The sequence below is a fragment of the Nestor notabilis genome, unplaced genomic scaffold (assembly GCF_000696875.1).
Source record: "Nestor notabilis isolate BGI_N333 unplaced genomic scaffold, ASM69687v1 scaffold18897, whole genome shotgun sequence".
NCBI lineage: Eukaryota > Metazoa > Chordata > Aves > Psittaciformes > Psittacidae > Nestor > Nestor notabilis.
Window position 1 is genome coordinate 27,854 of NW_009936545.1, and position 53,568 is coordinate 81,421.

At 37.5% G+C, this 53,568-nt stretch overlaps 1 protein-coding gene across 1 annotated transcript; it reads left to right on the forward strand.

The window, feature by feature from the left end:
• Window positions 1-15,641: 15,641 nt before the first annotated feature.
• On the forward strand, window positions 15,642-51,044 carry LOC104408714 (glutamate receptor ionotropic, delta-1; the record flags this gene model as incomplete). Its single annotated transcript, XM_010018395.1, has 7 exons — window positions 15,642-15,743; window positions 17,206-17,403; window positions 19,482-19,806; window positions 21,192-21,330; window positions 41,827-42,022; window positions 49,257-49,423; window positions 50,774-51,044. Coding segments are annotated over 7 exons (1,398 nt in total), but the record flags the coding sequence as incomplete, so codon positions are not given.
• Window positions 51,045-53,568: the final 2,524 nt, after the last annotated feature.

Genomic DNA, 53,568 nt, shown 5'->3' on the forward strand with positions numbered 1-53,568 from the left:
AGTGCTTATGCTGATACCAGACTGACAGCCCTCAGTGTAGGAGCCCTCTTTCTGCTTCCAAGGAATGAACAGACACAGCTTTCATGGTCTGAGCTGCCAATTATGGAAGGACCTCATCTATCAGAGTTTCTTTTCCATCCTTGACTGTTTCCAGGTTGTCAACTAACTGTGACCTTTGGAGTGCTAATCAGCAGTATTTTGGTAGCATCACCTGGGCTGATGCGTTGATGGTGTTTGTCACCTATTCATTCATCCCTCCCTGTACTTGCTACAGTTTGAAATCTGTCATAAACCTAGTTATTAATCTGTTTAATGCAGGCCTTTCTAATTCAGTAATGGGCAAGTTTTCACTCAAGTATCATGAGCTACTAAGTTGATGGACAGCCAGAAGATTATAGGGCCTTGTCCCAAGCCTGCCTTAAAGCATCTGGGAATATTGTACCATGGAGATGTGGACAACCACCCATAATTATTAGCACATTGTTAATTTTGTTTCCTTTAATTAATTTGATTTGTGAGCAAAGTCTGTAGCCTTCAGACACTCTGGGACCTGTAAGGCAATTCCATGAATTAAAAAGACGTCCATGTTGTCTGGAACATTTGTAGATTCCTGATGTGCTTTATGCAGACAGAAGAACAGTCTACAGAATTTCAGCAGTTGCTGCAATTCCTCTTAGCTTTATAAAGAGTTGCATCCAGTTTCCAACAAATGATTTATTTTACTCTGAGCCTAGTGAGAAGAGGAAGACTATTGCTAGCTCATAGCTTTCTACTTCCTATATGCCACCTTTTGCTTATGCAGGGATGGAAGAGTTCCAAACTAACACAATGGAGGATGTTGTATTTTTTTGTACTGAACAAAAGTATCTTTTTCCAGGAAGTATTAAATAATTCTACATCCTACTGTGGATTTAGTAGGTAAGCTTTATTTTCTATTTTATAAGTGTATCTCATCTAAACGTAGTAAATTTCAATTGGCAAGTGACATTTGCTTTCCAGCATTATAATGATGAAATGCAGTGTGGAAGAATTTTGGGGCAACTCTTCTAAGATCATTTTAAAATAGACGCTTAATATTGTATCAGAAAGTTGGCTTTCGAAAGCCAGTTTTTCAGTCTTCCATAGGCTGATTTTTGTCCAGTCTTTATTATTTGGATAGGGTTGGTTTTCGGTCTTTTATTCCTCTCCACCACACCCTGAAAAATATATAGAATAACTAGGAAAGATACAGAGGAAAAAGGGTGGTTGAAGATATCACATTGCTTCTATATGAGTAGATTATAGAGACCATAATTCTTTAGCTCAGGAAGCAAACAAAAGAGGGCAGTGTGGCTAGGTGTTTATGAAACAAAGAGATGAAAAGACAAAATGAGAACAATTTTTTCTCATAAGGGAAACATAGAGGATACTTAATAAAATGAACAGGAAGCCAGCTTACAACTTATAAAAGAAAGTACATTTTCAGAGTCTGCATGCTTGTATTTTGGAATTCATTGTCATAGAATGTGTGGGAGAGAGAAGTTTAAATAGACTCAGAAGACCTTAAGAAAATGAATGCCTGATGAGTCCACCGAGGAAATAGTCTTTATATTGCATTAAGGAGATATTTCTCATACTTTGAATTTCATGAGATAGAATACTGATTTTTTCTTTAAATGTGTAAATGTCTGGATAACAATCACCATAGCAACAAAAAGAATATCAGGTTAAAGCAGTAAGGAAGGGATTTAATGAATGTAATATGTGGGGTTTTTTCCTCCTTGGATATGTTTGTGGTAATTCTTTGTCATATTTCTGCATCCATATTTCTCTGAGGGCATTGCCATTTTAGCGCTAATTCTGCATACAAATACTCTGCTATTTATTGTTGAGACTACCTGCTCTGCAGTGACAAAGAGCCATTTGTACTCTAGGAATAAATCTTGTGATATTTTAAGACAGGGCTGCCTGCAAATGAGATATGACTGGTGGGCCATTCCCAGAATGCTGCTGCCTTTCTCTCAGCAGAGGCTCCACTATTTTGATGTGGCCCTCCATGGGTCTGAAGTGTGTGTCTCCTCACACTGAGAGTTTGGACCACATATAAATCATGTCTTGTTTTCTAATCTGATCACATTTGACCTGTCTAAAAGCTTTTCTCAGCACTTTGGTAGCATCAAAGCATCAGGTGTAATATTAAATGAGCTTTGTATTAGTTATATAAACTTACTAAATTATTGAATACTTCCAAACATGATGTAGGGCTTTGTTACAAAGTTTCTTGGAGATCAGTGTTTATTTTTAAAACTTTGGTAAAAAACCTAAAAGGTGAGCCTTTAACCATTACACATAGTACAAGCTGTCTTTCTTACCTGCTTTCATTTCTTACCTTTGATTACTTTGCAGAAATTACTACATCCCTTCTAGTGATGGAGTTTTGCTGTACATGCTAGTTTATGGAGCTGGGGAAAAGTATCTATTACTGCGATATTTCTTACATACCCTGTGTGCACTGTCACTGTAAAATTGCTCAGAAGTTCTGAACTTCTGGTATTTTTTAAAAAAGACAAAAAGTCTACCCAGTGTTGATTTGAAGTGGGGAAAAACAAAAGAGGGCAAAAAATTTGTAAGCAAAAGGTTTGTAAACAGTAACATGGAAGAATATGCTTATAACAGTTTCTTTATGAAGAATAATCAAAGATTAGTTGTGTATTATTATATTCCTTGTGAATGCTTAGCAACTGGTATATAGTTTATATAAATGATAATAGCTCTGGATATAACGTTTGTGTGTTCTCTGATAATTGGCTTTGTGAGCAAGCTGATTTTATTTGCCTTACAAAACCTGCTTTATGTACGTAACAAAGCCAAAGGGATAAATATATTTTAGAAAGCTGTCTCAATATAGCTTGTTGTTAATTAAAGCCATTAAATGTGTATCATTACACAGAAGAAAACTCATATTTTCCTTAATACTATCTACAGTTCTTCTGATTCATGAAGAGGTAATTATACCTTACCACACACTAAGTTATTGGTTTTTTTACTCAGATGTTTTCTTTGTTGTTGAGGAGAAAAATGTCTGCAAATTGTTCAAGCCATTTTCTGTCACATTCTATAAGAAGCAAGGATAAGGATGAAGTCATGTTGTAAAGATCAAAGTAAGGGAGAGTTCAGTGAAAATTGAAGTTTTAAATTTATTATAGGAATTTTCAGGGTTCCATAGATATGGGTCTAGATTCCAATGCCAGTAACCAGAGCTGGTCAAAATTCACTCAAAATCTTTGACAGGGAAAATGGCATTTAGGGTTGTTACCTATATCAACAGAGAATATTAACTTCTCTTGACAGCAGTTCTGATAAAATATTGTCTTTTAAAATCTTCATTTTTAAATGCAAACATTTCATCTAAGAATTTGACCTCTTTGTGTTAAGGTTTGAAATTTGTTTTATAAATTACATTGATAAAACCACACCTTTTGAATTAAGACATGAATAGGCTATCTTTTCCTCTAGCACACTGTCTTTATTGTTATAGCAAGGCTGCCACCAAAATATCATGAGATAATTAGATAGTAGCAATGGTAGAAGAATGAAATAAAATTACAAATGTATACAAATTTCATGGAAAATGTAAGAAGGCACTGAATCTCAAAGCTTTTCAATTGAAAATTTTAATAAGAATTTTATTTTTAAAATCATTTTCTACAAAAAAACACAACCTCTTGAAGTTGTGGAGCTTCTCAAATGTACCTGGAATTTGAGAGAAGAGCATTTTTCAACACAGGATTGAGAGCTAGCCCAGCAGGTGATACCAAAGACTGGCCTTTCATTCTGAGATGACTCAGTGCCTACCAGAATCAGAAAGTGAATTTCTGATGGCCAAGCTTCAGAAGGGCAGCAGCTGGTGAAATCACACCATAGTCTCTTTCTCACATGACCACAGAATGGGCCAGGCAATGAAAAGTGCAGCTGTTAGAACTGCAGATATAGGTTAGAACTGCAGTATATGTTTCTCGAATGTGTAGTGGGAAGTCAAAAGCATTCATCTCGGATGATATCCAAGAAATCCAGTAATGAATTGAAAAAAAAAAATAATAAAAAAAAAAGAGCAGATGCTTTGGCATAGCCAGTTGTAGCATACCAATTCCGAAGTGCAGAGCTCACATGTGGAACGACTGGAAAAGATACCAGGTCCTGACAGCTGTCCAGTTGCACAATCCTCTCTTACTCTCCTACCCCAGTAAAATTCTCAGAACAGGAGGCATTTGGTTACTACACTGCATAGAGCACGATAAGAACCTATATAAAATCAACATGAATTTGATCCAACTTTTCAATGATTTTTGTGTTTACAGAACAGTCTGCTGAGTTAACTATTGCATAGATAACAAATGTAATTCTGATCTCAAAGGCCAGTAATTTCCCACCAAAAAACATCTGGAATCTTTGAAAAGAATCTGTTCTCTGTGTTAAATAGATTTGTTTTCATTTTACCCACACCTAATGAGTAATGACAGGGGGAATTGGTTCAGTTTTGTCCACAGTCAGCTACTCTTGAACTACCTGACATTCAATATTTAACTGCAACATTCAGAGTATCCTTGGAGTCCAGCACCTGTTATCTCTCACTGGGCAGCAATTTTGTTTGTTTTTAAAACTGCAAAAGAAAGATCAGTGGCTTGTTTGTCTTCCAAATAGGTAATCCAGTGGCAATGAGCTCATGCTGTAGGGTTTTTCAGCCAGTCACTCATGACTTCTGTTGTGGACTTTATATTTGGGTTGGTATAACTTTTAGGTTTATTTATCAGTTTTAATTTTATGTTTAGAGGCCTCGTTGTTCATATCAACTGGTAATTTACAACATGTCTGGGAAGTGCCTGATTCAACTGTATCTTAAGTACTCACTGTCTGTTTATTCAACCCTCAGAAGAATTGTGGTACTGCACAAACATCTTTTGCTATAGCAACACTGCCATCTGATTCAACAATAGCATTGCTACATTACGGCATGTTGTTCATATCTTAAAACTTTGAAAAGCGGTGAAACTGGAGATGGATGGGGTGGAAGTTTTCTGCCTGCTTTGCAAGAGAAAAGCCTGAAAGATCTTAAAAGAAAATAGCTCCAATTTATTTTTAACACCATTTTTCCCACATTTTGATTTTGTGTTAGGAAAATGAAATGCAGAAATTTGGGGACAGAATAATGCTTGCCCCCATTTTATAGAGAAGCCATCAGAGAACAATATTCTTGTTCATACTGTTTTCATCAGTCTTAAGATTGCTTCATTTAATACTACATCTTTTCTAGTGCCTGTGTTGCTGCACTAATAACATCAGCATGTTGCAGTCACTGCTCCTTCAAAGATTAGTATTAATTGAAGCAATTTATTCTACTAGAGCTGAAGATAGCCTATTTATACTTTTATATAATGAATATTAACAGGTTACATTTATCTTGTCATGTCCTGCCAGCTCCTTTTTCTGCTTCATGCAGGTTTGCTGTCCTGTACATGCTTTGCTCAGGTTTGGCACAGTAGAATGTAGGTGTTCGTTTTGCATTAGCGATCAGAGATGCTCACTAGCTATCACAATATGGAAAAAAAAGGAATTTTGAATTGGTATCATTGCACCTTCATTGACTTGCTGGCAAAGTAATATCTCATTCTGCCAATTAATGGAGCAATATCTTATTTCAGCAAAAAGATAATATTCATAATTTATATCCTTCAACATAATATCAAATGTGATGTATGTGCAATAAAAAATACAAAGTATATGCTGCCGATACATTCCCAAGAGATATGTGAAGTCTTATACTGGGTCAGTAAAAGCTCCAGGACTACAGAAAGCTGCTACTTCAATTCTGCATGAAATTCCTCAGTCGCAGGACTGTGGAAACCTACTGAATACACAAATGCAAGTCCAAGAATATTTTAGCTTCCTTAGCAGTATAATACATAATGTGTTTAATCTTAATTTATGTTGTAGAGCTCTATTATATGTAAAATAGTTGGCTTTTAATAATATGGCCATTACATTTAATTGAACTGATCTTTGCCTAATGAAAAACATAAAGGAAACTGCTTCCCCTTGCTTCAAAATATTTTATATTCTCTTTAATGAAGAACCATAAAAATAGTGGAGCAAGATACTCTTGAGTTATGCTTGGTAAGTTCAAACTTGTTAATTGCAGTGAAGAGCAGAATTTGTAGAGCAAGAGCCGAATAAATATACAGGCCTCTAGAGAATGAAGGTTGAAATACTTCTACCAAAGCCTCTGCTTTTAGGCCTCTGCCCTCCTAAACTACCCCCAGAGTTCTAAGTTATTTTTTCCTCTCTATTTCCATATCTATTACATAGACATTATTGTAAATGACATGGAGACAGAGACTCTATATCCTAGATTCTAATTACTCTCTGGATGATAGTGTTTAAATACTGTAATTGATCTTACATGGCAAAGCATGATAGTTGGGATACTAATTTGCAATATTTGCAATTTTTTTTTTAATTTTTATCAGTTTTTCTTGGGTTTGAGCCCTTTGAATTATTTTGACATTTTCATTCCAATTTGTATAAATTTTCTGCTTTTTACTATGAAGCTTCTTTCCAAAGTACATTTTGTTCACACAATTGGAGAATTGTTTTCTTAAATCTTAAATAAGAATTTCACGCAATTATCTGTGTGATACTGACAGTTAATGCTACTCTTCTCTTTTGATTTTGAGCCAGTTTCTTTACATGGTTTGAAGGGCACTGAGCTACTTCAAGGGCAGTCTTCGTATGTCATTTTAATCCTACATATTTGCCATTTATCTCCCTGGCTTCTCAGAAGAGCAGTGTTGTATATCTATTTCCTTAAATATGTCAGTTCAGGTCAATTGCTCTTTCCCACTCAAATCCCTCCTCCAGTGTTATTGAACTTTATTTTCTATTCTAGGTCTATGCTCAGTTAACTTTATATAAGTGTAACTTTCAGGATTCAATGGTATTATGTAGGTTTGCCAAGTTAAAGCACAATTGTAAGTGATTGTAGACTGGGACCTTAAATGTCTGCTATGCACTTTCTACATAGTTTCTCCGTGGCCGAGTTCTAAGAATGGCTTCATTTCAGCAGTGGGGAAGGGATTTTTTTATTGGAGATTAAAATATCTGAGGTTTTCAAGTATTCAGGAATTATGCCATTCATCATAAAGACTAAAATGATACCTTTGGCCTTTGTGAATGATAACATGCCTCTATACTAGCCTTAAAGATGGTGATTAATCCACTCACCTGAGATACAGCAAACTGATGAGATCACAAGCTAAACCTTGCAGTCTGGAACTTGAATGTTGTTCCACATATAAGAAAAGTATCCTAATCACCTTTGGCTGGGATACGGCACTACATGAAACACTGGTTCAGATCTGGTATCTCTGGTGAATTCAGGAACCGCCAGGCTGTCAGGCTATTCTATGATTTCCTTCATATATGCACTTCCTTATATCTCAGATGTGCCAAACCTTTCTCGTGAATAATTGTTTTGTTTAGAAATACTCAGAAAAGCTCTGCCCTTTTATCTCTTTCAAATTTCACAGTCTGCATTGAGAATGAATAAATGTTTCTAGGAAATGGTTTGTATTTCATGTGAAAGGGTCTCTGTAGATTATTGGAAGTCAACAGCAGTGATTCTGTTGACTTACATCTAGTTTTGTTTCTAATTTTCCCATTTATAAGTCATCATTATCTTAGATATTCACAGTTGTGTCTTTCATTGTATAAACTGACTCCTCCACCCCAGTAGTAGTTTTCCTGTTCTCCCTTGATTTTCTTTCAGCATGCCTAAAACTTGTTCAGACAGATCCTAAACACAGTATTAAGACTGTATTCTTCTCAGCTGTGTTGTGACTGCACTCTGTGCAGCCTACACCATGAGACATGTGAAGTCCAAAACCACAGTGGTACTTTCACAGCTGTGCTGTATTACAAGCTCATAATCCATTTGCAGATTGCTTCCCCCCTGCAAATTCTTTTAACATAAATTTCTGTGTTTGTTTCTTCAATTGAAGTATCTCTGTTTTTCATTTTTCCTTTTCATAAATGTTTGCTTCTAGTTATGTAAGATGCATATTATTATTTCATGTCTGGGTTCTTACCACTCCCGTTTATTTTCTCTACTCTTCTAGACTGACATATCTGCAGTACTTCCCAGTTTTGAGATATCTTTGCATCTTAGACATTTTAATTTTAGTAATTTGCTATTTCCTGTTCCAAATCATTAAGAAAGCTATTAAGTAAATAAGATCTCAATATTGATTTACTCTAAGCTATCTCAAAACTTCTCTCCTCATCTTGATAAATCATTCTTTGTTGTTGCTTAGAGGCTAGTCTATAAATCATGTGATGCTGTCCTTATTTGGAAAACAAATTCAAATTGTCCTAGGTGTGGTTTCACAAGACTGTATGAAACAAAACTAAAATTAAGATACAAGTATATTGTCTTCTTCATGTCAGTTACATATTAATTCTGTGGCATTATTGAAAAGGTGGTCAAGTTTGTCCAGAATGAGTTGTTAATTACAAGGTCTTGCTGTCTAATGCTCATCTTCCTGTGATTCTCTAGAAACGCTTTATTATCATTTATATAGCACCATACATTTGAAAAAAAATAAACTTGCACTAGAATTAGAATAAGATGCATTATTCTCCCTGAAAATTTCACATTCTTATAGGCCAATTAAAGCATCAGCAATCACATCACTGTCCTGCACAGAAAACCAGGGTCCAGCTGGAAAAACAGTGGCATGGGACAACAGCCCCAGAGTAGGCAGCCCTTCCCAAGTCCTCCATTTTTTATTATTTTATAATGATTGGCTGGTCATTGCCTTTAAGAGATTACTGTCTTAGGAGATGGATGCTGCTGTTTGCTGAAGTATCAGGTATGGGAGAGAGCAGCTTTCAATGATATTTCTGCACTTCTCTGAACTTTTATCATGCAGATGCAATCCTTGTGTGTCCGCTTCATGGCAAACTGAGCATTCTGAGCATTGAAAAGGATGTGAAAATATTTCCACCCAAAAGACTGAATTTCTATACCATTTGGTTCACAATTCTCCACTTCGTAGTTTTAATATGTTTTGGAGATCTCAGTGGCTATCTGTGCATAGGTTTCCCAATCCCACTGGAAGTAAGCTACATCTTTAATACAAACAAATGCAGAATATCAGAATAGAACAAACATCTGGACGTAAATCACTTGCGGGTGTTTCACTGCAAGCAAGGTCAAGTTATACTGGACCAGAATATCAGTTCAGCTGGTGATCTTGTCGAGTATCTTACTCTTAATAACGACTATAACCTTATGCTTTAGAGTAGAAATGTTAGAATGTTCCTAATAATTATGTAGATGTAAGAGAAATAAATTGTATCAATGTTTGGATTTGCTTGCAAATATGATAATTGATACCTTTATATTTTCCTAATCCTGTTTTATGTAGCTATGGATTACACAAATATACAGTTCAAAACATTTGGTTGTTTGTTGTTTTTTTTCTTAATTATGATCCCATATTTTGAATTAAAAGATTTTGATTCTGTCAAAGCAGCTCCAGTCATAAAAATGCAAATTATGTTTCAGGGAATCCTGTCAGTTCCTTAAGAATGACACATAACAGAATATTATATTAAGAATAACAGAACTGATGGACAGCGGCAGAGCAGTTGACGTCATCTACTTGGACTTGTGCAAAGCGTTCGACAGTGTCCCACACAACATCCTTGTCTCTAAATTGAAGAGACAACAATTTGATGGATGGACCACTCAGTGGATAAAGAACTGGCTGGATGGCTGCACGCAAAAAGTTGCAGCAAATGGCTCAATGTCCAGTTGGAAAGCAGTAACGAGTGGTGTCCCTCAGGGATCGTTGTTGGGACCTGTCTTATTCAACATCTTTGTTGGTGACATGGACAGTGGGATTGAGTGTGCCCTCAGCAAGTTTGCCGATGACACCAAGCTGTGTGGCTCGGTTGATACGCTGGAGGGAAGGGATGCCATCCAGAGGGACCTGGACACGCTTTTGAGGTGGGCTGATGCCAACCTCATGAAGTTTAACCAAGCCAAGTGCAAGGTCCTACACCTGGGTTGGGGCAATCCCAGGCACAGATACTGGCTGGGTGGGGAAGAGATTCAGAGCAGCCCTGTGGAGAAGGACTATGGGGTGGTGATTGATGAGAAGCTTGATGCGAGGTGGCTTCAGTGTGCACTTGCAGCCCAGAAAGCCAACCGTATCCTGGGCTGCATCAAAGGAAGCATGAACAGCAGGTCAAAGGAGGTGATCCTGCCCCTCTACTCTGCTCTTGTGAGACCTCACTTAGAGTACTGTGTCCAGTTCTGGTGTCCTCAACATAAAAGGACATGGAGCTGTTGGAGCAAGTCCAGAGGAGGGCCACGAGGATGATCAGAGGGCTGGAGCACCTTCCTTATGAAGACAGGCTGAGAAAGTTGGGGCTGTTCAGCCTCGAGAAGAGAAGACTGTGTGGAGACCTCATAGCAGCCTTCCAGTATCTGAAGAGGGCCTATAAGGATGCTGGGGAGGGACTCTTCATTAAGAACTGTAGTGGTAGGACAAGGGGTAATGGCTTTAAACGTCAACAGGAGAAGTTTAGATTAGATATAAGGAAGAAGTCTTCTAATTTGTCCCACTAAGCCCAACAACAGAATTCTCTTTTCTAATTTCTCATTATTGTTTGTCTATAGATCTATTGGTTAAGTATTTTCTTTTTATCTTTAAATGCTCGTTGTTGGGGGTTGGAACTAGATGAACTTAAAGTCCTTTCCAACCCTAACTATTCTATGATTCCATGATTCTATAGTCCAATGTGTGAGTCCTACTAATACCTTGTTGTGAATATTGAATGACAGATTCTTTAGATTACTGATATACTGCATTTGAAAAAAGAGTTGTTAACTTAAATGTAAATTTTTTGTTTTCTTAGATTAAAATAGAATTCCTTTTACTCCTTAAAACTGCAACAGAGGAGTGTCCAGTTTTCTCCATTTATTTAATGCCTTGTAAACATTAATTTTCTTTTTTCTTTTTTATTATCATGTTAGCTTAAAATCTGCTTTTACAATGTCAAATGTTTCAGTAAGAGTTCAGCTTTATTGCAAGACTGGCAAAGGGAGTGACGCCCCAACACACAAAGCATACGTACATATGGTACAAGGACATCGCATTTGATATACACTATGCTGACTTCAAGTTTAAGAAACAAGTTGTCATTTAATTGAGATCTGTTTCAGTTCAACTTTAATCTAAAAGCATTATCAGATTGTGAGTGGCATATATTAACTTATTTAAATCCATGTACAAAACAGCTTTCATATTCACAGAAGATGTGCTCTAGCTTGATATAAGTGTCTCTGTCTCATGGCATGAGAACTGCCCACCTTGCATTCTCTTCAGTTTCCTGTCTGTTAGAAGTTTATCAGGTTTCAAGGCTGGAATTCCCAAACTTCATTTCTTTGGAAAGTGTAACCTTAGCTCCAAAGGAGTCAGCAGATCAAAGTTTTCAGGTTTTGGTAAAATAGAACGTGCATGTTCTGGATTGATTGTAGCACTTTCAAACATTGCTATGCATCCGCTGAAAATTATCATGCTTTGTTTCTCATGGGAATCAAATTTTCCCTGAAAAATAGATCATGGTTAACATGACGTCATACTTACAATGATGTTAGATAGCAGTGACGTGGTTACTTGGACAGTAACTACTGCATGATAAGCTAAAACAGTGTAGATGATCTCATTCACTGTTGCGATAGAAACATTAAATATTAACTTTTTATGCTAATGTCAGTTTTTATCAGTGTTTACTAGTAGTTTGGGATAATTTTCATCTCCATTTGTTTTGGGCCTGAGACAGATGTTTGCCATAGTTCAGTGGTGTGAACATTTACAGCAGAGTTAGAAAAATTAAATTTAAGTTCCTGATTCGAGGAATATTTAATTATTGTGTAATAGAGTAGTAGGAACTTGCAGACACACAGATGTGTAACAAATAACTGAGTTTATCATCAGTTCCATCTCCTAAAGGAAGTGGCATGCAGGATCTCAATCTAATTGATCAAATTCACAGGAGGTATTAAATCTTGCAAATCAGTGTTTAATGCAGCCTTGATTTATTTAAGCAGAAGGATTGCCTCATTGTGCTGATGAGGGTCTTCACATTTCTGTGGAGGTGTTTCTGATATTCTCTGATGTGACTTTACCTTGAGATCTCTATATGATTTCCCCTGGGGAACTAATCACTCAAGTAATTGTTGGGCATCCAGCAGCTGCATCTTTAATGAAGCCATGAAACTCCTTTGAAAAAGATTGACTAATTTTGCCAATGGGAACTCAGGAACCCTAAGGTTACACTGACATCAAGTTTTCTTTGGAGATCCTAACACATATCAGTACAAAGTCCTGAACAGCAGGTCCGAGAGGCATACTTTGGATGACATAATTTATCATTTGGCAATCCTAGATTGTCTAGCCATGTAATTCTTTCACTTGTGTGTTGAGTATTTGTGTTTGGAGCTATAAATTGCTTGCGAAGGTTGAAAACAATGATAAAATTGTGACTTTCTCCCTTCAAGCTTTTCCTTGCAGTTCTGGTTGAAAATGCAGTAAATATTGATAAAGATCAGTCAGATCTTTCAGAATCAGATCAGTCAGAATTTTCCAACAAATCACTTTTTGTCTGAATTTCACATTTGTTTCCTTTGGTTTGTCTTTATTGGATGATCGAGCTTCTGATGTATTGCTAGAACTGTATGATTCCCAGCAATACGTCTATTTCAGAAAGAGAAGCTAGGAAGAAGGTTTAAGTTGAAAGACTTTCATAAAGTAGCTGTTTTCAAAACTTGAACACCCATAACTGAGTAACGTGAAAATTAAAAAAAAAAAAACAAAAACAAAACCAAACCCAAACACTCAGGCTGCCATTAAATATTTGTTCCAGAGACCATTGATTTTTTAAATGCTGATTCTGCAAGTAATTGTTTGTCATAATCAGATCTAAAAGCCCTTTATCTCCTGTCAGCTGATGGTTGTGCTGTAACCTTTGGCTTCAGACTTCTGGTAGGAACTTGGTACATATTTCTACAAAGAATGAAACTCTAACAGCCTTAACAGCAGTACTCATTGTGTTTAACAGTGCTGGAAATTAGTTTCTCAGGCACCGATCTTGACAGGTCAGCTGTCACAAATTGATAGATGTATCTGTAAATACATCAGTCCTATAAACAAAATTCTATCTGCAAGAAGTGGAAGTTAAAATCGGCGCATTTCTGAACAAATGAAATGTTCTGAAGCACAAGGATGCACAGGAAAAATCCCTTCTGGAAATGGTTTTTCTTATGTTCCCTTTACCAACTTTGCATGCATAGTTTGCTTTTTAGAGACTGAAATGTTTGTGCCTCCGTAGAGAACACTATGGAGTTCTGTGCTGAAGTGAAATATGCTCCTTGTCCTTGCACTTACAACTACTGTATAAAACAGGACTCTTTGTCTTACTCCTTTTGAATAAAAGGAAAAAAATTATGGTTTTCCACTGGCATGTCTCCATTTTCTTTTTAGAATTTTTAGAGTTAATGCAGAATGTGAAATGTAGGGTATTCAGAAAGTCTAAGGCCTTGATATGAAATCAGATAGTTTTTGAAAGGAAGAATGAGTGGGAGAAAGAATTGAAATGCTAGTCCACCAGTGGTGAAATAATAAATGAATGTGTTATATTTCCTATTTTTAAATAAAAAAATAATCACCATCTGTAGGTTGTGCAAGCCATTTTGGCCAAAACCTTTCACGCATCTTTGTCATATACTTACTGCACTTGACAGCTGAAGAAGGATTAGACAGTGAACTTTCTTTTACAGATTTGAGGCACAATATATGCCACACACACTTATGTTGGTCTTTGAAGTCTGTTGAACCACAGTGACTTATGTCAGATGACAAATTTATTAATTTGGTTTGGCAATAGCAAAATCTAAGAAACATCTGGACGTATTTCATAGCAAGCATCTAAATTCAGATTTAACAGATGCCATGGCTATAGGTATCTACCTGTATTGCTGTGGACACTTTTATGTGTGGAAGCTTGTCTTTCACTCCAAACTGGCATCACAGGGGAGAGTTTTCAGTCTGAGATACTTCAGTATTCAGGATTGTCATAAGAAAGCTGAATATTATTTATTCATTCATTCTCTTCCTCCCTCCCCTAGGTCATCTGGTTTAAAAGGAGGTATAGCTTAATTCTTTTCTCTCCAGTATTCTCAGCTTTGAAGATTTACTGACTATAGAATAATTTTCATCAGTTGTGATAGTTATGATGGCTGAATATTTACTGACTGTTCTGTTCTTTTTTAGTTCTCTGTTTATCAGTTTAGTGCCATAAAACAAAAATAAAACTATACAGATCTCTCCCATCACATTTTATTTATTGGTTTCATTTTTGAGGCTTTAGGATAAAACTGAAGTCATAGAAATAAATCATGTAGGACATGTAGCCATAGGCATTTTCAGTGAAACAAGTTCTTTCCAAGAAGGTTTTGACTTTTTACATGAAAATTAGCTTCTAGCAGGAAGAAGCCACATTTCACAGATCTTGGACTGTGTTTAATTTCTACAGGGCGTGCCTTCAGCTAACAACACTGCTTCCACATATGTGAGCATAGTATTGGTGTTTAAGAGTAGAGCAAAAAAAAAGCAGAGAAGGAAACAGTTTCTACTTGATATTATTTGTGACTCTTCTGAACAAAATGACACCATGGATTCTGTTTGAAAGCAAAAGTGGTGTCTGACAGCTGTTGCTGCTGAAGAACATACTTAGTTTGAATAATCCAAAGGTCACTCAAGATTGACTTTTCTATTGAACATATTCTATTGAATTTTACTGCATTTCTCTTCAGAAAATGCAGTAAAACTGATTTTTAAAGCAATACATTTAGTTGAAAAATAAAATATTTAGATGTAATGTTCCAGGGATATATCCTGAAAACATACATTCGGGTACATCTAGCAGATGCATGAAGTACTGGTAGATGTAAGATATTTGATCATCAGGAGCCTGTCATTGTTTTACTAATGATGTAGAAATAGGGCAAGAACAGAGAAAACAGGACTTAAGATAGGATCTGAAGAAAGTCCGAGGGAGAAAGGAGACAGTTTGACACCACAGAATCTGTGTCAAGACTTTATGACTATCCGCGAGTGACAATGCTGTGCAGCAGGAAAAAAGGTTAGTTTTTAATAAGCAGTAGAGAGTGATTTGAAAAGTAGGAGAGGATCTGAGCAGAGAGGGAAATATGGGATAGTGAGATCACAGATATTCCTGAGGATTGTCAGACAATATAAACACTCTGGAGAGAAATATCATATCAGAGGGATCTAAGTGAAATAATATGACAAATACTACAAATAATACAGCTGTTCTGCTACAGGCATTGATGAAAAAACATTCGGCCAAGGTACTTGTTTATGTCTGTCCTCTGAATCTCACTAATTCTAATTGTGCATTAAAAAAAGCCACACATCTCTCATCCTATTTCAGTCAAGCTACTGTTAAATGTTTATACAAATGCTAAAAGATTTCTGCCTAATAGTCCTTCACACTCACTATACTTTCTGTTCTAGTTGGCAACGTGGGACTCTGAAAAAGGACTGAATGGTAGCTTACAAGAACGACGTCTGGGCAATGACTTACAAGGATTGACACTCAAAGTGGTGACTGTCTTGGTATGATGCTGTTTGAGTTCAGGAAACAAAATGCTCAAAATAAAAAAAATCTGAGCATTTTGGGCACTTCCCACAGTATTTTTCCGTATCATTTTCAGTACTGTATTTTTGGATGATCAGTTACATAAACAAGGAAGATAGATGATGGTCTTCTATTATTTTACATGAAGTTGTGCACCATTAGAGATACAGAGCATTTGTTTGTTTGCTTATGCTGGTTTTCTGCATTGTAATTCTTACTGGGCATGGAACCAGCATACAGCCTGAGTGCCCAGGCGTGCATTCCAGATACTGTACTCTAACTCAGATATGCACTTTCCAGCATTTCCTGGATTTTAAGATCAGATGGACCAATTATGATAATCTAATCTTGGCTTTTGTATGCTGCAGGCTGTAAAATTTAATCAAGTGTTTCCTCCATCAAGCTCATAAATTCCCATTGAGGTAAACTATATGTTTTAGGAAGGCATAGTCTTTCCAAAAAATCATTAACACTTTTGGGACTGTCTGTTACTATCTGGAGTGGTAACGGAGCTCTTCTCAGCTAAGTGCTAAATTAGGGGCAAATTGGGGCTTGACTGCCCTATAATATTCCAGTTTGCAGATTGCAGAATGGGATCTTTTGGGTGATTTTTCCTTTTTTTTTTTTTTTTTCTTTTTCTTTGCTCTACCTGATGACAGGCACGATTATGCTGTAGTTTACATGGGAGGTGAGCAGCTCCCTTCCATGAGAATATCAGTATCAGGCTTCAAAGGCAGCCAGCCTTGTGCCACCGGCAGCCCTGGAGTTCCCCTGCAGGAGAACAGGATGCCCACGTCTGACAGAAAACATAACATAAAATGCTGCATATCCTTGGTCCCAAAACATACTTTAATTCAAAATACTCCAGTACCCATGAAGGCTATTCTTTGAATTTTCACAATTTTAAATATTCATTAAATGCAGTGGGTTTAGCTTTTGTTTCAGTATGTCTCCTGGACTAATTGTTATCTGTAAGAGACGGCTTTCTAAATCTTATACAGTCTGAGATAGATGGACAGTAATGTTCCTATCTAGGACTTGCGTGCTTCATTTAATATCTATATTCTAGGCAGCTTGATAGGACATTAAGGTAGGTGTCTATTCCCTTTTTATAGACAGTGAGAAGAGGCAGGTATTTGGAGAATAATTGATTCTGTAGGCACCTGGAAGCTGCTGGAGGATGCTGAATGGTTTTCTGGAGTCTCTGCCTCTTCTCAAGAGCTATGGAAAAAACAAAGCCACAAGGCTACAGATAGGATTCAGATGCTGAGGCAGTGGTGTCTACTTGGAATGCCTCATAGTATCCCCCATGGCCTACAGTTTTTGTCTCAAAATCTATGCCAAGCTGTCCAAACTTAACTCAGGAAACATTATTTTACTAAAAGAAGCAAACTAAAAAACTTGTTTCAAGTATCAGTTAAGATACTGTTTTATTCTCAGGAAGAACCTTTTGTGATGGTGGCAGAGAATATTCTTGGGCAACCGAAACGATATAAAGGATTTTCCATTGATGTCCTGGATGCACTTGCCAAGAATCTGGGCTTCAAGTATGAGATATATCAAGCTCCTGATGGCAAATATGGACAGCAGCTCCAAAACAGCTCCTGGAATGGCATGATAGGAGAACTCATTAACAAGGTACACAGAAAAAGAATCTGCATTTGTCCTGGGTTCAGCTGTAGCAGTCATTTTTCTCCTTAGTAGCTGGTGCAGTGTGGCTGCGTGGTTCTGAGTTACCAGCTGGGCTTAAACCAAAACAGCATTTAAAGACAAAACAACCTAACAATAACCCTCCCCCCGACTCTTTGGAGTAGGGTGTCAAAGCATTGTAATCTTCCAAACTGTAAGAGAATGAATTAGAATGAAAGCACAAGTGCAGAACACTTCAGAGCCGTGTGTGGTTTGAGTGTAGTGTGAACTGTATACAGGATAGGAAATGGACAGTCTGTTCTTCCCAAGTCTTCTCAACATCAATTTTATCAGTGTAAATCTGTGTGTTTACATAGCTGTAAGAATAAGAAGAGAGGACATGTATGTGTGTGTGAGTGCATGACTATAGAAAATAGACTAAAAATAATGTATTATTCTTAAAATGTTGATTATTATTTTCATTTTTGTCATTATGTCTTTGCTGCTTGTTTGTAGGTGTGACTTTATTTGGGTCACTTTGTGGCAATGTGATAATTACCCAGTGCTTGACTCCAAAACAGGAAAAGTGCCCCATGTAATATACCATAAAGAAGTGTTTTGAAGGACCAGAATTTAAACTGATCTCAAGATTATACATTCATTTAAAACACAGAGGACCAAATTTCTTTTCTTAATTACAGCCTTTCAAATCAGGAGTAAGTTAATTGAACTCCATTGAAATAAATGGGGAAAGTTCCTACCTTAGAATCTCCCAGAGAATGAAATTAGAGCATATTTGGTTCATGTTCTTGCTATCTGGTATGGGACAAATGTTAATCAAGAGGAGAATCAAAGGAATTAATATTCCATGTGGCTGCCCTTTGTAGAAAAGATTACTCTTCTGCAGTGGAGTTGTTACTGAAAGTGAAAGCTTTCTCATTAACTAGTAAGTAGGCAGCTCAGTATTTGGTAAGTAGTTGTTTAAGAAGAAATAAAAGCAATTGAAACAGTAGCAAATGTGTGTTCGATAATGGGATATTCTTGGTTGGTGATAGGTAATATAAAGAATTTTTTACCTACTTTGCATTGACATAAGCTGTTTGAATCTTATTGATTTGAAAATGGGGTAAGAAATCCTGTTAAATTTCTCTGGAAATTGTTTTCTTTGAAGCAACAAAGTAACTATTATAGTATTTTTAAAATGGTATTTCTGCTACTGGCTTTTCCACTGACTCCAAAGGATTTCAAAGCAGACCTCCCTCACCTAACATTTGCTTTATTTTCCCAACAAAAGGTAGAGATAGGAAACAAAAAGTACATTCAATTTTTTTGAAGAGAATTCTTTTTATTAAGGTAAAACATTATTCATAATGTAATTGCTGCTCTTCAAAGGCTTTGGGAATCTTACTTATTAACTGCTGGTTTATCTTTCGTTGAGTTTGGATACTCTTTAAAGACCCTCTACATGTAAAACCTACTCGCTTTAAATGTTGAGGTCAAAGCAGTTTTGGGTGCTAAGTTGCTTTTGGTACATTCTTCCAATTACTAGTTTATGCGATCGCTTTATTCATTGTAAAAAAAAAAAAAACAAAAAAACCCCAAAAAACCAAAATATTCCCCCCCAGTTGTCATATGGAATCCCATCATAAATATGGGAAGTTGCCAATTCTGCAGGGAGAACAACAAACATTAGCTCTTTGCACCTTGCTGTCAAATACACAAGTTAAAAATAAACAGTGTTTCTTATTGCTTGCAATGCACCAGCTTAATATGGTCTGGAATTTTAGGCATCCTTTGGAAAATGAGTGAGAAATAAAGGTTAAATAAGTTGTACTTGTTCCAGAAAGGAATCAGGGTGATGCTTCTTGGTTTAGATATTGACATGTTTTATACCAGTGCAGTTACCCAGTGTTCAAATTATGAAACTGATTCTGGTTTTACTTTTAGGCAATTTATTTAAATTTCTGTTAAGTTATAGAAAGAAATGCATGGAGTCACTTGGTTCGTAAAATGTTTCTCCTTAAGGCGCACGCTGGCCAAATTCATGGTGAAAGGAAGAGATCTGATCTGTTGCGTTTGTCTCACAGAGAGCAGACCTAGCCATCTCAGCCATCACTATAACACCAGAACGAGAGAGTGTTGTGGACTTCAGCAAGCGGTACATGGACTATTCCGTGGGGATCTTAATCAAAAAGCCTGAAGAGAAAATCAACATCTTCTCTCTCTTTGCTCCTTTCGACTTTGCGGTGTGGGCTTGCATTGCTGCAGCCATCCCTATAGTTGGTGTCTTGATATTTGTCTTGAACCGGATCCAGGCAGTCAGGGCGCAGAATGCTTCCCAGCCGAGCCCTTCTGCTTCCTCTACCCTCCACAGTGCCATCTGGGTCGTATATGGCGCCTTTGTTCAGCAAGGTACTTACTGTTATAAACACCTCTGATGGAAGTTCAGAAATGTTCTGCCTTGGGTAAAGCAGCTCAGGACATGTTAGTCTTGGCCAGAATGGTCTAAAGATCAAAGAGAAGGTGCATGCAGGGGTGTAACATGTTTTATTAGCCCAGCTAATGAAAAGTGGGAAGAGGTAGGTAAGTTTTTGGGTGGGGGAGGCAGTATGTTCTCTGTTACTGTCTCTCAGTAAGTCCAGAAAAAACACTGCTAGCAGGCTTTTCAACTTTGGGAAAATTATCACGTGATAAACTACAGAGCTGCTTGGTGCAGAACTACTTTTCAAACTCTGAGGCTACCACCTTTCCTAACTGCTTAAATTTCATTTTAGAGGTTTATATGTTTTTGAACTAATGTGAGACTTTTTTTTTTTTTTTTTAATTTGCTCTTTGAACTGAATAGGGAAATAATGTGTAGTCATGAAGCTAACTTTACACTCAGCAATCTCTAGGCATGGGATTAATCCTATTAAATTCAGTAGGATTGCTATCATTATCAAAGTTACTTTTGTAAATAATTGTTTGCAAGATCTGCCTGCACAGTTTTCATCCCATATCTATAATTTAGTATTTTTCTTGGAAGGCAGGTTTTGTTGAATATGGGTACATTATTAAATTTTTCTACATTTTTTCATTGTGATTGGAAGCTTATAAAGCTTCAGCTGAAAAATCCTTACTATTGCTATGAAACTTGATCCCTCATCTTATTAAGGTGGGTTTAAGTACAATAAGATATAATCAGCACAGACGTACGCTGAAGTGACTAGTAAGTGACAGGTAAGACCTGGTCTCCAACAATGTTCAAGCATAACTGTGCTTGAAATCTGCTAGAAAGAAATCTTCACATTTTAAAAAATATTGCGTAGAGTAACAAGTAATGACACTAATGCTTCAGTCTCTGCAGATTTAAATACAGCACAGATAACACACAAGCCATTGGACAGTTTTGTGGGTTTTTTCCAAATCTAAAATGGTCATTGGAAACAGAATATTACTATATTCTGAACATTGTAATGATTTAATTCCTGCATATTAGTTGTGCTTCACCGTTAAACTTACTTTATTTAGAATAATTTTCACATTCTGTAGATTCGAACCTAAAGAATTCCCAAAGTAAATACTTTGAAAGATGATTTTCAGAACAGTATCCGGGGCAAGAGATTGACTGGAGAAAATATTTGTAAATTACCAGTCTTCACAGAAGCAGTGTTTTTCTCACAGTGAAAGAGCAGTCTGGAGGAGAACCAGAAATGCAAAGAGGTAGCTCCAAAAAAGTGTAACATAATAGGGCAGACAGAGAGTGATTGTAAATGGAAGCTGCTGAGACACCCTCATTTTCTCTGTTTAATTTGTAGGGGGAGAATCTACTGTCAATTCTGTAGCTATGCGCATTGTAATGGGAAGCTGGTGGCTCTTCACCCTTATCGTGTGCTCTTCCTACACAGCAAACTTAGCCGCATTTCTCACAGTATCAAGGATGGATAATCCCATAAGGTAAGAGCCTCTTCTTAACATGAAGCTGGAAACGTGGATTTCACAGAAAGGTATTATCCATTTCAGCACTCATTCTTGCAAGAAGGAGATAACTCTGTAATAAAATACTCTATTTATTTGCAGTGGCTGTTTTTCTCTTCTCCCCTCTTCACCTTCACTTCAGCAACCCCCAAGCAGTTTTGACAGGTGCATGAAGGGGGACAATGGCACTTTAGCTGTGTATTTTTGCAGAAGACAGGTCTTTCAGGTTTATACATATTTTGTTTAACAAGAGCTCTCACTGCTTTAGCTGTCTTTATTTCTTTGTTGAACATCAGAGGGAACTGCCACCTCTAGAGAATTATATAAGATTTCACTTCCTCAATGTATAATTTTATGTTCTCAATATTTTGATATATGCTGTAGTTTATACTATTATTTGCATGTAAGGTAATACAGGTGGTCTTTTGAAATATAAACGGCCATATTCAGTGGCATTATTTGCAGAAAAATCTTCTCGAGGAAAAGATAACCAAACCTGACTCCAGGATAACAGATGTAATACAGCAGTTGTTTTATTAAATTTATATATAATTCTCTACAATTGCGTTGGCAATACTGTGATGATAAATCACAGCTTCTGTAACAAACCCAATTTATCTTGCATCTTTGACTTCTTTCTTCTGCTGTTAGCTTGCTAATCCATACCCAATGAGAATATTTTCAACAAACCAGGCCTCTGAGCAGCTCCAGAGAGCTGCTGGTTGATTGGTGGCAATTTGTGTATGTGTAATTTGTTTTTCTTCAGCAGATTTAAAGGATAATGTGTGCTTTCATTTTTTCCTCTTAAAACATGGACAAAATTTCCACCTTTACACTGACATGGAGTACTGTGAGGCCCATTGGTCTCCTGCAGTCAGTGCTAACAGGATTAGTGCTGATACCTCATATTTGATCTGATGGCAATGGAATGATGAGGTGGCCAGAGGATGGGTAGTGCTACACAGGCTTTCCTGTAGTGCTACAGAGGCTCTCCTATAAGATGCTAAGCCAAGGATTTTAGGTGTGAGAGAGTGACACAGTTACTCCATCAGTCTTGTTTGGGATTGCAAAACTGGGACTGTAGTTTGTGCTCAGCTCCTGAAACAGAGGCATTGGCATGTAGGTGAGGCTGGCATTCAAAAGACTGCTTTTGCCTTCTCTGTGGTATCTTCACAGAAGAATATAAATAAGTGCATTTCTTACAAACATGAGTTTAACAGTATATCTAGTGTTTAATTTGCCATTGTGTACTTGCAGGTAATATAATGCTTTGTAGGGATATAGAGTTATAATGATCATAATAAAACCAGCCCAAAACCATAACAGGCTTTGTTATAAATTAATTTTCTGTTAGTATTGCCAAAATAAGTGGAGTTTAACAGTAATAGAAGTAAGAACTGCAAGTAATTTCTGGAAATTACATGAGAAACTAAACAGAATAAAACTACCGCAGAATATCTGTGAGGTCTGGCTGTAATGGGAATAAGGTTAAGTTCAATGAATAAATTGCTCTTGAAATCCAAGACACAAGTAGCAATCCAGAAAGCTTGAATAAATGATCTTCTAATAAAATTCTGAAAATTCTAGTTCCTTCATGGCTGAAGAAATTGTCTGTTTGGTCTACTAAGCACCTCCCAAAACTCAGCACAAGTTCAGAGGAGGACAAAAATTGGGGTGAAATTCAGTGAGGAATCTGAGGGGGAGAGAGAGAGAAAGCAAGAGAGAGCAGCTTAGTAGTGCCTTAGGAGAGAGGATATGGACTAAAGAAATAGATTCTCCAGAAACTCTGTTGAGCCTTAATTAATTTCTAAGCTATGGTGAAGATATTTTCATGTCCCTACTCTTTAGGAAGAATATCTTATTAAACATTGTGTCAGGTTTAGAACAAATATTTTTCCTGAGAAAGTAAGTTACTGCCTTATAAGATGCATTGTGACCTGATGTCTTGGCTCCCACTACTACTTAGCTTCTGCATTGTATGATGGTGAGTGTCTATTTTTGCCTTTCTACGTCTGGCACTCATCTTGCCCACATTCTATCTTTCACGGACCCAGAAAAGAATACTTCTGTGAAATCCATTTTTCCCACCAAAGGGGCACAATAAGCTATAGCTAAAAATTTGCTCACCAGCTGAGAACTACCAAATACACCTGTGTATACTTCCATTGTTAAGAAAACAACCCCCCACCATCTCAGTAAATGTGTGCTGTTATCTCTCCCTCCATAAAGAAGTTCTCTGGTGTTCAGTACTGCTGCTGCTAAAATGCCAGCAGGAGAGAAAATAGTATTATGGTGCTGCAGTAGCTGCAAAATGGTTAAGATTTTGATTACAAGGCTGATTTTCTTCCCAAGCCCTCTCCAAAATGCCTAGTAAAAGTTGTTTCAGCGTCAAATTTGGCATGTGTGGTCTGTGACTAGCAGGATAGGAATATGTTTGATTGAATAACTAGGTGTCAATCAACCCAGTCATCATTACCTCCACAATTTCACTGCAAAACAAGTGTGACATAGAAATCATAAATGATATTTATTAGAAAGGGCTTAGTGAGACATTCACTGAAGCAAAGTTGAACAGTTGGAAGGCAGATTTTTAGAATTAGCATGTCAGATGAAAGCCTGCTCATGAGGGAATAATTTTTTTTTAACTCTGAAATTGGCAAATTTCACAATGCATTTCCACCCTGCCATGAATTTCAGGGACTGCCTGTGGCTCACAGAAAGGTGAAATACCCAAAGTAGGAGGCACGGCAGGAAGCAGCTTTGGTATGCTGCCTGTATGTCTGTATTTCCTGCAGAGACTTCCTAAATTCCAAATGGGTTCTCAAGTGCTGTGCTGTCAAGGTGTCAAGATCCTGTGTTAGAAATGTGCCTATCTTAGAAAAAACAAAAGTCCTTCTCTGTGGATTTTCCCAAACACTTAAGGGCTTCATCACAACTGTGATAATGTCGGGAGAGGTACTGGCTTTCTGGTCTGGCACGCTGCATGTGCTGCCTTATTCCTCACATCTTCTGTGCCCATCATTTGTCCCAGTGTGACAGAGAAGTGGGGAAGGTCAGAATGTGGAGTTTGAGACCCACATCAAAAGCTCTGGCTCTTCAGGAGATCAAGGAAGGCAGAAAATAGTGTGAACCTTCCTTGGCTGTCCTCTATCCATTTTCTGGTTGCTAGCAGTTGGTACTTCTGTGACCCTTTGCTTATTTTATACTGCTTCTCTGAGTCATCTGCCTAAATTACCTTGTGATCTTCTCATCTTCTCTCTGCCCCAACCTTAGAACAAGGGAACAAAGGCAATACAGTGGTTACCTCAGGATTTCTGCATTCATGGAGATTGACAGGCAGGGCAGTGAACTATCAAGCAGATTTCTGAACAGCACAGGGGCAGAGGAGCGAGATGTTACCCAGTTCCAAAAGAGAAGGCATTTTTTGAGAATGGGATGATGGCAGCCGCTTGGGAGCTAGGCTAGGAAGCTGTGTTTCATGTTCTGACTTTGTAAATGAGCAATTCTTAATTGTTGTGTTTGGTTTGTTTGGGTGTTTGGTTTTTTTTTTGTTTGTTTGGGGTTCTTTTTAGAAACCCAGGTAATGTTTACAGCCTGTGCTAATCCTTGACAAACTTGTTTAAATCCAAATGATTTCCATTCATTATTCTAATATTTGCCTTCAGAACTGTATACAGCTGAGAAGTCTTCTAATAGGTCAATCTGCCAAGTAAGGACTGAATTATTACGTGCAAGTTTGTTCATTCTTTTGTCTTGTTACATTTTCATACAGGCCTTGGATCTGCTGTCTGACCTTCCACTTGTAATTGTGAGTTTAATTAGCAGTGACTTAACTTCCAGCTTCATTTCTTGTTAACAAGCAGACTACATGCAGTTCAGTAGCTGCACAGATATTCTGAAACTCAGGTTTTGGAGAGCTTGTCTGACAAGAGATTAAGAATCTCAGGAAAAATAGGACATAAAAACAGTAGGCTATTTGCAAAGTCAAGAGTTTAAAGATTTTATCAAATTGATCCTTAACATTTGCACAAGCTATTGATGTTTTGAAAGGCATCTGTATGTATGTACTCATGGACTGGATACAAATGCATGTTATATTTGCCTTTAAGTCCACAGGTGTTGTTTCTTAAGGTGTACCTTATTTGCATTTTAATCCCAAAGTTTCATGTCTTTTAGTAACAGCTGAAGATGTACTGCAGCTTAGATGGGGTGATAGTCTGGCAATTGGATGACTTGGGTGCAAATTCTTTTTCTTCCACAAGCTTTGTTTGCCTTGGCAAGCTTTGTCTCCTTTCTGTCTCAGTTCGCTTTCTGTATAACAAAGTAACAATTCTTTTTGTATCTTATGTAGCACGTTGTCAGTATAACTGCTTTAAGGATGATGGCCAGAAATGACCATATTATAACAGCTCTGTAGGTATCAAACCAGATAGAGCTTCCAAGTTGTATACAAACCAGAAACAATCTAAAAGTATTTTAAAATAAAATGAAGAAAGTGTTCTGAAGATGCCAGCTGGAGGGAAATGAACAAAGGTTTCATCTGCTGTAGCTAAGTGAATTTGATAGGGTTGATAACAAGAAACTCACAGGAATCCCTTTGTATTTGCAGTGGTTTTGCCTTGCAATTCCTCATGTTTGAAAACAGTCTTTCTGTTCTTAATATCATATATGCCTTTCTAAATATGTCATTGGATTTTCTTTTGTTATGTTTAATTTGTACTATGTTTTGCAGTGTCTGTGCAGCACCTCAGGCGCATTGGCAGGAGGCATGTACGAATGAGCATGATAAAAAATAATTATCAGGATTATTATGTAAGGCCTGTGAGCAAAAGCTTCAATCATTAAATAACTAGATTAAGTTCATCCATTAAAAATGAAGGCTAAAAAAGGGTGTAAGAAAGATGGAAGGACAAAAACTCAAGAGTTGTTTTCTTTCCAGAACGTTCCCTGTTTAGACCACATGGAAGAAATTTCATTGGAAATATGCGGGAGCCTGTGCAGCAGGGCAGCAGTGCTTAAGGGCAGAGCTTGGCTCAGGCCCAGGACAAGACACTGTGTTGTTGCCAGTGCTAGAATCCCCATTGTCTATCTTTTCATTTCACTTTCATTGATGGTGTTGCCCAGTGTGTGCTTCTGGGAAATCCAGGGCTTCAAAAAGTCTAGAGCCTTTTAAAATGCTTTCTGAATGTTGGCATATGCCTTTCAACCATGGCTTAAAATGAAACATAATTACTCCTATCTAATTGAGCAAACAGGCAAGCAAATATTTCCTGAGGACATTTTTCTGGGAAAAAATGAGAATACACAGCTGAAAATCAAGGCTGCATTCCATCTCTTCAGTTGCCATTATTAAAAATGTGGCATATATTAGAGATCAATGGCAAACCAAGAGATTTGTGATTCCACACCCTCTTCAACTCTACTTTTATAACACCTACATTGTAGCATCTCTTAATTTGTTCTTGTTACAGAGTTCTGTGACTTAAGTGCATTGAAGCATTAACATTCAGATGCACGAGCAGATTAAAGAAGAAAATTTAGATATGACGCCAGCAAAATCTACCATCTGTGCATGTAATAAAATGATTTTTTTATTATTTTTTTCTTTTGCTTTGGAAGGGTGAAAACATAGCAAGAGCCACAACTCTCATGATGGCCCATCAAAATGTACAAGGATTGTTTCAAAGCTGAGATTTGATTCACAGACTCTTCTCAGCCTCTTCTCAGCTTAGATTGAGTCACCTTTTAAGTCTATTTTTCTCAAATTAATATATGTTGTTCACTGGCTATCCATAGAGTAGTGTAGCTGTATGATTTCTGCATACATTAAATCTCATTGGCCCCTGAATTCAGCCTTCTTTGTTGTAGTATGTGTTTTCTTCTTATTACAAGGATAGTACCTATGGCTTATTTTGTTGGGTTTTATCTTCTATGTGACTCCTAAGGGGTAAACAATACAGAATGCAGTAGTAGATGATTTTTGCCCAATAGGGCATTTGTATTTCTATTGGTTTTCTCTAAAGAAGCTGATTTAATATCTTATATGAACTGATAATACAATACAATATAACAGGATATTAAAAGGGCAAAATAATTATTACTATAGCAATTCAAATAGAGATGCCCTTAAAGCTTCAGACATTTTCACTCCTGCAAAAAGTTTAATATTTGTTTCCACTGTATCAAGTAGATATTTATTTGACCTACAATGCAAAATTACCTGCTTTTTGCATGTTAATATACTATTCCATGTATTCACCTGATGGCTATCTTTGCTATTGTTTTGGACAGATAGATACTGTTACATGCCTCTATGGTATGTATCTTTGTCAGAAGAGTGTTTAAACAAAGACCCTCAAAGTGAGAAGCAAAGTAGAACCTGAGAAAATATAAATATCTTCATGACACTTGGTAGTGAAAATGCTGCCTGGGGAAAAAAAAAAATACAACCAAAAACAAAACCTCAAAACCAACCAACCAAACAGCAATGCCCTTCCCGCCCCCCACCCCCCCAAAAAACCAAAAAAGACAACAACAAACCAAAACCCAACCCAAACCAAATAAAACAAAAGAAAATAAAACAACTAAACAACTATGTATTTCTTTCATTTTATACCATTTATCTGTGCTGGTCAGAGTTGCTGGTGTAATAGGGGACCCTATTGTAAAAGTAATGCAGTTTTTTCTATTATGGGGTAATATAGTGCATATTTCTGCATTGTTTTCCAAATTTCTGGAGTTGGAAGATCTCTCTGAAAGCATCCTCGCAGCCATACTAAGCAAGTAAATTGCATTCACAAAACTACCAATAATTAGCACTTTATTGCAGTAAGTTAATTCTTTTGAAACAATGAGATGAAGTTGAAAGTAGGTGTACCTACTTGTAAGAAGGGAAAGTTGTACTTGTTTCTTTACTTGCTGTCAGCTCGTACAGGACATAAATGAGCTTCCAACTCTGCTAATCTTTTGCATATTTTTGGAAATGCTTCATTTTCTCTTGTAAAATAAACCATCTTCTCATCTTGCACAGTTCCTCACCAACATCTCCATGTAAGCAGTGCTTCTGTCATTCACATACCATGGTCGTTCAGCACCAGAATTTCTCACCTACCTGGCAGCAAAAGTAATTTTCCCACCTTCTGTTCATTACCATATATTCAATGTCAGCAGGCTGACTGTGACTGTAGGGAACATGCACTGAACTGTTTATTTCTTTAGATTATTTTGGATGGAGGGAAGAGAGGAAAAAGAAGGGAAGTTTCCAGCAGGGGTAGAAGAATAATACTTGTCCATCCAGGCTCCCAGAGTAGTAGTAGGTTGGTTAACACTGACCAGTGCTATGGCCAGATCTATGCTCCACTTAGCTGATCTGTCTTTCACATTGCAAGATTTGAATTAATAGTCTTCAATAAAAATTAAGTAATGACTACTTCCTATAGCCTAAAAGTTTAGTTCATACAATCAATTCAAAAGCTGATCTTTGGAGCAAAGTTCAGCAGCCATTCTTTCATAGACTAAAATTCAAGCATGCCTATGCTGTAGGTTGCGAGGTTAAGAGTTTCAGTTTTGGTGACCTCAGTGCACAGTAATCTGTTTCATGTTGTACTGGTGGAATCAGCTATAAATTAAGAAATCAGACTTTGTATGGGATAGCTGGGGTACAGGCATGTGTCTTTTTGCCAGCTCTATTGTGGGCAGAGGACTTTAGGAAGTTCAGTTGAGGGATGACACTAACAGCTTTGTGCAGTAACATCTTAGAGGATATAAGGTGTATTCATTACCATTGAGGAGGATTTATTTTTGTTTCTTTGATTTTTATCTCCCATGTATTTCTAGTATGTAATTAGTCAAATGGATGCACTACTGTTTTATAATCAGAACAAAATGCTTTTGGTTTTCTTGGTCCTGAAAGAGATCTTGCTGACATTATAACAGCTTTTTATGATTTCTTCTTATATTTCCTCATGTTAAAATAGTTTGCATCTGTGTCTTTGATATGGTATCTTTCAGGAATTGCCAGCCTTTCTGTAGTCCTGCATTCTTTAAATCAACTTCCCAAGAGGCTTTCTCCTGCAGTTTCTGAAGTCTGTTGAGGTCTGGTCTTTTGAAATCCATTATTTTTATGCTGTTACTCTTGCCTTTTTTTTTTTTTCCCTTCCTCAAGACAGTGAGCTCCATCATCTTGCGAACACTTTTAATCTGTTTGCTTTTCTCTTTGACATTTTCATTTAAATCTAAAATAGCCACCTTATAAATGTCTCCATTACAGAAGATCATTCTTTTTTCACACTTAAACTTTTAACACCTTAAATGATGTATAGGATGGTATTTCATCTTCTGAAATAAAAGTTGTTCCAATACATTCTCAAATGTTTATAGACTATCTATGCCATGAGGTGGAAAACTCTAAACTTGCCAGTTAAAGAAAAGGCTTTAAAAATTGATTATTCTCATAAAGAGCTTTAGAAACTATTCCTGATGATGTAAAAAAACCCAACCAACCAACCAAAAAAAAACAACCCAACAAATAACCAAGAACAGCAAAACACACTTTCAATAGATGCAGGTTATTGGTGTTTAGAGGGGGAAAAGAGCTGAGCATTCTTAGTTTCCCTGGAAACTATGATGCTACTGTTTATTACCATAAGTGCTTTCCTATTATTTCTTAGTTCCTGTGTTGCACATTTTTCTAGAGGGAAAGAAAAAATTTCTGGAAATATTACTGAATTGCTAAGGAATGATTGCATGTGTTCTTTCCACTTCTTGGGCTGATCTGCCTTACTGAGCAATGTTCTCTTCTACACACTTGCCCTCATGTAATATAATACAGTTTCCAGACTCATCTGGAGATGAGGGAGAGAATGGTGTTACCTTACAAAAGCTATTTTGATACAGCTGCCAAATTTCCATTAAAAGAACTGTAATCACATGCGCTAAAGCTGTTTGCCTTGTAAACTATTAAAACCAGCCTACAAGAATAAGCCACTGATTTAATTGATTTATGAATAGTCATATCTATCTAAAAAAAGAATAGAAAAACATCAGTCAGAATAACTACTGTGTTTCTTTCATATGACAGTAATACAATTTCCAAGCTCATATTTCAAGGTATGTAATTACGCTACCCAATAAACTAATTAATCTCAATATAAGAAACAGCTAGTTGGATTTGATGCAGTGCTGTCAATGTTTCTAGCATGAGGTTCATTTTTACAGGCAAAAGGTCTCTTTTTTTGTGTACCTCAGGATGAAGTGGGGAAGTACACCAAATGATTGCAATCTTAGTCCTCTAAGAAACAGGAAAATGAGCCTCCAGCCTTTAAAAAAGCATATGTAATGCATGCACTTTAGACATCAGGGATAACTGATGAATGCTGTATGTGCTTTCAGTATTAATGAAGAGCTCTATGTTTTGATTTCCCAGGAGTACCCAGCACATGTTCTAGCAATCAAGATGCCTCTTCAGAGTCCTTCTGTTTTCTTCTCTTTTCTCTGTCAGCATTGATAGCTTCTGCTTTACTCCCTGTGGTAAGAGAAGGGTGTGAAGCTCTTTTCCAGCATCATTTTTACCTCTGACATATCTGAGCCACGTCAATTCATCCAGCCCTTCCTCCCTGGCTATGAGACTGCTGACGCTAGTGCAGGCAGCAGCCCAGAGCTTTCTGCACTGAGATCCCTGTTCTTGCAGCATGCACCAGCTCCTGATAATTCAAAACTTAATAAAGAGTTGAGTAGGACCTTATCGCACACTTGGATTTCATGGACTTTAATGGAACTCCTCACAGTATAATGATGTCCTAACAATCATTGTATAAAGTACCACTCGCCCTGAGTAAGGACTTTATAAGCCAGAACCAACATAAGCCGAGCTTATCCATCCCCGACTCTATTAAATTAAAAAGCTACTTTTTGTCATCTAAGTGCAAAACAGCACGGCAGTGGTATCAGTACTTATAGCACTAGTGGAGAAGAAAGCAATTTCTTCCCTCTTGATCTTAATCATTAATCTTCATTAGGAATTTTAGCTTCTGAATGTGCATCGTAGAAGACATCAGCATAGCAAACAATTTAAAGTGCATCTGCATAAATAATAGAGGTAGTTTGTTATTTTCATTATACGTAAAATTGTGTATCACTCGCCAGATGTGTTTGATTCAGACAATATGATTTTCATGCCAACTTTATGGTATGTTTGATTTAGGTGAAGTGACTAAAACCTGCTGTTGGGACTGAGTTGCTATTAAACACCAGCTGCAGTTTTTATTTTAATTAATAGTTTAAGGAGTAGAATACCTTGCTTTAATTAATGTGTTAACCCTTCAAGCTACTCCAAGAAAGGTCACAACAGCAAAGTGTTTTAAATGTTGAATAGAATATGGAATATGGAACCAGGCTAACCCAGATTTTGTAGTAAGACTGATTATTGCAGGATGGGCAGCAATTGCTCATAGCAATTATCCCTTTCCAGGCTTTTAACCGAATCTGCAAACATCTTACAGATGTGCTGTTGTGCCAAAGCTTTCCTTGATCCATTCTGAAAATCCGTCCAGTCATGTAGTAGTTTAAATGTGGATCTCAGCATACAAATTAAAGCTCCAGCTTTTGACAGCCTGGGCCTGCATTTAAAAAAAAACCCAGCCCTTTAATGTGATTACTCTAAATGTCTCTTTGTCAGTCTACTACTTTCCATTGTTAAATTGCAAACATGGTGGCCAAACTGGTACAGAAAAGACATGGGCCTGTTGGAGAGGGTCCAGAGGAGTGCCACAAAAGTGATCACAGGGATGGAGCACCTCTCCTATGAGGAAAGGCTGAGAGAGTCTGGGTTGTTCAGCATGCAGAGAAGATGACTCTGGGGAGACCTTATTGCAGCCTTTCAGTACTTAATAGGGGCCTGTAAGAAAGACGGAGAAAGACTTTTTAGCAGGGCCTGTTGTGATAGGATGAGGGGTGATGGTCTTAAACTGAAAGAGAGGAGATTCAGGCTGGATGTGAGGAAAAAATTCTTTACAATGAGGGTGATAAAATCCTGGCACAGGTTGCCCAGAGAGGTGGTAGATACACCATCCCTGGAGACATTCAAGGGCAGGCTGGATGTGGTTCTGGGCAACCTGATCTAGTTGAAGATGCCCCTGTTCATTGCAGGGAGGTTGGACTAGATCACCTTTGAGGGTCTCTTCTGGCCCAAACCATTCTGTGATTCTTTGAATATCTCAAGGGTATGAATTTGTTAGAAATATGGGAAAATAGGGTGGTGAAGAGGGGTCTTGTAAATGGCCTTTGTAAATACAAAGGAAGCCTTCTGATTTTGCTCCTTGAATTAAACATCAGATAAATTCATATGCAATCATAAATGCCCAGCCATTTGAGAAACTTCATCCAGAGATCACAAAGTATGGGGTGCCAGTGAATCCAGCTTTGAAATGCAAATCCTTGGAAATTACCTTCCATTGCTGTCTCTACTAATGGAGTTATTTGCTTCACTATTGTTTGCTTTTGAAGATATTTTCGAGCAAAATAATCATATCTTCTACTGTAAGGACCATCATGGTTTCTTTACCATATGATAACAATGCAGAAAATTTAGGACATCCAGAAAGAAAAAATTACAAATAAGTGTCCAAAAAAACCCCATAGTTAATGGAAAAATCAGCAATCTAAGTGACTTCGGCTTTTACTGCCTGGAGGATGTTTGGAGAACAGGAGGGTTGGAAGCATAGTTAGAAACACTGGACTGGCAATCTGGAGATGTTTAGCTTATTTCTAGCTGTTTAACAGGTTTCTTTATGTGCAGTGCTGGACCAGAGCCAGTGTCAGCTCTAGGCAAAATGAACTTCTATGATCCAGCAACAAGTCAAGTCACACTCATGCAGATCACTGCAGATGATTGGAGCTGCCAAGGTGGTCCCAAGGGCATCATTTAGAAATAGCAATTCATAGAAATAACCAGAGGTCTAATTTTGTTTACGGAAGAACCTGTTTTACTGATGATGATGAGAATCCACTTTGATTTTTGGATCCAAATTTGAGTCTCACAGCCAGAAAAAATGCAGTCTTTTTTGAAAATAGGCATGTTTCCTAAATAAACCACTGGAAGACATTAAGATGTTCTGTGAGCAATAGGACACAGCCTAGTTGTATGGATTTCTGTCCTACGTTCCCCACACTTTGACTTTAGCAAAAATGCTGCAGATTGTTCCAAGATCAGTAAAGCAAAAGTGAGATTTCAAGTGATGGTAATAGAACATATTTCTACTGCACCTCAGGCTCTTAGAAAGTAGACAAAGCCTAAAAATGTTTTGCCAATACAAATGAATAGCTAGTAATTAATTACTGTTAAAATCATAAACATGATAGTGTATCATTTATTAATAGCTTGACAGCTTTTTTATTGCAGTGGGTATACATACTGGTTGTTCCGTTCCTTTAAAACTTAATTATGCAGTTGCTCTGCAGGAACAGAGTCGTAATGAAAACAATCTGCAGTGAAATCACTGCAGTATAAGGAGTTTAGAAGACAGTTAAGTTTTCTTGTCTTTCCCTTTGCATGTAGGAACTGAGGCTAGTAGAAGTGATTTCAAATAAATGAAATAACTGTGGAAGCTGTAAAAGTTCTGTGCTTCTAGCATTTTGTGTATATAGTACTTGGCTATTTTATTTTGCCTTTTTCTTACTGTTTATACCTTTGTCTCCTACCCTGGAAACCCTTGAGCATATGCTTTTGTGTGAATGAGTATCTTCACTGATCTCAGCAGTACTGGTCTACCTGTTAGGTATGCTAGGTACCCTAAAAAAGACATTTCTTTGAGGCAGCAGGAGAGAGAAGGTCCTGATCTTGTGCAGGAAGGGTGACAGAATTGTTGCCATCACATGTGACACAGGGGACACGTAGCAAACTCACTGTTCCTGTGGCAGAAATAAAGCTGGTTTTAGATTCCTTGCCCCAGTAAATCCGTAACTGAATGTTGTATTTCGCTTTTGGTTGCACCTAATATAAGACATTGAGTCCCAGTCCAGACAAAGTCTCATAGATGCCACCACACTGGCAGCACTGACCATTATCATCATGAAAACAGCTGCTGCATTGCCCTTACCTGCTGAGGAGTTCCAGCACTTTTTAACTATAGTAAAAGTATGTGGTTGACATGGCAACATGTTCCATGACACATACCAATTGATTGGTTTCTCCACTGAAGGGAAGTCCCTGCTTCTTTGAAATCACAGGTAGCAGCTGTTCCCACTCCACTGATGATGACAAGTGCATACATAGTCCTGACTGTCTGCACTGTCTCCTTCCATGATTTGGAAATGTTTAGTCCTGCTGCGAAGGTTTGCAACTCCATTGATTCAGTGTAGTTTTAATCTGTGGATGCTTATGGCTTCCCTCGCAGAAACTCCCATGAGGCTTTTTCTGTTAAGGCGTTTGTTTAGAGTAAAGAATATTTTTCATGGACAGCTGATGAAATGAGTTTTATATAAACTATAGAATGATATATTTGCTGGTGAAGGACTTGATCCTGCAAAGTGTACACTAAGCATGCAAGCACTGCTGCCGATTTCTACTGGTCTACCTCTTATCAGTAAAGATTTTGTTTAGTGTATTTGCTGAAGAAACCTGTTGCTCTGCACATCACTGCACAGAGAGACAGAATTAAGAGCATTTAAAGTGACTTGATTGGCAGTGAAATGGAACAATGCAGAATTTGATCATGTCACTACAGAGAAGTTGGCAATTTAGTGACTGATTTAAGAGCTCAGCTTGATTATTCATAATTTCAGAGTAAGCCAGAGATGCACAAATCAAAACCGTGGACCTAATTCTTCTGAAGTCTAAAGTTGTTAGAAGTGGAGATAAACTTGCTTTCCTTTTAATATTACCTGTACTAAGGCTCCTGTAATTCTAACAATACTTTGAACAGTTTTATTGGCCTCACTAAGATTAATCTTCAAATTGGCCTATCTTTTAGTTTATGTATCTTACATCCAGTTTAATACACACTAGTAACATTTCTATATGGACCTGGAACAAATGTTGGAAATTCATAGAAATCTTTTTAATGGGTATTTACTTTATAGGCTTGCAGGTGCTAAATATAGGTCCATTCTAATGCTGTCTCATTATTCAGCTAATATATTGCTCTTTCCAGTATAACTGAAGGCTTATTAAGCATTGGTTGCACTAATGTTTATGGGCACTGCTATTGCTTTTTCTGATTTTAAGTGGACTTGTGCTTTTGTAGTTTGGATAGAGTGTGACAGTGAAACTTCACGTAAGTCTCTGAGTCAATGAGACTATCATCCCCTAGTGGCAATTTATACCCATAACAGATGGATCTATGTTCTGGTTTGATTGTTTTTTCTTTTCCCCCTGGTCTTCAACCAGTTAACTATTCAACTTGGGTAGACTAGTTCTAGAGAATGTCTTTCCATGGCAGTTTGGACTTGGTTTCAGATGTCTTAAGATACACTCTATCCATAAATTTTACCTAACATGGAGATCCAAAGCCCAAGGATTGTTCATCTGTGAATAAAGGACTAAGGCTCAAATCTTTTGCCTTGCTGTTTTACAAGTGGATGTTAAAAATAAACAGGACTCAGGTCAAGACCTGGGTTCTGAATGGAAGGATCTTCCGCTCATGTATAAATTATCCATACCACCACACTACCACCCATAACCTTGATTCAGCTTTGCAGACTGTTTTGTTGCTTGAGGACATGTACCAATGAGAAGCTAATCCTGCAAAGCTTGCTTGGTTTACAAGTCCATCTATCAGTGGATGGACTGATGTTGTCACCAACACTAAATGCTGTTTTCACATTCATTCTCATTGTCTTGGCAAATACATCCATGGAGGAAGTAGTTCTGAGCAATTTTATGTCTCCAATATGGAATGCTTTTCTGCAGATCACAGTAGGTAGAATTCTCTTTCAACTCATTAATTTCCATGGGTGATAATTTTATCAAAGCTCTTTTTGGAAAGGATTTTATATTCTAGGTCTCAGCTTGTAGGTATTTCCTGGGCTTATACTGGTGGTATAAGGTGTCAAACAACTCAGATACTTTAATTTTTACTTAGCAGTTTAGTGGGTTTACTTTTTTCCCAATGCATAAAGCATATATTTCACTCTCATATATCCTGTTGAGGAAACACTTATAGTTAGGAACTGCCCTTAATTCTGTAGATGTCATTGGAAGGGAAAAAAAAAAGAAAGAGAAAAGTTTAAAAGAAAATAAAGTAGATTCAGGGTATTTTAAAATTTGAAATTTAAGACTTACACTATACATTTAATGTATGCATTTCTAAGCCTTCATTTAGGCAGAGAAGCTTAAAAAGTCTCACTATCTCTGGAACACTTTATCTTGATGGCAGCCATCACCTAAAATATTATGCTGCATTGAGCAAAAAATCTCAGGGCACTGCCTTCCTTAGGTAAAAGAAGAACATAGCTTTCTGTGCCAAATATGAAAAAAAAGCAGTAAATTTATTTTACTGTCTCTATATGACTTAGGGATTGATATTAAGAAAATTAATTAATTTTAGTTAAGAGGAATTATTTATACCTTATTGTTTGACAAAACATGTACTGCTGTGAAGAAAGAGGTTACTCTGAAATGTACTCACAACATGGAAAAATGAGGGTAGAGTGCTGGTCACTCCTTCTTTGTCTAATCTTAGGCTTTCCTAATGCTAATGGTATATGTGCAGATGAATGAACAGTAGCCAAGCATGAAAAATCTTGCATATGTTTAAAATAATAGTGTGGATTCAGAAACAGTGAAATATTATTTTTCCATAAGCAATAGCAGACTAGAAAAATCCCCAGTTTTATAGTGTCAGAACACAGGCAGTTGTGAAGGTTAAGGAGGAACTACCTTTAAATCAAGGAGCTGTCAGGATTTTCCCATTATGTTTTTTCGAGGGCTGAAGCCAAGATTAAACTCTATGTTTATCACTGTGATGTAAAAGACTATTACTGGATGATCGTGGTGCCAGCGATTGGCCTCTTTACAGTAACAGATTTTAAACACAAGTCCAGATGTGCAGCTTGCTAAAAACTTTTTAAAAAATGAACAGTAAGGATGAAGAAAATCTCAATAAGCAAGTATTTTTTTGCCTTTTTTTCCTTGTTCCTTTGCTTAAGACCTTTTAATTTAAAAAAAAAAAAAAGCTACTATGAAAAAAATAAAATTCCCAATTTTTTAAATTTAGAAATTACAGGAGCCTGTTTCCTTTTTATTTTTTTAAAATACTTTGATCACATCTGATGATCCTAATGACTTCAGCTGGATTAATTCATCAGCAGTTACCTCAAAGCATATAGGAACAGGTTTAGTTTGTCACTTAGATGAGATTTTTACATATTATCCATCCAGAAAGTCTTGGGTTTATAGCAGTTCCAGAGTAAAATCAGCCTATAGTGGCAGTGCATTTTTAGTCTATATATCTACAGCTACATGAGTCTTTTACTAGAAAGAAAACATCTCCAAAAAGTGTAACTTAATCAGTATTGTTATTCTAGCAGCTATTTCTAGTGGTCTAATTATAAATGCCACCACAGCTATTGCCTGATTGTTTATTCTGCAGCATATGGTTTATGTCAATATGTTTCTAAACAATAAAACAAGCAGAGTCCAGTTTTCAGTTAACTCTACATGATGTAATTGCAACTCCACTGGAAATTATGTATCAATTGTTGCATTTATCTAGCAGGCATAACCACACATGTTAAATATTTTGGCTGGTAATACAGTTTTTAAAGACACCCTTTTTGCTTAGAATGACCACAGATACATTTACTTAAATGAATGGGTTTACATGTACTTGTCTATTACAGCAGTCACACAGTGGATGTATTTATCTACAAATTGAAGTTTGGCTACTGTAACTGTAAGTGAGGAACATCAGCTTTTTCTGCTTTACTAGCTTTATCTTTAATCGCACTTACAGAGAGCCCTTAATGGATTGTGAGATCCGATAATTGAGGTGGCAAGCTTAATGGAGCATCTTGTTATGCTACACAGTTTTGTTGCAAATTATTCTATATATTAATGCATGAATCCTTTGCTATAGTAAAGTGAGGCAAGAATTTGAGTGGCTAAAGAAGGTGGGTCCAGCTAATGGCTGGTTGCAACAATAAAGCTTAAGAACCATGAGAGCAGCTGCTTTTAGAGAATGACACAATTATAAGATGCAACCAGTATCTGAAATGTAGCAGTGAATGATTTTGTCTAGCAGTGGTTTATCTGAGTTAAAATAACAATGGTTAAAAAGTGCACATGTGATTATCTTCATTCACCCTGTAAAAGCCAGGAGATACTAACATCTGTTCAGTATCTTTTATATATGTGACTGTACGCACTATGTCCAGGTCTTCTCGCCTCTCTGTCTGTGGAGATACTGAGCAATGTCACCACTTTCAGTGCAGAAATATATGGAGACATTTTTTAAACAGAGTAAGAACTGTGGTCTAGACCATTCCCTGTCAGAATAATTTCTGAAATAGGTTTTTGGCTAAGTGGTCCATTTGGTAAAGGCATAAGGTCTCTTACTGAAACAGTCACCATCCGTCTGAACTTCTGCTGTAGGAACTGCTCACAAGCTTGGTTACTGACTGTGCCTCTCACTGTATCCTTTTGGCAGCCATCTGTCTCTCTCACAGGATATTTCTTGTTAGTGCAGTATGGAGAATTTCCTGTGTCAGTGACTATTCTTACAATACATCAAATAGGGTACTGCGAGAAAGGCACATGTAATCCTTATGACATGCAATAATCCACATTATCTCTTCCAAGGAAATTCTGCCAGCTAAAGGGGCAGTAGTTGCCTTATCACACTGAGGCAAAGGTTATGCTTCCCTCCCTGCCACCAGTACTGATTATCTGTTTATTGCAAAGCACTTGATTTAAAGCCCACGTTTACTCACTGTGCCCTGTGATGCTTAGCAAATTGAAGAAACTGTGCTTCTCAAAAAGCAACATGTACTGTGCTTTTGTACAGTACTGAGTGTCAATAAAATGCAGTTTAGCTAAAACAAAAATACTGACTGTCAGTAAAGAGCAGTTTAACTAAAAGAAAAGGCGTATTTCTGACAAAAAGTCTTCCACAGCAGCAGAAGCAGTAGAATTGACCCAGAAAATACTGACATTATTAAAAATGCAGGTTTAATTACTGGTTTTTAATATCCAAACTCTCATGTTCAAACCTTCAAACACAATAGCAGCATGAGCAATAGGCATTTGTAAAGTTGTTATCAGCTGAAAGATCTGTTAAAAACACAGCTAAAAGGTTTCTGCTTCTACCAAACGTGCACTCCTACACACGCCAAAATCTGTACGCCAAACCTGGTGTGAAAAAGGTTGCCACAGAAACCTTCCTGTGTGTATTGAGTATCTTTCTGCGTCATTTGTACATAGAATAGACAGAAATGTGTCTTTAACAGGCAGATTGCCCATTGCCAGGATGTAAGCAATTCCATGGGATATGATGAAACTTATTTTGAAAAATAAAGACAGAATGAAATGCAACATATAATCATTTTTGATTGAGACTAGAGGAAAAATGGTCCTGTTCAATGAAATATACAGGAAACATTTAGGAGAACAGAATTTAACTTTCAGGATTGTTAAACAAAGAGAGAAATAAAACTGTCACAAATTCTGTCATTTTTCATTAGAATTTTGAATTTCCAGCAACCTTCAGGGTGTTCATTCTGTACTTTACCAAAGTGCTATGTACACAGCTAAAGAAATAACAGAAGGTTTGGGGCTTGATGTAACTCCCAGTTAGCCCAAATTCACAAATGTGCAATGTATATAGAGAAAAACTGTTCACACAGTCTTACTTAAAGCTTCTTAACAGCTTAAAATGATAAAAAGTCCTTAACACAATTTAAGAACTTAAACCACTTAAACTGTTTGAAGCAGCTTGTGAGTTTGAAGAGTTCTGGCTGGGGAGGGAAAGGCATCCCTGCTGAGCTGCAGCCCTGGGAACAGAGATGGCCAGCAAAGGGGCCCTTTTGGAGCCAAACTTGGGAGACCTGAATGTGACATGATGGAGAAGAAGGAAGTATTTTCTACGTATTTTTTTATATAGTGTGTATATGCCCGGATTGCTTTGCTTTAAATAGTATTGCAGGGAATTTTACATGGGTGTGAGGTGTAAACAGTGGCATCCTTGCAGTGAAACAGGGAAAAGAGTTGCAGAAAAATACTGTCTATTGTATGGAAAACAGTTTCACCTCATGGGCCAAGTGAAGGCTCCTCAGTAGCATTGTGCTTGCATTCTGCAAGAGCTGCAAGGCAAAATGTTTTGCTTTTGTGGCTCCAGTAGTTGGAGGCAAGTGGGAGGTGGTATGAGTTTGCCTTTCAGATGTTTTGAGGATTTTTTTTTTTCTAAAAGATTGTTTTGGAGAGAAAGAAATGGGGAGAGTAGAGAGGGTTGCTTTAGTTCAACTGATCTCAAACAGCATTGACCAACAGTCTGTTGGTCATATCAGAAGGATGTTGCGTTATGTGAAGTTACACATTATAAAATGCAAAATAAACCATTATTTATGAGATGCAGTTTGATTCCTCCATGTGGTGGTCAGTGGTTGAATGTGTGTTTATGTGTGTGTATGCTCAGATGAAAAAAATGGTGGCATTGCACAGAAGTGATACTTGAGGACAAAGGAAGGAGGCACAGAATGGGAATGAATGCATAAAGGTGGATACTAGGATGCTGCTTCTGATGCCAGTGATGCCACCTTAAATGTTTTGAAACTTAGCCTGGTTTTCATTGATGTAGGCAGTGATTTACACCTTCCTGTGCAGAAAAGGCTGTAAACCAGGAGTGAATTACATTCTGTACAATTTGAAAATAAATGGTGCATTCACAGCCACTCAGGTTGAGGCCCATTTACACTTCCAGAGTGGTATGATGAGTAAATGAAAGTTAGGCCTGTGTGTGAATGAAAAATGCCTGTTTTACCAGAGGCTGTGAAAAGAGAGAGAGAGTTAGTGGAAATTGGAAGCAAGACTTTTATTTGTTTGCTTAAAGCAGCTGTATTGATTTGGAGTCAGATGGAGTATTGGTGTAACTGCAAACTAATTCCACTGAATTCTGCAAGGTATGTCTGGTGATGCTGATGGGGCTGGAAGTTTGTATTTATTAACTGAGGGTTTCCTATGCTCGAGTGAGTCTTTATTTTGCACTATGATATTGTGAAAACTTAGTATTGTAATATTTAACATGAATGTTATCTGTCTTAAAAAAGTCTTTACTGGGGTGAAAAAGAGCTCGGGTATAGTTAAATTAATACAATATCAATACAATTACATTACTTCTTTGTTTTATGATGAAAAAAGAGATATGCAAATGTTACTTAGTGAGGGTAAGTGCTTTTTGACTAATGACATAGTAATCATTTATTGAATGAAATCTTGGTAATGATGTACTATGTAATACTAATAACTCAATATCACTTGAATTTCAGAACATTTCAGGATCTGTCCAAACAAATGGATATATCTTATGGTACAGTCAGGGATTCAGCAGTGTATGAATACTTTAAAGCAAAAGGGACCAACCCTTTGGAGCAGGATAACACATTTGCTGAATTGTGGAGGACTATCAGTAAGAATAATGGAGCAGATAATTGTGTATCGAACCCTTCTGAAGGCATCAGAAAGGTAAAAGTGGATCACAGGGGGTTTCATTTATTTTTTGTGCTGTATTGATGTTGTTTGCATAGAGTTAATAGTGTTCAGTCACAGGAAAGCAATTGCATAGTCATTAAAAAAAGAAAAAATTCCTATCTAAAGTTCCTTCTAGTAACCCAATGGCAGCTTAGAATCATGTTTTTGGGTCGTGGTTTTGAATGTAAGTACTTTAGCTCTACCTAAATCTTCAGTATGTAAGTCTTTCTTTGGATCTGGCTGTGAGATTTCTCAGTTTCTTGAGAGCTCTGTTAATACCATTTTCAATATCATTCTTTACATTATCCAGGTACTGACTCTTTGCTCATTTGAGTGGGTTTTTTTTTTTTCAGAGGTGGTGGATTGAACTTGCTGGAAACATGAGTAAGAATCAAGGGATCCACTGAACATAAAATCATTTCTCTTCTCTTAGAACAGAATTTTAATGAAAGATTTTCTTTGTTTATTCCAAACTTTAAAAAATGCACTCATATGTTGCTGTGCTTTCACTTGCTTTTCACCATGCTTTTATTTCTCTCAGATATGACCACACAATTATTCTGTAAGTCTACTGTCATTTATTACAGCTAGATTTGCCTAAGCCAGAAATGTAACTGTAGGTTGGCAGGCTTTTCAGAATACCAATTATATTGTCTGTATGGGACTGGCAGCTCCATCCTATCTATGTGATAATAACTTTTCATATTGTTTGATTTCAATATAGTAGGATGATTTTTATATAACTTGATCAGTTCATTCAATTAACATCAACAATAACCAAATTTACTTCAGTCCCCAAAGCTGACCAAGGCTGCTATTTGATTAGACACCTGCATAAATTTGGCTTAATATTTCATAACATTGTCAACTAAACTGTTGTGTTTGTAGTTTAAATGTTGCTCTTCCTAGCTCATTGAGCTCTTTGAATGGAGACAAGTTTTTCATGTCAAGTATTATGGCTAGAAACTGTTTTTTCTAAAGAAGAATTGAGGTCAGGCAAGGAAATGGGACTTCCTCTTCATAAACATGTACTGCTGCGTGAAAAAGAAGTAAATGTGCCTTAAAAATGTATTTTATAGGAAATAGGAAATCTAAATCTCTCTAGCATAAAGAGATCCCTAAACCATTTTTCTCAATGAGGACTGACACAATGCAAAAAAAAAAAAAAAATTACTATTATCCTTTCTCCCCTCCTTCCCTTTTCCATTTTCTTCAGACAGCATCACAGTTCAGCTGCAGTTACAAAGAAAGCAATGCCGCTTCAATGCAAAACAGGAGAGTGCTGCTTATTTATGGTACAGGCAGGTATTTCAGATGTTTGTCTCTATTCCATTTACCTCTCTCCATTTTCTGGAGATTTTCCTACTCCCTTTGACTGCCTAAAAACAAAAGGATAAAAGTGGAACAAAGTCCTAAAAGCTTTTGTGGCATTTGGTTGCTATGGCAGAGGTCTCTCTTCAGACACAGTAGTTCCTGTAGCCACAATGACCATCTCTCATTGTCAAGGCAAAGCTTCTGCAACACTGGTCGAGCCATGGAAAGCGCATTTAGGCACTGCAGAATCACCTAAGTGACAGAAGCATGTTTCAGAGACGAGGGGGCAAGTTGTTTTTGTCGTACGCTCAAGGCAGTTGAAAGTGGTCGCTGAAGATGGAAAACATCATCCTATTCATAAACGTCTCTGCACAGCATAAGAGAAGGTTACCAGACAAATCACTGCTCCATACAAAATGCTATTTTGCCACTTGAGTTTTCTGGTACTATAAAATATGAGGATTGACTAATGCTGTAGTATGGAAAGTTTCTTTCTGGGCCAAGCTACAGATAAGATCCCCAAGAAGCATGCAGTAGGTAGCTCCTGCCATCTTATCCCAGGTGGACACCGGTACTGGAAGAGCACACATTTCTAAGCCATTTGTAAATCTCAGCAAACTTTTTACATAATCATAGAATCATAGAATAGTTAGGGTTGGTAAGGACCTTAAGCTCATCTAGTTCCAACTGCCATAATACCCACAGCCCATCAGTTCTTCAGGGCAATTATTAATTACTACAACATATGTAATAACCTGTGACTTTTTTTCACTGTGGGCAGCCATTTTTGCTTTGAAAGAATGAAGTAATATGATCTTTCATATATTACTATGAAGTAATATGTAATCCTCTCTATATATTTTATATATATACATATAGGAGAATTAAACTGTTACTGCTGTATTTTTTAAAGGCTTTGCTTCGGTGGAGACTGTTCTCCTGTCCAATCAATTTGGTGCCAAAATTTCTCTGAATCCTTTCTTTTCTTCCTGTACATCACTTTTGATGAAAAGTGATGAAAATCAAGTACAGTACAAAATGTGAATGTATCATTGATTTAGGTGATGACACAGGAAGAGTTTATTCCTTCCCTTTTTTGCTTCCTTCAAAAGTTTCTGTCTGAAAACTAAACATTAAATCAGAGCATTTCCTGTTGAACAGTCACCTCTGTTAATTTTTATCTTGAAAGTAAAAGTAATTTAAAAAGTTCAATTAGTAAGATTATTTAAAACTATATTTTCCAATAATTTATTGTCCACAGCAAATTTTATATTGTGAATTATGGTTGCTCACCCATGTGTTTTCAGGAGTCCTCATAAATTTCTTCATTTCTTGACCCCTTTGGAGGAAAAGCAAATGCCTCCTTAAACCTGAATATATTACATCCTTCAGTGGCTCCTTAATTATATTATTTTTTAAATCATTTGAACAGGATTAAATGACATGTTTTCATTTTATTAGGACCATGTTGCTTCTCTTAAAACACTTCTTTATAGCTAATAAATGTTATCCAAGCATGTTTTTTAACTACTCCACTAATGCCAATATAAAGGTCACTTTTTCATATTTCTGTAGTACCAGCTATATATTGGGATCAGCTGCAGTGACACTCTGTTCTGGCTGTAAGTTAATCATGAATGTTTCATTATTCTGGCACTTTAGCATGGTAGCTTCTTCATAAGTTTCAGATAAATCACAGACATATCGTTGATCAATGTGAAATCATCTTTTTTCAAGTTATTATTTCTTACCATTCTTTCTTTGAAGAAAACCGTCATTTAAGCCAAGATCCTTTAAACAGTATTTTTCCATCTCCCTCCATGTTGAAGAGTGACAATATGAGGTTGCTTACAGCTAAGTATTACTGTTCTTTCTGTGGTCCTTATTATATCTAGGAAGCAATTTTCCCATGGCTCTTTTTTTTTTTTTTTTTTTTAATTTTATTTTATGATTGTGAAGAAGAAATATCTTTCATGTAAGTTTTGCCTAGAAGATTCTTTTATTCTTAAATCTGCTTTCTTAAACCTCTTTGACCAAAGATAAACCTGGTGATTTTGGTGTAAACCACCATAGTAGTTCCACCTGGATGGAATAAATGAGCTTTGCTTTGGCTGAATTTCAGTTAAAAGAGGTTTTTGAAAGTTTAACCATGCTATTTTTGTTTTGTTCTGCAATATGCCTGCATGCTGGGAGTCATAGTAAGGCCTTAGGAAAAGTATAAAATTTAGCTTATTACTGTGCTTTATTTCATTTTTTATTCAAGCTATCTTAGCTATTCTCAGCTGCTATTTGCCACATTCCGTTTTACCATCTTTCTCTCTATATTACCTTTGCAAAGATGTCTGATCAACAGAGAATTTTTTGGGCCACAAAAACATACAATGCAGGCTTTAGGTGCCTGACCTATGAATGCAAGAGGCTGAGGATATGGATCTTTGCTGTATTGTGATTAGGACTCGGTTTCATGTGTAGGTACATCTGTATCATATGCAACTAGGTAGCCTTGAGACAGTTCCTGCTTATACATCCCATGCATCAGTACCAGGCGTTTCTTGGAATTCTTAGTCTTCTTACTGCGCATATCCCTCAGGCCTGGAAGCTAAGGGGTATGCACATGTGCACACGTGCATTCTTTCACGTGACAAAAATGAAAAATTTAAACTACTTTTAAAAAGCTTTGGGTTGCTTTTTGGTTGAAAATGTGACCTTGATTTTATTTGGCTTTTGCTGCTTGCCTACTGAAGCTATAGAGAATATAACACTGTCTCAAACACACATGTATGTCTGTGGTTGTGTGTCTTGTACATACATTTTCAAAGTTTGACAGATTTTCATTAAATTGAACAAACAATACTGCTTAGCTGTCACAGCAGATATTAATAGAGATGTCAAGGATGTTGAATTTAGACCACAAATAAACACTTGGTCATAAGGAAGCTTTGCATGCAATGAACACACTAATAGTACAAGGTCTCCACTCTCCAGAGAAGAAAATTATGCAAGTGAAAGAAGTTTTGGAAGAGACAAATCTTCCCTTAGGAAAAAGGAATATTTCAAGATTCTGGTTTTGGCAATCAAAGAGGGGAGACAGTCTTACATTCAGTATTTCTGGAAGTTGAGAAGCATGAATAGCTAAGAGTTGAAAACTCAGATTCCTGTTTATGCTAAAATGATCAGGCTGTCAGAGAAATAATGTTCTACATATGTGATTGCACTGGATAGAATTATTTATGTCACAAAAAATATAAAATTGAAATGAAGAGACCTGTCTGACTTTGTTTATTGACCACTTACAGTTGTAGGATGTAACTTAGGACAGCAACAATGCAAATGCAAGAGAAGTAGACCTTTTCAAAAGATCTGCTGTCCAACTTTGAAAGACAGTGTACAAAGCTCTGCTATATAAACTAGCATACAGAATGCTGAGGCTTGAAAAGTAAAATCAATAATGTGACCTGAAACCAGAACATCTAGACATTGTCTTATAATTGAAATTGAATGTTTGAGGAAGACTCCTCAAATATTACTAAGAGAAAGATGATGAATGTATGACATGTCAGTGTTCTTCTTTTCTAATTTGTAAATTTGAAAAGATCACTTGTAGAGCGATTCTAAAACAACTAAAAGATATGGCTCTCTAAAAGAAACAAACATACAAAAAAAACCACACACAGACAAACAGAACAATGCAAACCGCATTTTAGGAGAGTGATTTAGGCCAAATCTTTTCTGGGTCTCCTCTTTCTGTACATCCATCAGGCAAGTTTTTGTTCTCTAATAACAGGGATTTTGTGTAAATTCTGTGTACAGTATCAAGTGCTGTTGTCTTTGCTTCAGTTAGTACATATTTTTAATGCACTTGGACAGTTTTCTATTGTAGGTAGCAAAAGCCTATGTACTATTTACCATAAAACACAACCTGCCTGAGATGTGCAAAAATTGGGCTTTTGATGGTCCTTCTCTGTCAGGAACACCTGTGGGACTAATGCTCATTGCCTGTTGTCACTAACCAGGTAGGAGGCCTATCAGCACCACTGCAGATGTGAAATCATAAAATCTGAATTTTTAAAGCCCATCACAGGAAGAGCAGAGGGCAAGATGCAGAGATTTGCTGCTAACAACCCAGTTAGTTGTACATGATCATTCAGAAAATACCTTTGTAAAGCACATTTTAGGCTTCCAAGAATGTGAGTTGCTGGCTGAATATAGGCTAGATGCCTTGAGGAATCACTCCCTTGCCATCCTTAATTTTTGATATATCCTTGTGTTAATAGGTTATGAAGCCTTTTCTGGCTGTTCCATATAGTAAACAATAATTTGTTTGTTCTTTCCTCCTTTGCGTGACCATTACCAGTTTAGGTAGACAGCCAGGCATAGTATTACAATGCAGATGTGGAAGTCTTGCTCTGGTCTGGTTTCATACAGTGACATCAAAGTGAGAGATATTTTTATGAACATGTTAGTTTAGTAAGTTGTGTCAGCTAAATCAAAATATGATTTTAAGAGTAGAGTCTTGTGGCTCCTATTTGAATAATTCCTGTAAGGCCCATACTGTAGTTCAGATTTTAATACGGTTTTGTACTAGTATAGCAACAGTTCTGTGGCTACATGTATTAATTACTGTTATTCTGAACTCACCAGGGAGGTGGCAAAGGAGCAAGCAGGGACAAGCCCACAATGGTAGCATATCCTTAACAAAGCGGTCAGTACAGGCCTATTTAAATATTATGAAAGAAGAAGGATGTAACATTTTGATTTTGGACTAACACAGAAGCAAATTAATTTGGGGATCTTTGACTGCCCTGATGTAGATAGAAGGAAAGTGGGGAAAAGTGGTGGATTGTGCTAGATGGCTTACAGAAAATCCAGACAACATACTTTTAGTCTTTGTTTCCCTGGATCCTACCCACTAGAGAATAAGTCACCCATTTGAATTATTGTGATGTTTAAGCAACTGTCAGAGACTTCAGCAAGCTATGGTTTATATCAAAGAGTGGTGAACTAAATTAGCATAATTGCTCAACTGAGGAGTCCAATATAATACAGTAACTAAGGGAGTCTTACAGCCTTACTGGTAAAATAAAAAGCTGAGCTTACACAAAAATGGAAAATATGTGGAAGGATGAACTAATTCTGTGTCAAAGCTGCAACCATTGCCTAAGGGAGCTTACGGGAACCAAAGAAACACATGCAGGACTTCAGTTCTCTGTCTTGCCTTTTTCTAACCTAAAGAAAGATCTGAAATCATTTACTTGCATTAGATGTTCCAGCCCATCTGTTTCATTGTGCTCTGTATGTTCACTAGAGACTTAAAAACATACTACTAAAATATATTAGGAAACCAATTATTACTTTAGCCAATCAAAATTATGACTTTGATGACTTTTTTCTTTACAGAATCCCTATCCAGGGATGTTTCTTACATATTATGTTAAGTAAGGTGATTTACATTCATTGTATGTACTACAAGCAGGCATTGGTTTAAGTCCCAATTAAAGCTGATAGATGAGTGGGTGTGTGCTAAATTAAAACAGTATTTGTCCCAAAACTGAGATAATAGGAGATGCTGGTGACTCTTCTTACCTGTGAAAAAAAAAGAAGGAAACTTAAAGCATGCCTTTGGTTAGCGGAGTAACGTATTTCTTGTTATGTAAGCCTTGCCTACACTTGCAGTTGGCTATGTTATCCTATGTATTCCTTTAAAAATGGAATACCTTTTAGCAAGATTGGACTAGATGAAGTATGGCTGGAAGGGAAGAGCATTAGAAATATACTAAGACAAATAAACTGTGACCTAATGGAATTATCACTATAGAGTAATGACAAGCTCAGGGTTTGTTTGCTTGCTTGGGTTTTGTCTTACCTAGAAATGTAATTTGGTTTAGATCATGTTGTGTTCATGCTGTATTTACAGGCAAAGAAAGGAAACTATGCTTTCCTGTGGGATGTGACAGTGGTAGAATATGCTGCGCTAACGGATGATGAATGCTCTGTGACAGTCATTGGAAACAGCATCAGCAGCAAAGGATACGGGATAGCACTCCAGCATGGAAGCCCCTACAGAGATCTTTTCTCTCAGAGGTAAACCAAAACAAAGCTCATTTGATAGGACTCCTCTCTAAAATTAGCAACCATTTATGATTCATGTTAATTTTGGAAATTATTGAATAAAGGACAGTAAATAAGTGACAGCAGAGACATTATGAATTCAGGCTTCAACAAAACTTTTACTTCTGCTCCATGTGCATCTGCTTGGAAAGGAGGGGGCTGGGGGTGGTGTGTGGCCTCACACCTCCAGGCAGCACTGCTCTGGCAGAAAAAGGGCTAATGTCCTCATAGCTTTTTATGAGCTAGGGGAGAGATTGAGGAGAGCTCTTTGATTCATGCTATATTTTGACAGCTGTGAAGCAATGTGTTGCTCCCTACAAGTAAGCAAGTAATAACGCCCTGGTTTATCCTTTAGAATGGGGAGGGAGGTTGAAGATTCACAACAGTGCAGGAAAACAAGAATTGTTGAGTATTGCATGGGATTGTGAGATTATGAGACTATAAAACTGTACCATTTAGTGATCTTTGAGCTATCAGCTAGGAGTGTTTTTCTTTTCCATGTGAGTGTGTACACTGAAATGGAGACATGCAGTTGTGCAGGCATGTGTGGTCTTAGCAGAAGGTGAGCGGGTGCTCTGCTCCAGGCAGGGAGCTGAAGCAAGATTTCCGTGTTTTCCTCCTTCTTTATAAAAAGGCGTAAAACTCCAGCTGCATAACCAGAGACAAAGCTGCCTCAAGAGAAAAGATTGTTAGTAAACAGCTAAAAGAGTTATCAAACCAAATCCAAAATGAATCATTCATGGAGAGAAGGGACACTTCACAAGAGACAAAACAATGATTAATTAGCAACTGTTAACACAGTAATTCAGGCATTAAGTAACAGCATTGAAGTAAAATCTTTTGCATAAACTACATTTGCTGAAGTAAATGAGTTGGTTGCTGCTTAAATAGATTTGTATTAAGTGGCATACAAACAGTAGCATGCTTAGTCTCATATGATTTTGAAATTATTATGGGAGAGCAGCAGTAGAGTGGATTGAGCATGTCACTATTGGGACCAGCTGTTGCAGCTGAATGTAGCCAGACCAGACATGACTAACTGGAATGTGGTGATTTCCCTTGGAAATGCTTCTTGCGTTACAGTGGAATTTTTTACAGCCTCTTCTTTTTCTGAAGTTGCCTCATGGAGTTCACCTGCTGCTGTGAGGAGAAAGGAATTTTGGTATAACGGAGTTTCAAATGAATACTGCTACAGAGTGGTGGTTGTGGGATGCAATTTTGAATTGGGGAATGGTAGATTTAAGATATATGTGTCATACAGAAAAGACAAAAAACTGAGAAAGTATCACTGTAAATAATACTTGTTTTTTCGCACTTCTGCAGGATCCTAGAGTTGCAAGAAAGTGGAGATTTGGATGTGCTTAAACAGAAATGGTGGCCACGGATGGGACGTTGTGACCTGAATAGTCATACCAATGCACAGACAGATGGGAAGGCACTCAAGCTTCACAGTTTTGCAGGCGTTTTCTGCATTTTAGCAATAGGCCTTCTTCTTGCATGCTTGGTGGCAGCATTGGAGTTGTGGTGGAACAGCAACCGTTGTCATCAAGAAACACCGAAAGAGGTCCATAACTTTTATTCTTATCACAATTAAAAGTAGAAAACATGAGAGTGGAAGTTGTGGGATTTTAGGTGCTCACATACAATAAATTTGATTTATTTTGATTTGCCATACTAAGCTTTGCATATAACTTTTGGGTGGTTGTTTCTAAACAAATAAAAAAAGCAAAACATACTGTGCACATAGGAGGTGCCAAACTGACAGCCCTGGAGACTAAAGTCCTCTATTTATTTATAGAGCAGATACAGCATGGGCAGCAGCAGTGCTAACTTCCCCACATTGCCCCACCAATGTGCCTCAACCCTGACCTGGAGAGACCACCTTTAGGGGTAAGAGAGTAGTTCAGAAACATACCCTCGGCCTCTCTGCTGTGAGTGATGGGGAGGCCAGTCATGGGCATCCAGTTGTGCCATCTGTGGTAATATTTTCTCTGAGCTGAGACCCCATCCATCGGCTGTGAGAACCATATCCATCCTGTGCAAGCTGTGCAGCTGCCAGCCAGCTGGTAGCTGTTTTCCTTCATGGCTGACCTAGGCTGAGTTTGAAGAGATAAATGAGCAATTAAAAATAAGCCAGCTAGTTATTAATTGAGTAAGCCATATTGCCATGAAACTGTTCAAATTCCTTCTTTTCTTTTGAAATCAGTTTTACTTCTAAAAGTAGGAGCCTCTGAGTAAATGAACCTTCGTATGACATATTTCACCTAGGAAAATACATCTGAATTTCTTGGGTTTGAAGTTTTCATGCACAGCAGTGAGTAATATTTAGCAATGCTATGGTAGAATCCGTCCACACTCAAATCTGTCTCGCATGAAGCCTGTATTTGTTTACATAGATTTAATGTTTAACAAACTAACCTCTTGTAATTTTGGAGGCACTGAGGCATTTGTAGGTCCTTTCATTTTGGAACAGATGTTTGTTACAAGCAAATAATAGCAGTGTGCTGCACTACAGCTGGAAAATAGTACGTAGCCCATCAATTCTAATCTATATTTCTCAAGTTGCCAGGAGTACTGCACTAATTGGCATACCTATCACCTGTAAGCAATGCTGGCAAATGGGACCTGAAGATATATGCTGCAGTCTGTAATGTTGTGAAATATTTATCAGTAAGGTTCCATTCTTCTGAGTTCCTGCTTCTCCCATTTGAATTCATCCATCAAGTGCTCAGTGATAAACATCTGTACCATGTTTGTGGGACAAAGCTGCAAAGTCACTTGCCTGTGGCTCTGCAACGTACAATAGTGAACGGGAAATTTTGGTAAAAGGAAGCATCCCTCTGGTTTGCACAATGCAGCACTCTAAAAGCAGGCACAGGGAGAGCACAAGTAGGTACTCTTGTTTATAAAGAAGCTTTCATATGAACAGAAGTGCATATTTAATTACTGTATGGTTAAATACTGGAGCATTTTGCCCTGCTGTCTTGTTGAAGTCACTCCTGCTGTAACCCCAAAGGCCCCACGCCATGTTAGCATTGCTAAGATGTAAACCCTTGCAGTAGACGGTTCACTGCCCACTGTGAAAGCCAGGCAGGGCAAGGGACAGGGACGTCGTCTGAAGCGTCCTCATGCTGCATGTGCGCAAGTATTCATTTTGCCATAGTCTGCAGTGCGTTCCCCTCTCTACGCTCAGGGACTTGTCTTTGTGCGACTTCATAGAGTGAGATGAGAATATGCCCCAAAGGCAGTTTCATATAGGTAAGGCAAAATAATTCACTCCTTTATTGCAAGGAGCTTTAAATACCCAGTTTCCATCTCTTAAGAGTCTTACTGAATTTAAATATTTTCTCTTTGCCCATCCCCTTAATTTATCCTTTTATAACTGTAAGAAGAATTATTACAGGTCCCTGCCTACCCCATCCCATCTTTTCTCCCCTTCCTGTACCTCTCCTACTCCTCCCCTTTCCCTCCAATGCATTCTTGATCTGGGTTGCTCTGTACATCCTCTTTTGCAGTTTCTGTGACGAACGACAGGATACTTCTAAGCTTCCAGTTTTTTAAATATACTAAAGCTGTACTTGGGAAGATGGCCTGGCAGGGAGCTGGGTCTGGCCTTAAGAGCACAGCCAGCCTTGGAGGCAAATTAAACTTAGGCATAGTGCACATGAGCAGGCTCAGGAAAGGTCAGTGATGTGGGTACTGCTGAAGAGGGAACAGAGTCAATGGGCACCCCGCACAAGTAGGTGTTGAGGTTGAACGAGAAAGTGTGTGATCCCGAGGAGAGGGCACAGGGAAGAGAGCTCAAACGCCAAGCCATCAGGAGGGTATGTGAAGCTAGCAGGATGGAACGTAAAGAGGGGTCCCCGAAAAGGACAGCTGGGTGCAATGAAAGGCTAGAAGCACTTTTGGATCAAGTCAGAGTAGCCACAGGGAAGGGCAGCTGCTGCCCAGCGCCATGGATGGGCGAGTCTTCAAGGGTCTTCTGCTTAAATGTGACACAGACACGTTGTTGTCAACAATCTAAACTCTATTTCCTCCCGGACCCGCTGCACATTGGGTCGTGCGGAACATTAACCCCACGGGAGCTCCAAACACACCCCCGAGAGCGCCCCGGCGGC